The sequence below is a fragment of the Anopheles stephensi genome, unplaced genomic scaffold, assembly GCF_013141755.1.
Source record: "Anopheles stephensi strain Indian unplaced genomic scaffold, UCI_ANSTEP_V1.0 ucontig284, whole genome shotgun sequence".
Lineage (NCBI taxonomy): Eukaryota > Metazoa > Arthropoda > Insecta > Diptera > Culicidae > Anopheles > Anopheles stephensi.
This window is the reverse complement of record NW_023405218.1, coordinates 1-63,420: the sequence shown is the minus strand read 5'-3', so window position 1 is coordinate 63,420 and position 63,420 is coordinate 1. Positions and strand designations below refer to the sequence as shown.

At 45.1% G+C, this 63,420-nt stretch overlaps 1 long non-coding RNA gene across 2 annotated transcripts; it reads right to left on the bottom strand.

Moving 5' to 3' along the window:
- Positions 1 to 19,117: 19,117 nt before the first annotated feature.
- On the bottom strand, positions 19,118 to 50,080 carry LOC118516391. Of its 2 annotated transcripts, none has more exons than XR_004907861.1 (3): positions 49,924 to 50,080; positions 43,840 to 45,183; positions 19,118 to 19,241 (listed from the first exon to the last, which is right to left on the bottom strand). It is a non-coding gene; the product is annotated as an uncharacterized LOC118516391 (long non-coding RNA). The 2 variants fall into 2 exon arrangements; XR_004907862.1 differs by having other exon boundaries at positions 19,134 to 19,237.
- Positions 50,081 to 63,420: the final 13,340 nt, after the last annotated feature.

The following is a 63,420-nucleotide window of genomic DNA, read 5'->3' as shown; positions in this document are numbered from 1 at the left end:
CGGAGTTGCATTTTCCTGACACTGAACATTCCTAACCGAGCGTAGTGGAGCGCTGGATGGGGAGGAGGTAATAGTAATAATAATATAACGTTGCAGGCAAGTGCATGCCCCTGGCGACCGACCGAGCGCTTGTCAAACGCTGAGTTTGCGCTCGGGCGGACAAAAATAAGCCGCTAAGAAACGAAACATTTCTACAGATGTTAGGCCAAGAGAAGACTTGAACTTTCCTCCTGCTCTTCTGTTCTTCCCTGTACGCATGTTTTGCGGTGCAACCAACACGACCGGCCGGCGTTGTACTTGGCGTGGAAACGTGGAATTCTCAAGACGACCGCGCTTGTAATATGGCTTCATTTGGTTGGATGCATCACCAGCCCAGTCAGCTGATGCATTCTCCAGCACGATCACGATCCACGGACGGAGGAGTGGAGTGTCCGGTGGCGTGTTGACTGGTTACCCACCCAACTGGCCGCGTTCGCGTACGTACGGAAGGGGATGCCACGGTGTTATACAATTTAATTACGCTCTAATTAACCTCTTGCTGCCGTTCGTGAGGTTCTCCCTGCTGCTCGGTCGGTGGTCTTGATGAAGGTGGTTTCTGTAGAAATACTGCCGGATCGGGACGGTGCACAACAATCGGTATAACTTACGACGAGCGAACGAGCAACACGTCAATGTAGAGACGCCGGGCGTGTATGGCGTGAGAATTACACTTCGATGGCATAACCGGGCAGCATCGATTGAGTGCCATTTCATTAGTCTCGTTTGTACGGATGAGTGTCCGAAAGGAAACTAAATGTATTTAAAACTGTTCGTTCCGCTTGTTTGGGTGGTGTGAAACAGGTGGTTGGCGAACGGGAAGGCTGGGAAAGTATGATGAGAAGGATGCTTAATTACACATTTTATTCCCTATCGCACAAAACAGTGTTGGCAAAGAGATCAGGTTGGTTTTGGCAGGAATGGATTCTTATTGGGTCCTTTCTTAGTATCGGTAGATCTGCATGATTACGTCTATGTAGTGGATGTGTATTGGATTGTCTACATAATGCAACAAGAGGTGCAAGATGGGTGCCAATACCACTTTTTTTTGCTTAATTCTGTCCGTTTGTGGGTAATTGCTAGCTTCAAACAATTGAGTTGCAATCTCTTCATCTATATATACATTCGAAGCAGCTCATAATAAATAATATTTTGCTAGTCCCACCAACTGCATAGTAAAACCTTCGTTAGTTCTAGTTTGATCGCCTTAAAACTTAAATCAACTATTTTATTAAATAAACTCCAAAAAACCACATTAAACGAGTCACACAATCATGTGATGACACTATCTCGTTCAATGTCTCGTTGCACTCCATTTGCCACCCCCAAAAGGACTATCAACGTGATAGCACACTGATCAACGTGATGTGTGATACGATCGATTAACAGCAAGTGCCTAATAGGACGCAAAACAGCCGTAACGTAACCGTGCATCAACAACCACAACCACACCCCCCCCCCCTCCCCATACAGGCAAGTACACGGATAGGGTTGCTACTGAGAATAGCTGTTGCTGCTGCTCCTGCTTGTTTGCACTCCGAGCTTGACGACTTGTAATTTGGCTGTTTCGTTTCAATTTCAGCGCAAGCAGTTTGTTATTCTTTTTTTTGCTATCGCTTCCTTGCAAGATAGGGAGGTTTGCTATTTTTTTCACCACATAGTTCTCAATGATGTTTGAGTCAAAAATAGATTGCCCTGGAGGTTAGAAACTCGAGTACGAGAGCCGTGTGTGAGGTGAAGTCGTTTAGAGGAATGATTTATAGCCACCCATCGGCCCTCTGTATATTAGCGTCAACCGGTCGTCAACCACCAACCGGGGTACGGTTTGATGGAATCCTCCCTTGATGGGGAAGGCCTTAGGCTTTGCTTGGCAGCGGCCAGGTTGCGCAGCGTAAATGTAGCTCAATGTAAGCGGACTTGAGGGGAACGGCTCATTTTTTTGTTGTTGAGTGCACTGGATGCATTTGTGGACGCAGAAGATGTGCAGCCGGAATGTAATTTTGTTTGAAATCTCCTTTCACCAACCACTTGAAGCCATTAGTGTCAGTGACATTAGCACTGGCATGTGACATCTGATCTGTTTTAAGGTGGTGGGGCTGCATAATATGTGACAGCGTACACTTTTCATTAGCGAGAATGGCTGGAATGTGGTTTATATGGGACAATTAAATGAGTTTCCACGCCATTTCCGTTTAGTGCACGTAAGCGAAATTCTCGGACTCATAATACACTTATTTATTTAAAGCAGGTGGTTAGTTTAACTGTTTTTAGATTGGAAGATCGCTCGAGCTTAAGGGTTCGTGCCATTCAAGAGTCAATTTCTTGTAAGCTCTTGTATCTTTCAATAGACCTCCTAGACCGAAGAAACTTGCCAACAATCTTCAAAGGGACCTAGAGTACCGACTGGACCTCCTCGTCAAATGGACTTCAACTACTAATTGACCAAGAGTCCTCTTAGTCGAAGGGATCCTATCTCCAAAGAGGTCTCTTTGTCCAAGCCTTTTCCAACAAATACTTCGCCGAGCTAGATTGTCCTACTCGTCCAAAAAAACTCCCAAGAAAACTCGCAATCTGAGGGCCGTAGCCGTTGGGACCCAGGAGGGTTCCCAGAATCAGTCTCACCATAGGCCTCCACCATGTCGTGCAAAACAATTCATCATTTCTGTGTGTTCACAGCTTAACCCTCACCACAGTTCTGTAATCTGTTCTTTGTCCATCCCACAGACCTCTAATTCTTGCTCACGCTGCCAACACATTTAATTTCTACCACCGAATGCACCGAGCAGAAAGGTAAATACGATTTTTCGCCCAGCCGGTGTGACTGTGATGATAAAAGTGCATTTACGTCCCAGTGGCCAGAACTAACGAGCGCCAAATACCTGGTTCACACGGCTCTTAGTTTCACACCGGAAAGGTGCAAAAGGTGCCAAATGCACCATTAATCTCTTCTTTGTCCATTTGTCGGTTTAATTGTGCTGAGAAGCTAGCAACAAGGCGGAACAATATGGCGCGGCCCATTCCGAGGCGCAAGTGTCGGCAGGTACTTTGTTAGGTTATCAGCAAACACAGCTTGTTGTACATTGCGCTGTGCTGTGTATTAAATTGTAGGCCACGAAGCAAACAGTTGGGGAGTTCGAAGAAAAGGGACGCCTTTTAATAACTTTTAAAACCCACTCTCCTGAAGAGAGCTGCAGCATTGCAGTTGTGCATTTTTGTAGGCTTCCTGTGTCTTTTTGTCAAGATTCGCTGGAAAGATTTACCTTCCGTTTGGACAGCACCTAGCAGCTAAACGAATCGAAACCGGGCAACCGAATAAAACAAACCGAAATCTCTCCAAAAATCAACTAAAAAGTCATGTTGTCCGTGTGCCCCGTGGAGAGTGCAACAAAGTACAAAGCCGTGTTCTTTCTCCGGGAAGGAAATTAAATGCCTCTTCGAAGCAAAACGGTGTAATTAGTTTTACTCCTGCAGTTTTGCTGCATATTTCCCGCACCCTTACAAAACCTCCTCCAGCACCCAAAAACAAACCAACAAGAACTGGCCGGTAAAGCGGAGCCAAACGGAATCCAGCCAACCATTGCAAACCAAACCATCTTTTGGCCAGATTCTCTTGGCTTTGGCCTCTGGCTGCTATCTGCGGTTCGCACAAAATGGCAACAAAATTGACCCGCATTCGTCTTTCCTCGCTGTTCCTATATCTTTTGCTTTCTTTTTTTTTTTTTGGGCGTGCATTCTGTGTGCATTTCGGGTTGTTTTACTTAAAGCACCGTCCGGTCCGTACGGTGGTAGACGGTGTGCGATCTCGCGATCATTAAAATGCAATTAATTTGATTCGCTTTCACCCACTGCTTTTTTTTTGTTGCCCCCTTCTGGTGTGTCCCGTGTGCCCGGGCCAGGGCGTTTTTCTGCCATTCCTGATTTAATTTCCGTTTCGGTGCGGTCGATTTAACATCAAAACATGCAAACTGCAACGGATACCGGGTTGCGGTTCACCCGCGGGCTTGGAGGCTTCGGAGGGTTTTTGGCAACCAGGTTTGCCGTGTCTTGTGCAAAGAACCCTGGCGATTATCTTGGTTTGTTACCCACCTTCTGGATGTGTGTGTTGGCGAGCTGGGCGGGAAAGGATCCGGCTGCTTATGGTCCTTAATAGACAGCGAGATGTGAAAGTTTGATCGGGGGAGTGGAATAAACATTTATTGAGCAATAAAAATAAATTCCTCATTCCGATGGGATTTTTTTTACTGTAGCTGTGTGCGATTGTTAATGTGGAGTGGGCGAAAAAATTGATTTTGAAAGCTTTTAATTTTTGCATAATGATTTAAAATTCATTTTAAGATTATTTGAGCCGAACATTGAGGGCCTTATGAACTGATGTGATCTTACAAACCTGTCCCCCGTTAATGGTCAAGTAGTAGAAACAATTCCTTTATATTCTATAAAAGTCCCTCCCTTACCAAGACTGGAACCACGACCTTCGAGCGCTTTAGAGTGAACATCGAAGCAGGAAGCCATGGCGACCGCTCAGGATCGCAAGTGCTTAATTCAGATCAAAAGTTACTCAAAGCCATTCCGCACTTCATAATACTTTAATCACTGCACTAAATTTTCTTGTAAATCGTTTTATAACAATTTCAAGTACATGTGTCAGTATAACTCATTGAAAGCACATTAAATTTGCAGATGTACAGTTAAATGACTAATCTTTCAAAACACATGTACTTAACTCGCTGGAAAAAAAGGTAAACACCAACACCACACTACGAAACCGTCATTACTAACTCATATCATACCATCCGTTACTGTGGCGCACACACACACACATGCATCAAACACGCGTTACCATGCAACCGGATGACATGAAGGTGCTTCACCAGACCAGAGCATGCTTGCAGCAAGTGTTGAAAACAGTCGAAAAACTTCCTCCATTGCCGCCGTCAGTCCGTCCGTACCGTCCAGCTGGCACCGAAAGGAAATCTAATCGTCCCGCACTAGGATCGTGTTCCAAATGGGCAAGTTACTTGCCGATAACTTCCATCAACAGCAAATGGATGCTTCTTCGAATTTTTGCCCCACCAAACATTCTCCCTCCCCCAGCACCGGTGATTCCCCGACTGAGCGCAACTCAACGCCAGAAACTCATGCGCTAACGAGTGTGCCATTATCACAGCTGCCTGGCCAAGCGGACCGGTGGGCTGGAACCCATCGATGAGAGTGGGCGAAAAAGTAGGTTGCGCTTGCGAAAGGATCGTCGTCCACTTGCATGTGTAGCATTTGGCCGGTGATACTAACCCTTGCCTTCTCGTTGTGTTTTTATATTCTCGCCCAGGTTGTCTAGCAGTGTCCAGAGCATCATCTCGCCATCCCGGTACGTAAAAATCAATTTCTATCCTGATGGGAGCTTTTCATCACCCATCAACGGTTGTCCGTCTGATATACAAGCGAGAGGTAAACCTGAACACGGAAACGTTTGAATGCTGCTTCACCGGTTGGCGCGACAGCGATTCGACAGCATTCTCGGTGGGAGTTTGATTACCGATCAGGAAGTTTTGTCGAATAGATATCGGTCCGGAATCGTAGTCGGAATCGTGTCGATCTAAAGCGCGCGCTTGGGCGCCCTGCCCCTTTTCCGACAGCGCTAGTTTCGTTCTGTGGTCAATTTATCGGTTCAGTTTTTGGCGGAAGGAATGTGATTGCTACACAGGTACGCCCGTGATCCGTTGGAACGCTTTTGGGTGGATTCCGATTTGGTTGCTGCCATCTTTGCTGGCGCTGGGGACGTCAATCAATCATTGCCAGTTGGTCAGTCCCGCCGCTCAGCTCGAAACGCTGCGTGCCGGTTCTTAATGAGCTTGTTGCCAACTGTTTCTGTACAGCTGTGTGACAGGTCACGGTGGAACGGGGGACCTCATCGGGGACGGGACGGGATACGGCCGAGGTGTAATTTATTAAGATAATAATTGGCATAATTTGGTTCGTTCGCAGATGAAAAATGATCGTCGCGTACGGATTGCCATACCACGATGCAGACATTTAGGTTTGGTCCAGTTTCGGACTCGAGCAAAACAATTCCATCGTGCTCTGAGTTTTGTGGGAAAAAAGAATCGATCTTTAATCCCTTCTTTGAATCAAACCGTAAGCAAAAAAAAAATGTACCAGAGTCTCTGGACTCAGCGGCCTAGAGCCTAATTTTGGCCAACCAACTCGACTCGGCAAACAGTTTTAAAAAGGGAAATGAAGGGAACTCTGAACGAAGGGAACTGCGCCGTCTCTCTTTTGATTGACAGGTCCCTTTCTGCTGGGACAGGCCTGGAGACGGCCGTCTCACGGGGTCACGATCACCGGTCCGAAGACGGCTCATTTCACTTCACGCTGCTGCTGCTCGAACCTGTCAGATTAGCGCTGACTCGCAATGTAAACATACGGCCAACTAGCCAACCGTGGTCGATTCTCGCACGGCTCACTATTCCCACGCCGGTCCGCTCTTCTTCCCGGTTTTCGACCAGCGAAGCCAGCTGTCAGAATTATTTACTCGGTTAATTAGGCACTTTGCTTCGAGCGCGGTTTTGGGGTTCTCCGTGGGCGCTCACTTGGGGCGCGCTATTTTTTGTTTTGTTTTGGATGGCAAAAACTTTTGGAAGCGTCTGTACCCACCTGCGTGTCCCTGCGCCGTCTGGAGGTCCAATTTTCGATTCCGAGATATCGATAAAGGAGCACCGTTTTGTGTCTGGTGGCGATTTCGGGTGGAGCGATTAGCGATAGTGGAGTCCACATTACATTGAAGCTAACTTACCTGTTCCGTAAGTAGCTAAGTAGAGTTCTGAGTGTGGTGCTTTGTCTTCTGTATGGGAATAGTTTTCCTTGGCTAGAGCAAACACAAACAACACCACGCAAGCCGGGTGAAGTTTGGCCGGGCAACCACTTATCTGTAGTTACCGCTGAAGGTTGATCCAGATAGTTGCAGGGCGTGTTGTCGGTTTTGTCGTTATCGTGTACGCCCCCCCGCTGGCTGGCGCAACCTCACGAGGATGCAAAATGAAACTATGCAAACATGGCTCATTGCCGCCGTGGCCTTACTCAGTCGAAGATGGGATAGGATTTTACAGGCAAACATCCGAGTGCCCAACGAGTGTAAACAGTGGAACTCTCCGGCAGGCGCGTGAATCGCGAAGGGCCTAGAGAAGAAAAGCCCTACACCGGTGTGTGTGTGTTGCACCAGTTCCGGCCTTTTGCCGATGCGACATGGATAATAAGCACGCAGCCACTAGCTCGGTTGGTGTGCTTAAGGTTAAACTATCTTGTACTCTTGGCAGTCCCCCGCCCGATCTATCTCAGCGGACCCGAAGGGTTTGAGTTTTCGAGCCAGTTACTCAGCTAATGAGGCACGGTAATTTGTTTGGTAAGTGGTGTAGCCGCGTGTGTGTGTGTGTGTGTAGGCCAGCTCTTCTTCTCACAACCCGGAATAAACATACTCGCACAGGTGTTTCGCAAGTGTTTGCGCTTCGAGAAGGCACTTCTGCGCTTCGAGAGTACCACACAGCCAAGCCAAACAAGACCAGGAGGAGTTCTAATAGGTTGACGGCAAGTTGTGGCCGATTTGTTGTCGCCCATTACCGATAAGTCGCGTACGGTGTGTGACGTTTGCTTTAAATTTCAACTTTTCACCCAACAGCCTGCGACGGAGAAGGTGTTGTTTGGTTGTTCAATGGTGCTATCTCTCGGCGGATAACACCGGTTCGATAATGCGACGGTCTGTTTACTTTACAAGCGAGCAGCGATCATCTAGACAAGTTACCGTTTACTTTTAAATTAGTTCTCCGGTGTTGTAGTCTTAAAGATGTCTCCCCGAAAGGAACCCCCATTTATCTTCTGCTTTGTAAATCAATTTAAAACTTAACGGCTCCGACTGGTAACGTTACAATGCACGGTACACCAATAATCGTTTCATGCCCTGCAGCCGCCAGATAAACCCATTACGGACCGCAGTGTTCGTCTAGCCGTTTATGGTGCCTAAGGGCGATTAGTTTGTTTGCGCTGTTTTTATGCCCACTTACCACCCCCCGGAAACGCTGGAAGCTTTAAATGTCACAACTTCAATTAAGGGCGCCTACCAATCGCGGAAGATGATCGAGAAGAAAAAGCGCATAATCATAACCGTAAACATAAAACTGAGCCAGCCAGCGTTAAGGGTCCGCCGGACAGCGCCGAAACCGAACCATCATCAACCGCGAAGTTCCATCGGCCATCCCTAGGCCAGGTCTATGGGCACCGAAAAGGTTTTTGCGGCCACGCAACTAAGTTGCGCGTAGGCGGCGGGCACTCGGTTTCATGGTCGCCATGACAGGCCGGAGTCGTCGTCATAAGATTGGGAAGTAAATAAAACTACCAATAGAAAAAGAAAACCTCCGGAGCATCATTACCCTTTTGCCCTTTTTGTCGCCCCATCGGGACAGTGTAGTGCGCTGGGGTCATAATTTTTTATTACCGATAATTAGTCACCATCCAAAAGCATGGGTGGCGCGCAGCGTTGGGTTTGCAACCGGGGCAAATGTTCAATCGTGTGGAATTGAGTGTGTCGCTTCCATACTTCAGCTATGGCTGTGGATGGTCGCGAGTACACGCGGTACATTGGAATCCGGCGAATCTGTTCGAGCGCTTAACATTCTTGTGGAGTGAAACGCGTAAGCGAAGGGCTTCCCGGTATGGTGGGAAGCTAACGAAGCGAGTTGGGGAGCGTGGTGCGTGCTACTGGATGGTCAGAGCTGTTGTTGCTTCTGCCGTAGTGATGATGATGATGGTTCGAACAACACCATCAACAAGCCCAGCAAGCCCTTTTGAAGTGTGCCGAAGGGTGCCATACGCTCTATTAGTATGCGGAAGCGAACGGCGATGTGACACACGCAGCAAACAAAAAAAAAAAAGAAACTGATGGCCCCATCAAACGCTGGCGAGCTTTGAATCCTATGCTAATTGCGGAGGAGGTTAGGAATATTAATAAATAAAAAGGGCCCCATTCGACGGGGATGTAGGTTAGTCGCGCTTACGTGTTGCGCATCTTGAGTTGCCTCAGTAATCTCCGATCGACTTTAGTACGCGGCGTACCGTTTTTGGCTAATGGCAGATTAGCTTCCGGGACAGCGTTGAACTGGTGACGTTTTTTTTTTCAAGTGGGTTGTTCACAGTCAGTTGACGATTGAGACTGTTCCTATAAGGGAGGTTTTATGATGTCATTTTAAAATGTGTAAAATATTTGAATTCGTATAAATGACGCTTAAATGTAAATTAGTTCTTCCTATGGAAATATTTAAAAAATCCTTAAGGTGATCCACAACATATTTATCTGATTACAACAGGGTGCATTGTTGATGGAAGCTCTGTTATTACCTTGCTATAATAAAACAACAATGTTAATGAATTTATTAAAAACATCTTAAGCGGTCAAGCACTAACGTACCATCGATTTGTTATAAATGGCCCCTTACAAACGATCTTTGTCTGAAGCAAAGACAGTCTCAGCCAACCCAATCCTCTTGCTGCTGGCAGTTGATTTACTTTCCCTTCCGTGCGCGAACATTAGTCCGTGGCGAAGGAACGTAAAAAACACTTTCCACTTCACATGCATTGCACATCTGTCAAATAAATGCGTCTACCGTGGTGGGTCCCCAAGCAAGCGGGCCCACAATCAAAAACGGGACCTCGTCTGTAATTTATACATTGCGGCTACAGCCACGAACGATAAACCTGAAAGCAATAATAAATCCTCCCGGTGAAACAAAACGGATAAAAGCCAGGAAGCGAAAGACACACACACACACCGGGCGGCGTCCTTCGACGGCGATTTGCCCGCGAAAAGGAAAGCGACGACCTTGTTTGAGCCGTTGTCGTTGTCGTCGTCGAGTGCGCCGGGAAAAATTATTCACCTCACGTAATATCACCGGCACGAAAACATTGACAACGGGGTGAAACAAGTACGCCCCATGCAAGCGGGCAAACATTTGAAGGAAGATTCGGCCAAAAGATACACTCGTTGGGAAGATTTGGGCAATAAAACAATGCGATGAACCCAGCCCAGGCGCGTCGTCGAAGTTGAAAAAGAAAGAACGATCGGAAACGAAATTGAAATTGGAAGTTGGCGCACATTTGGTGGACATTCCCGGTGGGAGTGTGTGTGTGTGCAGCGTACATTCGAGGCTTTAGTAGATTTCATTACCGAGCGGGGAACACTGGAGATTCTCTTTTATTTGCCAGCTTGTTAGCTAGACAAGCGAAACATGTTCTGCGTGTGAGACGAAAATAATTGAATCACGCACCTTTCTGGACTTTTTTTTTTGTGATCCTCCTGAGAGGATGATGTTTTCCAAGATTTTTCTCGAAGGCGATGCTGGAAAGGATAATTTATACTAGAAAATACGGGAACTCTTCTGCCTGGAGTTCGTTGTTTGATGTTTTAATTTTGAGCCCCAAATAGAACTTCAGGAAACAAAAATTGAAAAAGTTTATATTACAGAATCCTTTTCCACGTCCCAATTTTCTCCTAATTGAAATTGAAAACCCCGTCCGTTCTGAATCGTTAAGCGACATCATTAAGCGAAGGACATACAGGGCGAATTGATCTGCCAACGAATCTACCATTTTTTTGGGCGTTGGCTTTGGGAAGCTCTACTACATGGCCATCGTTCCGGGGATGACTACCGAAACGAGTGACCGAAAAATATAAATGATAACACAATTAAAACGTTACCAAAGCTAACCCTTCCGGACCCTGGACAGCCCCCCCCCCGCTATCCATGATCCCAACCGGCAATCCCGTAATATACGTGACGCACGTGTGACACACCGCGTACCGGCCAGGATTAATTGAAGATTGCTCGAGGATTGTGCGGTGTGATTCGGTTAGGACATTGGCAAACATACACTCGGTGGGTTTCGCGTGCCAACACGGACCAGACACGTACCCAAACCCACCGAGAACAAGAATGAAAATGTCAGATTAAAGGACGAAGGGAGGGAAAAAACCCTCGGCCACACACGCAAACATCACAAACAAGAATAATGAAGGATCGTCGTCGTGCCCTGGGACAACACATTCACGCACCGGATGAGCAAAAAGTAGTGAAAATATTTCAACGGTTCTCGGCGTTGGACCCACGTTTGGTCGTACTGCTGGCAAACGGTCGAAATGACATCGCGGAACACCATTCGTTGTCGGGCTTCAATCTGTCATGCTTGAAGCCACGACGTCCACGACGGTGTGTCGGTACGCTTCAACGCATTTGGACACTTGCCTTGTCTCCAGCGAACTTGCACTCACCAACGAAAAGGCACTAGGCATCGGAAAAACACGAAGGGGCCCGGGCAAAGCCATGATCATTATGCAAATTTATGTAACCTGCAGCGCATCGTGTCGATACTGAAACGGTGGTCGAGGTCGAAATCGAAAATGAAACTGCATCGCATCGTATCCTATGCCCCCCAAGAGTGTGCAACCAGCCTAGCCGAGTCCGATTCGGGGCTACAAATTTAGGGATTTTCCTATGGCTTATCGGCGCAAACCCCATCGGTCGGTACTGCAGAATCGATGATGATGATGGTGATGGTGTGATTTCTCCCGCTGGGAAAACACATCCTTTTCCCGGGGGCGAGGAACCGGATCGGTTTCTAAATATTCAAAAGCCAAAATCAAGCAAGCTAACTCGAGCCGTCGTGCGGTGGTGGTGGTCGTTGCTGTCGAAAGAAAATTGCACATGCTTCCGGTCGCGGCTTGTTGCATCCGGGGCTCCCGATCGATCTCCGACCCGTTTGCAGTGAAATAACGAAAATTGCAATGAAAATTGGCAACATTGGGCCGGGCACGAATGACGATTTGTCAACCGACTGTCTGCCCGGCGGCCGCCACTTCGCAAGCGGGAATTCGGCAAGTCTTTGCGGCGAGGGAAGTGAGCGTTCGAGAGTCGCAATTTCTGAGAATGTTCACCAATATGAGTGATGGTGGGGATATGAAATGGGTGGGAAGGTGTGGGTGGGGTGGGGTATTGAAGTGGGGACGTGGGATGTTTGTGCTTTTATTTGGCTGCTGTGTTGTACATGCATGCGGGATTGCATACTTGAGTACGGTTGATACTCTCCATTGGTAGATCGATGTCGTGCTTCATTCTACAGTGGTGGTCATACGAATAGAACCATCTACTTATGCACTTAAAGATTTGTTTTCGTTGTTCTTAACATGTTGAATCGGTTATTATGCTGGAAAAATTGTGTTTTGTGATCTATCAATTTTGATAAGTTACTAACGTTAGTGTATTACGGATTTTTTGGAATATTTTGGTAATTGGTTTTCCATGGTCTATTCTTAAATGATTTTTATTTTAAATAATATTGATTTAATATCCATCTCTAATTGTAAGAATTAGACATTCGATGACGATTGAAACAAATCGTTGAAATAACCTTTTGAATAAAAAAGACTAAAAATCTCTTCCGATTGAATATCGAGAGAAAGTATAATATTCCCATACCTTGCATAAATCGCAGAAAACTTAAAAAAATATCAACAGTTTTCTATACATAAATATAAATTTTTGCGTATTGGATTAGAAGAATATTTTTAATTTTATTTTTATAAAAAAGCTTTAAAATCCATGATAACGTTCTGAATTATGCTTTAGTCTTAAAGCTTTGTCCAGAGAGTCTTATATTATCGGCTAGCACTGTAGCTTCGTATGAAAATGTGGCAGTGGAACATGACATGATGTGTGTTGAAGTCGTTACTGAAATTTTTACACAACATTTTGACAGTTATCAGAATTTCTACGAAATCTCGTTTAAAATTTGTGGAAAAGCTATACTATACAGAGATGTGATATTTCTCCACACACATAACACACCCAGCAATGTTTTAAATGATAATTAAATCCAAACTCACACCCAAGCATTGTCCTTAATGAATGTGTGCCCTACTTCACATTAAAACAAAAACCAGCTCCCTCCTCTACACTAAGTCACGATCTATCCGGAAATGTTGAGCTATACTCTGTCTCTCCGTTTCTCCCCACGATCTTCGCTTTGCAACGCTAACTTCAAAGCTATGTCACCACCAGAGCGCTTTACCTACGGGTCAGATCTAACCTCTGACCCGTGCAATATCAAGAGGAAAGTAGAAAATTCATGGCCAGCATCAGCATCGCAACAACCAAGGAAGAAAAAAAATACCAGAGGCCCAGTTCCAACCGAAGGGTGGCCTCTTTTACGTGCTTACCAACCTTCCCACTTCGTGTCGCTTCTCTCGACTTCCTTATCAACTAACGGTCTGGCCTTTTCTGACCACTTCATTTGTCGTTCGCCTCCTCAGTTGGAGTTCACGAGGGTTTTTTTTCTTCCTTTGCACCAATGCCGCATTGTAGCCGCATTGCACATCGCCGTGCACTGTTTGTGTACCTTTCTTTCGTTTTCCGGTACTTTGGGGTGGGGAGATGTGGGAAAATAATTTGCATTCATCCAAAAAGGGTATGGAAGGGCCGACCGGACTGGCGGCGAGTAGAAAGCGGCGGCTCAAGCAATCCGGTAAATCCGGACGACTTTCATGATGAACAACAACAGCTACATATCTAGCTTCAACTTGAGCGTGCTGCCTGCTTCAAGTGAGATTGTGGTGTGATCGCTTGCCTGGAGAAGCGTGATCGTGGTGGAGAGCTTTCGTGTCATTTTCATGTCGTTTTCATTTCCCCGTCAGCTTGGCGCGGAACCATTTGAAGTGCGTGTGGGAATGGAGTGGACGGATTGGGGACGGAGCATTTCCAGGAAACCTTCTCCATCCACGGTCGGCTTAGGTTCGCTTATTCGCACTTACTCTCGGCGATGATGGTGGGTGCCGGGTGGTCACCGTTCGACCCTTGAAACATGAAAGCAGAATTTCTCAGGTAAGCAACAAATTAATTTTTGCGCACCTAACGCAAACAGCGTACAAAGAAACGTTCCGGCGCGGTGCGAGTTTCGGGTTGCATGAAGTGGCGACTCTCGCTCGGAGGTGTTGCTGTCCGAATGGGGTATCATTCTGCATACTGCAGTTCGTGCATCGAAAAAAAAACGTTGTTCAGCTTCAAGGGAGTATATGGCAGCAACCATTTAATGTGATACACATACAAAATAGTGGCCTGATTGCTGGGAATGTCTGGGCAACCTTTGAGCAGCCTCCGTTGGGAATTGTGAGCCAGGGTTCACGACGGTGCCCGGTTGAACCTTTGACGTCGGGGAATAATGTGTTGGTAGAGAAAGAGTGAGAATTACACTGCTCTATTACTGAGCGTTGGACCATGTAATGGAACTAGTAGGAAAAGTCCCCGGCCGCCTTTGTGTCCTCTGCATCCCACCCCGATTACAACTACGGCACATGAGCTTTTGCTACAACTGTAGATTATGAGATTGATGATGTAAAAAAAACACAAGGATGCGGATCCCGGTTTTTTGTGTGCCCTTCACCAGAATGCGAACAAGAGAACTTTAACGATTATGGGATGGAGTCAGTTTCTTAGGATAGGGTAGCTACGCTTAAACCCTTCCCCCTGTGCGGACATCTGGCTGGACGTGATGTATGCTGTGCGCACCGGAGTCATCCGGAGCGAGTACCCTTGTACCCTTTTAACCTCATTTTTCTTTCATTTTTTTTGCTCAGTGGACGACGTGCCCTTTAACTCTTTGAAACCTTCCATCTCAAGAAGAAGGAGGACCACCGACCAGGACCATCGATGCTCCCTGACGAGGTGAGTAACGAGCTGTGCAACCTGCCGTATCATTATAATCCAGACGGGGACTGTTCCTCCAAGGATGTGGAGCGTAGTTTGACCGACGGTGCGCAAAATTGGGGAGCTCCATTATCTTGAAGATGAGTCTCCTGTGCGGGAGTCCTCTTCTGTCTTCCAAAACAAAACATAGGGCCAACGGTTGGCTGCTCCAAGAACACCATCCAGTTGTGATTATAAAGTCTTCACGTTCGAGCTTCCTCTATCGCTCACCCTGTGTGACAGTTCTCAGCCCCGACTACGGTGTGTTTTCATCACGAAACACGCCACGGTTTAATGTATGTCAACGCGCCATCCAGTAGCTAATCCGTGGAGAGTAAAAGTGTCGTCGGTACGAATTTTTGGCATTTTCGTCTCACGTGCGTTCCAGCGTCTGTCAGCTGTCCGTCCGGCCGTTGTTTTCTGTCCGTCCGCCTGGTCCGCTTTCCCGGGAATGGATACTTCTCCGCCCATACTAGCCCATTCTAGCTTATGGTGGCTGCCGACAATACCAACACCTGACAGGCAAGTGTCAAATATGTCCATGCGCATCATCGTTGCCGTTTGTGTCGTGGCGCATTATAATGCAAACGGCACGACATGCCGACAAAATTTAGCCGAAATACTAGCGTGGAACTCCGGGATGGAACGCCATCAAGTATTCTTTCCACCACTACCTCGAGGCAGAAGGGTACCTGGTGCGTGTCTTGTTGGGTAACAAAAGAATAAAAGCTCTCCACCCAATTCCAACCTCCCCCCCTCCCCCCACCCCTTCGGGTCAGCAAAAATTCCAGCATTGTCATCTTTCGGAACAGCTACTCGGTACGCGGATCCGTTTCCATCATCAAGTATGCAAACACGCGACAGACACACGTTGACGCACAGAAAGGCAAACTCGGTCGGTGCGTGTAGCGACCGACCGTTCCGCTGACCGTTGCGCAAAGTGATTGCAAGAAATTCCTATGTTAATCGGTCCGTGTTGTGGCTTGCTGGTTGGGTTTTTTCACCAGCGCCAGTTGCGTTTGTGGAGCACTTGTGCACTTCCGTCAGTGAGTCACTGTGCCAACCAGTGCCAGAGTAACCCAGCGCCAATAGTGTGCAATGTTAATGTAATTGCTACGCAAATATTGGCTTGCGTTGTTTCGCTGCGACGGGATTTACATTTTTTTCAATTAAAATTTTATTCTAATGGCTATCTGTTGCCTCCACGCGCTTGGCATTGAGATCTTTGCATTGCAACGGCTTTTTGCTGCTTAAAGCAGTGGGAGCAATGGAGGGTAAGGAACTGCTTATTTAAAATTCTGAGAATTAGGATGGACAGTGTTTTTCAAGAAATGTGTTCGAGCTTAAAATGATATGAAAAATCTTTTCCAGCCAATCGGCATGGCGTTCTCAATAGAGTTTTTTCGATGCCTTGTATACTGGTAGTTCGTATTTAAATTCCCATTTCACATTACAATAAAACCGGAAAAATCTGAAGTTAACAAAATAGCTCCTTAAACTTTCCTTTCAACAACAAAAACTGCACCAAAACCACCCATCAGTAGAGCGCTAGCCTTCAACGCGCACACGTTTTGTTTATTTTTCCGATCAAAATTATTCCTCGTGAGCGAAGAAAACTCCATTTTCCACACCATAACCGATAAGCGCCAACAGACGATAAAGATGAGCTCGAGAAAAATTCCATCCCAAATTCTTGCCCGATTGGACAAACCCGCCAACAAAATGGAAAACGAAGTCGAAGTCCACCTTCAAGCGTGTGGGTGAGTTTTTGGGGCCGTACTTAATTTCCACGCCGTTTGCGTTCGCTCACGCTCGCGTGAAACAATATTTTCTTTCCATCTCCATGTGTGTGTGTGTGGTGGCAGTAAGAAAAGCATGAAAAAGCCAAAACGTCGTCGCAGCCCCGGTATGGGTGGAGCGCATTTTTCACGGGAAACGCATACGGAATTTCCCAAAGCGATTGGTGAGAAGAAAGAGCTGGAGTTACATGGTTCGGGGCGAGGCTCCGGTTCGCTTCCGAAACCCACAAAAGATGTTGTGTGATGATTTTTCAAACAGCACAAAAAAAAAATCCCCAACAAAAATTTGGTCGGAAAATTGTATCCTTCGTGTGTGTGGAGGATAACGATAAAATGAAGCCGGGGAAAAAAAGGAAGGCTCGTGCAGGTAAGGGGCCTGAGCCGAATGGGAAGCACCCGAAAAACGCAAGGACCCGTATCGAAACGTATCGAAGGTTATTGTCTTGTCATGAAGGACAGGGAAGGAAAGCGTTTCGACAAGCTCTAAACGAGGCTCGCCCTACACGTGTACGGTGGTGGCGTCTTTGTAGCACATTGAACACAGGCAGCACAAGAAGAAAAGTGTGCTTTTCATATTGTTCGAAAGCGATTGCCGGTATACACCATGTTTACGCATAATTCGTAAGTGCTTTTCAAAGCCATACTCGCACTCCAGACTGCACCGTCGCCGTCGTGCTCATGTTTGGAACGATATGTTATTATTTGCCCAGTTCTTTCCTTCCACGGAGATGTCTTTGCTGTCAAGAGGTCGATACACTTGAACCGAGAAGTTCGGTTCGGGCTTTCGCAGTGAACCTGCCCATTTTTTTTCGCATCGCTCTCTAGATTACTTTGGTTAAGTTTTTGGGTTTGTTATTGCTGCTGACGGTAATGTTTTTCTTTGCTGTCTCTCTTATGTTTCGGGCAAACAATTTTCCTTTCACATTGCTGCAAAGTGCTTATAACGATGGCCCAAGCAGGACGACAGCCGTGTGTCTCGAGAGGTTCGGAACCGCAAAACTTTCCACTAGTCACGGTTTGAGCCAATTTATTAGTCAGCTTTATTTAGCCACAGACTACACAATACGAAATCAATCTGCTTCGAAGACCACCTTACTTAAGGAAGAAAAAATGTAATGCGCCGTAATACAGCATCATCATCCGGTGGAACCATTCTAAACGGTCCGGCTGGTTCGGCTGAAATCCATCAACCGTTGGCGTGGAAGCGCCATACTTTCTTCTGGCCAAATATTTTCGCTCATCTTCCACATGCTGGCGGGCTTCCTCACCCGGGGTTGAGGATCGCTTTTCGATTATGACCCTCTTTACAAAGTTCAAACATGACTCGTGCGTTTTGCATGCCCTGCTAGCCCCCACCCACACCCACACGGATACACGCTAGAAATTTCCAGCCTTCCACGGGCGGTTTTCCGGCGCAAAACTTTCACTTTCATAAGACACACACTTTATGTCATGCGATGGAGAAGGTGGGCGGGAGAGAAAATTTAAGAACAAATATTTTAGCACACTTTACGATGATGAGCTTAGGGGTTAAGATTATTAGGAAAAGGGAGAGAAGGGGGGATGTGGAGACGTGGGGGGGGGGGGGGCTCGTTTCGAGTGCAGATGAAGGTTTTTAGGGCTGATGAAATGTAAACTATTGAAAGGGGCCGTAAAGTGACATGCGTTAAGGGCGGGATGCTTCATCATGATGGGCTTTTTCTGACGGTAGCATCTAGAGCAGTCCTTAACATGTTATGGTCTGTGCGAGAGCTTTCGGGATGGATTTTTTCACAATTACTGAGCTAATAAGCCGGAGGAAGAAGCTAATAGTCGATGACGGTTCTGAACGACGCTGTAAATTGCTTTCTAATTTGATTTTTATTAGATCGTTAAGGATTAGATTGGATGTAAGAATCTTATTCAGGTTCAACATACTTCAAGTAAAGTCCTTGCCTAATGGAATCGAATCGTACATCGAATTCCAAACCTTGGATACACCAAGTTTAAATTCTTTGATCTAGGTTGACCCATATGCTTACAGAATCATAGTATAAGCTAACTAGGCAGATGCTTGAGGTCTCGAAGTTTCAAGGGACCCTGCTCATAGCGACAGAGGCACAGAGTTGAATAAGCAGGTTATGCAATTCTGATACCCTCGTTTATTGGGATGGCACGAATTCTGAACTCCATATGGGGTCTCGTATATTATCGCGGCTCTGCCTTAGACTCCGGCCCTGTCAGCAGTAGGTCCAACTAAATTGTTTAGACAAGGTAAGGTACAACTTTAACAACAACTAGACGCAACGAGTTCTATAAGTCGGTTAGAAGTTTCCAACACTTCCTGTAGCTCAATTCAACGAGCTCATATCCTATGAGACAATTTAGAAGTCTGGAATAGGTCCTTAGCAACTCTAATCCGTGTGCAGAATAAACCGTCGATGTTTGTGCCTGGATAACTCTCTTATATTAGTTCAAACAATCAATGTTATCCAGTTCCAACCCATAATGATCCTACTTATGTGATAAAAAAAAACCTTGAAAGAATCAAATCCATCCAACTCACGTGACTAGTCGTTTAGCAAACTTTTCATGTCGATTCAGTCACCTTCACAGCGAAGCAAAAGATATTTCATCACGATAGCACACCTACCTGTAACGAAAGCAGAACAGAGAGAAAAAGTATGAAAAATCGTTAGCCGGGAAAAACACCACATTCTCTTTGATACTGAGGAAGATTAAAACTTTCTTTTCGTCTGGCGCTGCACACAAAAGCCAGCCATGTTCTGTTCGTTGCTTTGCCACGCACACGCACTGGTTTCTTCTGGTGTGCGTGGTAAAGAAAAGCGCGTCTCGAAGCATCTCGGTGTGGGGAAAATTTCTAGCACAAATAATGAGATTTTCCGGTCGTTTCGAGGTGATATTCGTAGGTCGGCGAAAAGCGTGTTTCAAAACGGCTGTATAGATTCACACAACCTTTCCCTCCGTGTGTGTGTTTGTGTGTTGGGTGTGTCTATAGTCTGTTGTCCTGTGTGTTGTTGCCGAGCGTCGCGAAAATCTTACCGCATAAATCACCGCAGCAACGAGCAAATGGCTTTTCGCTCGGGAATACCATCTTCCCCGAACTGCATACAGTGTGTGTGTATGTCTGGAGGGCTGTAGATGAACAAAACACAGAACAAAACCTGGAGGACGAAGGTGCGCTCGGGTCGCAAATCATAAACATGTTTAATTATCCTCTTCTTTATGGCCAAAGTACGGAGCACCAAAAGCTCATTCGCTCGGAGTGAGACTTTGAAGTAGCAACAGCAGCAGCAGTAAGCATCCTATGTCCATGTCTCAAGCGTGCATTATGTCACCCCCGAAAGCCCTCTTCGCTGTTCTGGAGAAGGAAGTCAACTCGAATGCTTCTGCGAACCAGCATTGCGGCACAAAGGATTAGGTGATGCTACAGGGGGTACGTTGTTTCGCATCTTCTTCATAATGTGCTCCACAAACAAGGAGAGCAATTAATTGGCTTCCCGTACCGATCTGGGGGGCGCCTTCACCTGCCCAAAGCCCTATATTTTTGGTAGCCTCTCGAAACAAAATATGACGAAAAGCCTCGTTAGACGACGCAGACTAGGGGCCTGTTTTGGAAAGATAAAAATATCTCGAGCACAGTCGACAGTCGTTTGAATGTTTTGCGGCTCGACGGAAGCCTATTGCCTGGTAAACCGCACACGTCAATCCGAACCGGTGGATGATACTTACGAAAGGACATCCTCCAAAGTGTGCGACCGTACTTACGAAAGGACGCATCCTATTCCCGCCGGAAAAGGGGCGACGACTCTCTCTCTCTCTCGCTCGGTATAATCCAAACGAGTCTTGAGTTTCCGCCTGGCGGTCTGATGGAAAATGTTTGGCAGACTTTTAAGAACGACACCCGAAATGGATCAAGAGTTTGATCCGCCTTTTTTCCTTCTTGTTTGTAGCTTTGGAAGGTTGGAAGCAAGAACTCTGCTGGGGGAAGAAAAGCCGGCAACCATTTGCGGTACAAAATTGCAAAAAGGTTACCCCAGTTTCTCGTTGCTTGGTCACGATGTCGTCATGTGGTTCCTCCTCACCGGCGGGTGTTGTAGAAGCGACAAATGTAATAAAAATCTACCTCCTTCCCAGATGTGCGCTGTATTTGAGCTGTACTACGGGGAGGACATTGCAGTACTATGCTGGGTGTGTGGATGGCTGAGTGTGGGCACCGAAAGCCACATGGTTAAACATTCAATTTGAAATTATAGCCCAACCAAAGCAAATAAGCTTCACCGTCGGTCGGAAGCTGGAAGGACACGGCTAAATAAGGATATATGCTTCCGGGAGTTGCAGAGCCCGCTCTCTAGTGAAACTAGTAGCATCGAAAGGTATTTGAGATGTGTTTTAGTAAAGAATAAAACCGGTGCAACTCTGATTTATGAAGCTAAGCTTAAAATGAAAACTCGCTTCTTGCCCCAGACGCGTGCTGTAACGTTCCAGCTTGACACCCTAACCCCAAACGATGCTCTGTCACGCGGTAGCGCAAAACAAGCGCGTAAACACGTCCTGTTATCATGTTTCGATCGCGCTGAAGCGTCTGCGCGTACGTGTGTCGCGAAAACTTTCCTCATTATTTATTTTTTAAACAAAACGTTGTTCCTCATCCGTGACGCCATCACGGGAGAAACGACACACCAAACAAATATCTTGATCATGGTTGCAATTTTGAGCGATGATCATGACTTTCACCCTGCCACAAATCAGCTGCTTGCTTGACGTAATATCAGCAAGATTGCATTGTTTATCCCGTGTCAGTCAACATCAATAATCCACTCAGCCTCAGCTCGAGACTTGAAACGGTAGCACACAAACGAACTCAATTTGTAGTTCATTAATTTGTTTTCTTCCGTTAGTCACTCCCGCCCCCGGGAGGGCGATAGAGAGAGAGAGATTGGAAAGTTCGATCTATTTTTGGGATAATAAATACACACGCTATCGGAAGTTTATAGCCGCATGGATAGGGTAATGACGTGGGATGACTAGGTGATGAACGTCATGCTGTTTTCTTGATGTCTGAAATGGTGGATTAAGCGAAGTATCAAAACAAATGTTAACTACGTCAGCGATATTGATCTCGATCGGGGGATGGGAAAATAACTGGGAAAATCTGCTGCCAATAGAATGAGATGCAGAAAGTTTTGCATTTGATTTTCCATTCTGCCATCATCAATTTTATTTTGAAGCTATCATCCCTCAGGCACACAGGCCCGTCTCGTTACGCTATAATGAAGAACGGTTCGACAGATATTTTATTCATGAAGCTCGTGAGGATCATTTGGCGTGTTTAATGTAGCAGTTTTGTCTAATGGTGAAACCCGAACGGAGGATGAAAAGAGTCATCAAGAGAATCAGGCGGACGTTTCACTTATGACATCTACTACATCGGTGTTCGGCCACAGCTAAGGCTCGTAAAACACTACAAAAATAGACGCCACGACACGGTTGCTAATTGACGTTTGATGTACTTGGTTAATGATAATCAAAAATTTGTAATTAACTCGTCCCCGAAGGTGTCGTTTAAAACGGTTTACTGTTGAGCCATTACTTCGTTTTATCGCATCGTAAATGGTGCATGTGTGGATGATGAAATGGTAGTAACAGTAAAGGTATGCTGCTTCAACACGATCAGAGTAAGTTCAAATCTAGGTTGGGACATACTTTTCCATACTTGGGATCAATTATATGCGTGAAGGGTCAAGATCGACTCGGATTTCACCTTTATACAGTTTTTGAAGCATACCGGTTGTGTTTTTTGATCGCTCATCGGCATGATGGAGCCATTTTGAACCATGCACGTACACTTGAATCTATTAAAAATCGATTTGTACTCATCGTTCTATCGTTATCAATCTTTACTTTAGCTGCTCATTTACCGTACTTTTGTGGTGCATATGGACCTCTCTTAATATAATTTTAATCGACCTTTAAACAAGCTGCTCGAGCTAACATTTCTATTTTTTTTTTCAATGACTTTTGAAGTGCACACAAATTGATGCACAAAAAAAAGTGAACCATTTCCCAGCTACACTTCCGGAAAAAAGGAAAACTCATTGACCATAAAAAAGCATGTTTTATTCCACCTTGCGTGGAATGCTTCGTCACACAGTGGATGCCGCATAAAACTATTAGTAGAACCGCGCACTGTGATACGCGGGAGTGCTCACTCCCCGGGAGCGATAAAGCGATAGAGCACGGAATCGAACATCAAATATTATGGTTATCGAAATCGAACCATAACATTATCGTTCCGGGCGTCGTACGGCCTACTCAATCGATCGGCATCATAATATAACGACGTCCTCACGGCCTGTCATCATCATCATCAGCATCGGCATCGGCGTTGTGGCAAGGCGAGAACAATAAAAAAACACACACGCACACACACAACACACAAAATGACATGAAAATAAATTTATATGTCACACACACACGCACACAAATCGAAACGACACATCGGACATCGGTTTCCTTGAGTGTCACTATCGTGGTAGAATAAGTTTCTCACCACTGCTGCCGCGACTCCGGACGGAAACCCCCATAACGAATAATAACGAGAGCGATAATGATGATGGTGGTGGTCCGGGGAGGGGGATGGCGCACATGAAAAAAGTCCATTAATGATGAGTATCGTGTTTCGATCGTACATCAAATCGGATTGGGCGAAGTTTTTAAAGTTATAGGATGATAGCAGGATAAAAGCTGGCATTGTTAAATTCAGTAGATTTCTCACCAAGTAAAGCTCGGTTTTATTAGAACAGCATTTTAAATTTAAATTATCCCCAATACTTCCCAACATAATGTCACGCTAGGCACAAACCAAAACCCCACCAAATGGACCACAACTATCGGCGGTAGTGGGCTCCCTCGGCATAAAACTGACATGATACTGACGAATGGGCCATATGCCTGTGGCGAACGTGTCTATTTGCTACCAGCGATCGTGTCGGATAGCCAAAATTGGGCTCGACTCAAACATAACCGAGACAAAAAAAAAAGAGCTGGCTGCCTGATAAAACGAACCAGCAAAAACACGAAACACAAAAAAAAGACAAAGGCCCAAAGAAACGACACCAAAAACAAACGAGCAACAGCGCGCTCCGGCATCTAGATAACTGTCTGCCCAGGTCTCGGCCACATCATGGCTGGCCCCCTGGCTGGCCATGAAAATGAAGAAAAATGAAGTTATCGATTTGATTTGATTCTCCCAGCCGGCCGCAAGGAGCAGAAGGAAGGGTGCTGGGAAATGGGGAGGCTATTTTGCCCCCACATCGCTACGAGTCTTGCGTGTGTACGGACGGGACTGGTACAGCCCGAGCTCAGCCTCACAGTGTGTGTGATTGGCCATTTTCGGATGCTGCGGGTCGAAGGCAAAATTTATAAGGTTATAGTCAAACACAAGATTCGTACAGATATTTGAAGATAGGAAAGCATAGAGACGGAGAGAGAGAGAGAGATAAGCCCACAGAGAGCGAGATCCGAAAATCTCGGCTGGCGTTAAGCCTAACGAGCTATCTTATCTGATCTGCGGGCGATCTACGGGCGGGCGAAGCAGAAGAACACATCCGCAGACAATCCCGGGCGTCAATGTCTAACGAAGCGAATCTAATCAGGGTGGCTCTTCTGGGTGGGCATGCCACGGCTCGCTGTATGGAGAGCATTATGAGAGACGCTGCACGTGTACAGCAAAAACGGGGGGGTCCATTGCTCCCGCGGCTTTCGTCAACAGCGTGTGTTCCGAAGTTCCGATTTATTTTTCCAAGCATCAACTCCGCAAACCGAAGAAATGAAGTCAATCAATCAATCACAATGAAGGTGTTCGCTCTCTCTCTCCATCGGTGTGTTTGCTGCGTTTTTTGCTTCAATGCCAATTGCCGCTACCGGCGTACGGCTAGGATTCGGCTCAGGACCCACAAGGACCTTCCGAAACACTTCACACCGACCGATGGGGTTCTGTTTACACGTACAGTCGCTACACAAACACTGCCAGTGATGCGTTGTAATTTTGGGAAGCGTCCCGAACAAAGCGTCCCCACATAATACGCGTGTCCCGGTGGCGGAGCGCGTGAAAGTAATGGCGTAAACCCGGTAAATCGCTATCCCGAGCATCATACCGGAACGCGCCACCGGAAGGGATTATCGACCTAACGTGCGCTGCCCTTTACGGGAGGGCCACCATTCTATTAAACCTTGGCTCGGGTTTTTATTTTATACTCGCCAAAGCTTGCTTACTTCTGTGCGAAATGGGGCGCACGTGCAAGGATGCAACCCGGAGACCCGAAGGTTGGTAGGCATCAGGATTGGCAGGGCTAACGCGTCGAGGAAAAACTCATATCCGGTGGCACTAGCAAACGAAAAACAAAAGAGAAAGAGCCGAAAGAAAGGGCGATACAAATGCTGCGAAGTAACGCCCTCGAGGTAACGCTTCGGGGGCCCCCCCTTTTGTTTTGTGCCGAGCCCGGGAGCCGCGTTAGCTGACGGTGCCCAAATCCAATGATGCGAATGGCTAATGGTTGCCTTTGAAGGTAAAATCCAATACAAATGTGGACTTTTTTTGTGCGTGTGTGTGAGCGTTTCGTACGGAGCCTGGAAGGTAAACGCCAGAGGCGAATGTTTATTTGAGTGAAAATGAGAAAATTATCATCAAATAAATTGCTTTCCTAGGGGTATTTTTATGAACATGGGCCCCCTAAACCTCCGTATTAGGGTGATGCATGAAGAAGTTCCGCCTATGACTTGATGATAGCACAAGATGATAGCACAGAAACGTTTGATGATATTACGGTGACCAGATGATATTGCAACAGTAGCATATTAAATCGTAGGCCAGGCAATGCGTCTTCAGGAGTGAGTTTGAGTTTCTGATTTGAGATGGAAAATAAATAGAAAATATAGCAAATACTAAGGGATAGCGGCACTGATTTGTACACAGAAGGAAAAAATAAAATCCCATTCAGACCGCCTTCCCAGTCGCAGGATTGATAATCCAGTTACGAGTAAAATTAAGTCACAGGAGACCAGCAATGACAGGCCGATACTTTCCGGCCTTGCCGTAGTTCCTTCGCACTATTAACGCCCGCCTCCGATAATCCAACACTGAATTTTGAAATAAAATGCTTTAATTGTGATGTAATCTGATCATATGGCGAAATTGAGTTTATGAGTTTTTACTGAAATTGAGTCATGACTTTAAAAATTGTTTTTAGTGAGTTTTACAGTATTTCCATACGTTTTGCCATGTTCAGCAATCATAACAATCGGATATTTATTGTACGCAAAAAAATTATGAAATATCAAAGAGAGACAGGAAATTGTATATTTTTTTGTATTGATACTATCTCAAATTTTAAGATGGGAATTTTAATAATATGTGCAACGATTGCGATATCATCTGATACATGTTTGCGATTTCAGTAAATCTTATTCATATTTTCCAGATCTACTGTACTTGTGATACCAAAGCATAAATTTATGCTGATCATGTATGATCATTTGAAAACCCCTGCAAAAGCGATATCGAACGCCCGCATTACGATCTTCTACCCCAAAACGCAAATAAATCATCAAAGACAGGAAAAAGTTCTTAACTCGCGGCCGGAAATCAAAAGTATTGTTTGAATTAAATCGCCAAAAGCAAAACCAGCAAAAACCGGCGAAACTTTGAATTCGAATTCAAATTAAACAAAAACACATAACTCACCCTTTAAATGAGCTCAGCGCAAGCATTTGAATGCTTGCCCCGGCTACAATCTTCAAAAACCCACCCCGAAGGCCAAGATACCGTCAAAGAGAAGGCGTTTAATTTACTTTTCCCACTTCCCTGGTTTTTGTTCGGTAATCTTCAACCTCCGGGTGCATAAAATATAATCCACTCAATACGGATCACACCGCGGGTAGCTCGTCAGCAAATACAGTATGCGTGCGGTGATTGTTGGTTCCGTTGCTCAGCACGGTACGGGGCGTTCGTTCTTTCGACGACCTTAAGCTGACCCAATTTTGTGGAATTCGCTCGCAGCAAAAGATTTCGCTCGCTTTTATTATCCGTTTTAATTTACCACACATGAGATTGTTTTATTTTGTATTCTGGGGCGAGAGGTTTTGTTGACTTTGGTGGACTGTTATTTGCTTCGGTCTGCGGGAAAAGAAACGAAATAACGCAAAACAATCATCGGCTGTCGGTTGATAATTCCTTCAGTTTATCCGTCGCCGCAAAGACAGCTTGCATTTTTGTTTTGTTGTTTCGTTCGTTTTACAATCCAATCCACCACGAAAGGGCCGTTAAGCAATAATCGATTTAATGAGATGCCCTCGTTAATGCCACTCGCCGATCGTCCGAAAGATTAAACGCTCCCCAGTGAAGCCAAAAGTGAAAGGCGTGGCGTCCGCCGTCGTAAGTGGTCGCTTTAGCGTGCTATTTTACGGTTGCAGTTTCCTGCAGGTCGGTCTTCTCCCTGGTCTTGTCAGTGCGCGACGCCATCAACCTTGACCTTAACCATCCTTGACAACACCACACAGACACCGGGCAATCACTGACTTTTTTTTCGCTTCTCGATCTCTCTCTCTCTCTCCGTGTGTCATTTTCATCCAAACTTGTCGGCGATCGCGATGCGCATGACATGTGGTTTGCACCCAACTGTTGGCGTCTGCGGATCGGTTTGTCGGATTTTTGACGATTTCGTATTTTTTAAACCACAGTTGTGTCATTCGGTGTGTGAATTTCGTCGCTAGTCTCTGACTCACCGACCGTCAGCTGATGTTGCTGCATTGAACCCCGCTTAGAGCTGTCGGTGTGCACTTGCGTAAGGCCATGGCCACGATGACGCATGTCAAATGGGAACCTTTACTGCATGCTCCACTAGACACGAACAAACACCCTGCTGTTCGGGCTGTACCTCCCATGGACGGTGCCGCAAAGGAGAAAAAAGGCATGTGATTTTGCTAGGAAGTCCCCGAGAAGGTCGCATCGGTGCATTAGCGGATTTTGCGCCCGTTCAACTCCATAATGCACAGCTACACCATGTGAAGCTACTAATTTGCTGATAATTTTTAACATCTCACTTTTTTTTTTTTTTTTTTGGACGGCTATTCTCCCTCATCAAAGTCTGAACAGCCTCCTGACAGGCAGCTGCTCACACGGGCGATGACATCAATGATCGTAATGGTGTCAGTAGAGTTACACAGATCCACAAACAACGGCACTGAGAAAATGGGGAAGGGGGAAGCGAAAAATAAACTGCCGGCATGCATGCCTGACACAGTGATGTTCTTTTCGTTCGTTCCTTCCCAAATACGACCAAACAGTTTCGCACAAAACGACCGACAACAGAAAACATCGGTCAGTCAACACATGCGGGCCGGGCAGATCAATGCTCTTTCGCGGTGCAGCAGCGCTGCATCGCAACCTACGACGCCATTTGTACGCCCCGTCCGCACAGTGAGACATTTATATAATCCACTTTAACTGAACCCGCGAAAACTGTTCGCAGCGTCGGTTACAGTGAGGGACAACATTTTAGCAACGCATGCTATGGTTTTCATTGTTGAGGCATTGCAATTCAGTCGACTTTGATCGCTGGTTGTTGAAGGTGTGGATTAACTTTACTAAATTTTAATAATTATTTTTTTGTGGCATTTTGAAACCTGTTTATTTAACTTTTTATAGTAATTTTAGATTTTAAATATTTTTAAAATATATTTTTTAATTGAGTTGTTTTGATTTTAAAAATGATATAAGAGAGCAAATTTATTTAAAATTTTGTAACTATTTAATTTAGGCTATTTTAATTTGTTCTATAAGTAGTACTTTCAATGAGATTTTTGAGGATTTATTTTTTTTTTTGATTCCTTTGAAGCGCCAGAATCCTATCCACACCACTGTACGATTGTTGTCTGTTGCCGCGGTCGCTAAACGATATCGCATTATTGTGCGCCTGGCGCTTTGTTTGTTTTTTTTATTTCTCCATCTGAATTCCATCCATCCATTCCGCAAACAAACACAATCCGGAAGGTTAACGACCTTACCTGATTGAGGATGTGCATTTGTTTGGATTATCTAGCCGAAACAGTGACGGAAAAACCCCCCCATTTTCCAAAGTCGCTCTGCAGATGCACTCGTTGGCCAGCGCTACATTTCATGAGTCCCGGATCAAATCAACCAGCGCTCAGAGTGACCTTTACTTTGCTGCGAACACTGAGGGGGATGCATGCCGATGGTATCTCCGGTACAACCAAAGTGAATTAATTGCATCGTAAACGCAAACGTTTGATTCGTTGTTGATTTTATTGGTTTTTGCAAACTAGGTATCAACACGCGGAGGCTATTTAAAAGACGTGGGAAAAGGTCATGTCGTTGATCAGTTTTTTGGGAGGAATTGAATGTCAGTCATTACATTAACACATTCCAACACCCTCCAAAATTTAGTCGAGGTTGATGAGGCGTCCACGGCAACCGCCACCACACATCTGGCGCACCAAACACACTTGTGCATGTGCCAGTAGCAAAAACGCAAACAGAAAATGAAGTACCAGTAGGGAACTCGGCGCATATCCGTTAGCCATCTCATTTACTGAGAAATCTTGATGATTCACTTTTGACAGGTCTTTCTGTTCCCTGTTCATTTCGTCAGCTTTTTTTCGCATGCTTCAAGATCTCTTCCTGTAGAAGTATTTACACCGACAAGCACCAACAACCAACAACCGACGAGAAGCTATCTGCCCATACATCCCAATGTTCCATCTCCAGAAACAGCTCCCCGAAAAAAGCCGGATGTTGTTTGCTTTCGATTGCTGCGCAATTTATTTGTCTTGCTGCAGTCGACACCCCCGACCCTTACCACCTCCCTCTATCTTGCTCCCCTCACCTGAGTTCTATCGTTGCAAAATTTTATCTTAAATTGCAACACCAAAAAAAAATCACAAAATCTCCCCCCCCCCACACTCCCACCAAAGTCACCAATTTTGAAGGACAAAGAAAATGCTCCGACACAGACTTCGTCGCTCCGGCATAAAGTAAACATGTTTCGGAAATGGAAAAGTACCGGCGCGTGTACCGCGCACCTTCCGCAACCGTTCTTCTGCCATCTCCTCCCAGAAACACCCAAATGAGCTGTCGAAAAGTGCAACGAAACCAACTCGGCTCGGTGCACGGCTCCGGTCGGCTAGCCGATCAGATTCGATAACGTCAACGGTTTCTCGCGCAACTGATGCGAGGAATTTGTTTTTCTTTGCAACGGGGTGCTGTAGTTTTGTTTCGCTTTTTGCGTTTCGTTTGCGAGCTTCTTACTTCCTTCCTTCCCACCAATCTTCTTGCACTCGCGCACCCAGGTTCACCTTGAACCTGGAGGACAAAAGTGCACTCGAGTGGCGCATGGGAGGCGCAAAGTGAGGTACTGCTCAAAATTTGCTGCCATGTGGGAGGAATCAACGCACCGCCGGGCGACTACACGAGTCCACGAGTTGATTCGTTTTGTTTACAGTAAAGGTTTTTGCCACCGACCACGACGACGACGGCCAGAACGTTTCGACGAGTGAAGGAATGTACCGAAGATGCGTAGTCTCTCGCCTCTGGGTTTTGTTGAGGCATGAATGAAAAGCTGCTGAGCGATGGAATAATTTAGTAATGAAATTTTTATGATCAGCTGACTTTAAGCCAGCGCGGTGGATGGTGAATTCAAATAAACAGTACGGAAAGGGGAGCTCGAGCACCACGGGGGGATTGCATATTTGCAGCAATGTCAGAGATTTTGCGTCGAGAAAATGGGGAGGAAAAATAAACAATTGAGTGGAAAAATTCACTTGCACGTTTATTAAGCGGAGGCAAATTTTAAACAGCTCATTTTGCGTTCCTCTGTAAACATGGGGTGATAAAATAGCAATGCAGCAATTTGCACAGTGGTGGTCAAAGGAGTAAGGGTAGTGTGTATAGATAATATAGATTTATGAGCTATTTGATTTTACTTTTTTATATAAATAATTTTAGGGGTTAATTATTGATTTATCAAGAGGAAATAGATTTTAAAAATCTTCTTCTTCTACCTTGGCCGAGAAGTCTCGGCCTGCCATTTCTAGCTTTCTATGACTTAGTTTTACCCTTAGCAAAGAAGTCAGCCCTGCGTACGGGGAGTTTTCATCTAGTTGAGAAACTAAGTGGTCTCACAAGCATATTGGTGCCTCTACAGAGAAGCTTACTCCAAATTTAAATGCTTTAATCATAACACGATACCAACCAAGGAAAGATAAGTTGGCTGTTGTGACCACAGCTCATTTGACAACTCAACTCATTCGTCTCTATCAATTGTAAGTAAAAATGCGACAGAATAAAGAAGGATGAAGGATAAAATAATAAAACATAAAAAATGTCTCTTAAACGATTTAAAAGCTAAGCCTAAGCTAAACGAATTGAATTTTAAAAAATATTTCGGATAATGAAAACAATTAATCGAACTGTGAGAAGTATTAATCGTGTTAAAATAAAGTTACAAATGACCTTACTCTAATGGCCCCCACTATATAATGCCCGTTGGCGATCTGTCAGCTGTAAACATTCCATCTCTATGATATTGAAATTAATAACTGCATAATAAACGATCCGCGATAGCAAAAAAAAACATTCTGGTCAGTACAAGGCAATCAAGTAAATGAAGGGTTTTCCATTGATTCATGATTAAATATTTGTATAAATTTAAATCCAAACATTTGAACTAGTAGCTCGAAACGAACACTGACGCACGTTGCTCAAACGCTAGTCACATTTTCATATAATTAAAACAAGAGCAACCCAAACAAAAAACGCAACCAGCAAAAAAAAACTGATCCCCATCACCGTTGTCACCTCCGCGGGTGCTCAGCAACCTGCGCCTTCGGTAGGATGCATTTTTCATTAGAGCAAATTCCAGCTGGTGCGAAGATTTGCATTTTACCTTCGGCTACCGTTTTGGCAGGCTTTTAAGCTGACTGTGTTCTTGCTGTTTCTCTGCTCACTTCATTTCACTTTCGTAATGCACAGCATCTCACAAAAAAAAGAAACAGACAAACGCGAAAAGGCGCGAGACCAAACAAAAGGGAGGCCGGACAACGGTTAGTGCCTTTTCACACATCTGCGAATGCGTCTCGCTATGCCCATTTACACTGTTCGAGGGTTGCAGATCTCGCCGTGCCTGCACCGGAATTTGTTTATTCTTATTCCACCGCTTTAAACCTCGCCTGGCCGTTCGTTCGGCCGGGTTCGACCGGCAAGAAAAGTGCACCAGTAATTAGCATCTATTTGCGACGTGTTGTGCGCTTTTCGGCATGCGGAATTTATCAACTATTTTGCTCCGTACAGCAAGCCGAGCCCTTCCCCTCACCCGTTGATGCTGTTTATTAGCTGCGTAATTTCTTGAAACAATGTAGAGTGGAGTGCTGGCGAGATTAAATTAATCTTCTCCAGTAGCATAATTTTTAATGGATTTATTGGGCTACTGAACTGTTCGACGGTGCGATCCATTAATTAATCAGTGGTTACGCAAGACGCCCGGGATTGGAAGCTCATCCCGGCTTATCATCCACCCAATTACTTACACTTGTTTGGCCTTTTATTGTGAACTTTTCATGTGTGTGTGTGCTCGGATCACTTCACCTTCCTATCAAGTATTTGCTTTGCTGAAGCTTCTTCTCCACTCCCGTGCACAACATGCACTTTAAATCAATCACGGTGAGCCCCTGTTGGAGGAAATTATGCCAGTGCGCCGTATTCCCAAGCATCATTATCGCACACCACCTCGTTTCGGGCAGCTCCTCAGAACGGGGTGGCTGACCTTTGGACAGTGTTATGATTTTCTTAGAGCGAATGATTAATCAAACTCTTTACCACCGGTAGTCGGTGAGGTTTTTTTTGCTCTGAAAATAAGCTTGATAACATGGGCCCGATCTTTGCCCTTCCCATGTTTGCAAACTGATTGTCTCGTGAGTTGCTAATTATTCAATCGTAATTACGCTTAATGTTTCAGAGTGTGTAAAACGGGAGCCTCGATTAAGAGGAGATAAAGAAAAAGTAAATACAGAAACTTTTCTTCCTTTAATTTTGCTAATCCCTTCCGAATGATAACGAGTTGTTGATCCCTTGTTGATCCAAGTGAAAAATTGGCTCTGAGTTGCAGAAAAAGAGGAAGTTGATCGATGCGTAAAAAATGTGTTGCGTTTACGCATAAGCGATTTTGATAACGCACGGTACAGGGATCGAACCAAAGCAAACAGAGCACCATACTGATAAGCGACACCATTTTTTTTGTTTTCACCCGCGAATAAGAATAAGGAATTGAGCAACCAACGACGTGCGACGTGCGTGCGTGCCTGCTAAATCCTCCAGCAAAAAAAAAAAAACGGTGACAGGCGGATGTACCACCACCGGAGCTAAATGTTTGTTTTTGTGCGAAAACCTATGCGTCGATTTATCATTTCATTCAATCAAGTAGTACACACTCACAAAAAAAGGGCTGACAAAAGGGGGAGCAAAACCAACGAAGAAAAGAAAAAAAACGCACAGACAGAGCGGAAATGTTTGTCAAACAGTGCTCCAAAATAAATCGCGACAGAGTAACGGGCCCGGAGAAAAGTACAAAAAACAACAACAAACGTTGGTGCTCCGTTGGCGTAGGGGAGACATTCGATTCGAGGCGCTTCCACGAAGCCTTCTCCACGCCTGGTGGGGGGGCCGGATGCTCGAGGGAAGTCACGGGAAGGGCGTGAGTGTGAATATTATGCGACACAGTGCGAGTGGTCTAGTTAGATAAGATAAGTCGAGCTGGGAGCAGCGGCACCGAGAGCGTTCAATAGGGAAAGGTTTGGTGGAACTGATACCGCAGCCGATATTGTGAATGCGGAAATTCAACTTCAAGAATTTATGTTCCTAACAGAATTTATTTCAAGTATTGAGAAACATTTTCACAGAGATGAATTTTGAAGTTCTTATTACACATCCTCTCCTAGTCCTCATGAAAAAATGCCTCCTCAATTAATATGATTTTAACTGCTTGTTTGTTGTGCTAATAACACCCGCCACCAGCTCACTGGACTCGATGATGGCTATCCACATAATTAGATACCCATCAACGACCAGCCCCCAACAAAAAACCCTCAATTCCCAAAAAGGCTCCCAGACAGCAACGTGTGCCCACGGTTGAAATCAATCATTGCGGTTTGACTCATACCCATGTGTCGTGCTCTACCGCAAACAGAACCCTCGGGGGTCCCTCCATCGAAACGCTCCAATCTAAACTGCATCAACTCCCCAAAAAACGAGTGGAGTGGGGAGAGAACATTTTTGGCACAACTTGAAACCCATCCGCAAGCTGCATAATTGATTCCTTGCGGTTCTGCGGTGGTCCATTTAATGGCAGGCAAGAGTAGTGCAGATGCCTTCATCAACCGATTCCGAGAACACCAGGTAATTAATCTTAAGACACCCTGCCGTCTGTCCGCGGCAGGGAAGCGACATTGGGAAGCGGTCGAGGACCTGCAACGGTAACGCTATCAATACCGAATCTTCGTATGGGGATGGATTGCTGCCACGGTAGCACTGGCAGTTGGTGGCTAATTAATACGATACACCACCATGTTCGGGGCGGGTGGATCCGTTGTTCCGGTGGTTGCTCTCTTATATGAGATCTGACACCGACAGTGTTGTCCCGTGTCAAACAAGGGTGTGAGAGGGGGAAAGGGAGAAGGAATACGCGTGGTACGGTACCGGGAGCATCAACCCGTCAGGTTTAATCTTTTCAGAAGCGACGATCGGTTAGTGTGCGGTGAGGTGTGAAATATCTACTTTGCATTCTTTTCCGACCCAGGGCGTTCGATTTGGATACTTAAACGGTGAAAATTTAAGGAAAAAAAGAGTGGCCTTTAAGGCTGTAGAAATTTTACCAAAAGTTAACCCAAAAACCAAACTGTGCACATTGTAAAACTGGACTCTAGTGATGATTCTTCAACCAACTTTCTTTAGAGCTATGTACCATGGACAATTAATCAAGGAATTATGTGGAAAGATTTCTTCGTATTTCAAACTCTAGAACTCCAGGGAATTTCGACACCCGTCGACGGTTTTATAACATTTTCTCCAGCTGGAGAAAGGCAAGAACGTCGGATAGAGCTCAGACTCGGAATACGCAACGGTGACAAGCGTTGAAGGTTAAATTCTGAGAACGAATCCCAGAAAACACAGCAACCAGAACCCAAGGATCCTGACCTTAAATGATTAGGAAATAACTTAACATGAAGGTCGTCGATGTTGCACATAAAGTGCAGTTAAAAGTACTGGTCCACGCTTCCCGTTGGCTGTCAACGGCTGCCAGGTGTCCTGGAGGAAAATATAGTTCTCTCAAAAGTCCAGCTTGCTGAAGAGAATCTTTGTATGTCCTGAGTCTAAGTACAGTCTATCGAAAGACCTCAAAGTCGGTCGACCTTGGCGGACCTTCGCATACAGCTCATATAGCAGACCCTCTCAAGCAGCTGATGACTAAGATCCTCATCAGAACTGCAAACAACGGCGATCAAGAAAAATCTTGCACAATTTTTTGATTCAAACTTTTACACCACACGCCACATGTCGTCCCTGCATGCCACAGTGTGCTACGTATTGTAACATGAATATCATAATTAGTCATCTCGCTGAATCGGAATGTGCGCTGCTACCCTGCCGGCCCAGTCAGCAACAGCGTCAGCAGGAAACCGGTAGCAAAAACAAACAATCAAACGCATTAGATGAAAGCAGCGCCATCAACAAGCCTTGCGCCTCGCCGTCCTCGAATCAATAGCCGCGCTGCACAAAACGCGGGCGCGAACGATTCAAAAAATGAGGTCACAATATCGACAATCTACCCGTGTAGGAGGTGAGGTTCATAATAAAATAAGAAGCTAAGAGAAGAGAGAAAAAAAAACGGTGTACAGCGTGTGCCCTGAAACAGTAGCGCGCGCGCGTTCGCCCGACTGCACTGGACATTCGCGCGTTATGATATTTTTGTGATTAATTGCTATATTTATCCGCAGTGACTGATCCGATTAGCCAGCAATCGGTTGTGCCGGTTGGTCGACATTGACCGACCGCACACGTGATGCGGTCGATGATGACATCAAGCGGTGTCCTTCACCGAATGTGGACTCGTTAGAAAATTGGAGGGTTGCACCGTTGCATCACGGTGCATTATACGTTTCGATTTGCAGGCCGGAAGCGCAACAGACCACCGAGTGGCTAAGGAGTTTACCCAATCGATAAAAACAAAAACCATTCGAGACCCCTCCATCGGATAGTTTGTGCGGATCTCGGGCGTGCGTCAACAGCGCGTCAACAAAAGCCACTTCACATTTCCCGGACATTAAACAGACATCAAGACGGCTCTGACGTGTTGCACTGTGTGTCTTGTGTGCACTCTGTGCCCCGTCTACCCCGTTCCCACCGGCGCAAGAATTTCATTTATCATTTATTGTCGTTCAATGCAAAACCAATCCAATGTACAATGTAACGTCACCGGCGAAAGAACTTCCCTCGGCTGGAAATGGGTTTGAGAAGATGAGGTATACAGCACTGGAATGTGCACTTGGTCAGAGACACCAACGCGCACACCCGCCGTATCTCTTATCTTGGCGTCGTGTTCGAGGGCGGCCGGGACAAACGAGCGCATTCTTTCGCCGAGAGCTGAAGGGCAATCGAGGTGATTGAATTGTACGTTTGGTACTGGCAGCTGGCAGCAAGTGCAATTGCATTCCACTGCAAAACTGGTGGGGTTGGATTCTGCTCGTGTGAAGTGTGTGTGTGTGTGTGTGATGCTGAGCTACGTGCGTGTGTTGTTTTTGTTATGAGAATTGATTACCAATTGCCCTGTGCCGCGCGCGTGTATCCGGAAGGGAGTGATCTAGTTTTATTGAACGGCAGCTGCACCGGACCGATGCTCCGATATGGCACCAGCAAAGAGTGACAAGAGTGCTCTCGCACATTCAATTGACGAGCGGAAAACTAGTGCAGTAGAGCATAGGGGGGGGGGGGGGGGGCCCCGCAAAGAACAAAAACGCTCTTAGTGGAAATTTTGCCACTTTACACACTTTTTCACCGTTTTTTGTGACACTGTCCCATGTCCGAGTGATCTCCGCAGTAATGAACACAGAGCGAGTGGCAATAGATGTTCATATCCGGACAAAGGAAATCGAGAGCTTGCAGAGGACGTGCAAAAAATGGAGAACGAACGTCTAATGTCCACCGTTGCACAATGGGCCACAGGTGTACATAGGGTATTTTTTCATAGGGTATTAATAATAACTTAACCCAAAAAAATGAATTAAGCCATTTGTAATAAGCTTTTAAATATGTGTTTGTATTGAAGAAGCAATACCTACAGGCAGTATGAGAAATTTCTCTTTTTTATCACTGTCAAAGTCTGCCAGAAATCCTCTAGACAAACATGACCTTTTATTATGTCAGCGTATTTAATAAGAAACAGGCCATGTCCGGCTCATTCTACTAAGCTGGACCACTGTGCGTGCTACGGACGAGAGTAAATATTTTACTCGCCAAACTGCAACGTTGCAATTTTCCCAGCTCCCCGGATGCACCATGTGCCCGTAACGTTACGGGCAACAAAAAAAGGTGTTCGAATAGGCTCGTTTTTAAAATTCAGCTTCAATACGGCTGGGTTTCCCCAACGCATCGACCTTTTTTCCTCCGTTCAGGTTCATCATGGTTAAAGCTCGTTATTTGAAAACTCGCAACATAAATCTTCGTTGCATCGGAAAAATGGCTGCTACAAAGAAAAAAAATGGCAGATCCATTTTATCTAGCAGTGCATAGTTAACCACTAAAGCAACCGAAAAACGCGGAAACGGCGCGTGTTGGTCGGAAAAAAAAACCCGTACGGAAAATTTATGTAAGAGCCGAAAAAAAAACGGCGGCGGCGGCGAACCATTATTACGCTTGGAAAGGCGTCTCGTCAAGACAAGTTTATTCACGCCCGGCAGCATCATCACAGGGAGGGGAAAAAAACCCGGTGCGGATAGTAGTTTAAACGCAAGAGTCTGGTGTTTGCTGTTGGGTTGTTGTTTTCCCTTCTGCTTCTGTTTTGTTTTTTGATCCTCCCCTGCTCAACCAATGTTGACCAAAAACACGGACACAACGGATGCAGTTCGGATCGGATGCTGCGTGGTGGAAAGCCAAAAAAATGGCCACACCGCTTCGAATAAGAGGAAAAAATAGGAGATGACGGGTCGCGCGATAAACACAGCGAAGCGAATGAACCCCAACTGACATGTGGGCGCCATTGACGTTGGTGCATACCCGGGGAAAACCCTCAGCGCAAGCAGGATAACGGAAAAGCTGCATCAGTAAACTTGCAAACTATGTTTGTGCTTCGTGCCTAGCCGAACCTTTCGGGAGGTGGCTTTTTTGTCTTTTTAGCAGGCACGCTTTTATTTTGCTGCTCTTTTGTCGCTTGGTTTTTCGGGGGTGGGAAAACCTTCGCGGGGCAGGTAAGTTAAAAATGCAAAATTTCACCACGAAAAATACCTCACCGGAGAGAGAGAGAGAGAGAGAGAGAGAGAGAGAGAGAGAGAGAGAGAGCAGAAGCGGAACGTGAAATGCATGTTTTATGAATATTATTGTTCAATTTTCGGTGCTAACCGGTCCGGTCGGGTGGCAACTATCGTATGGAGCGATATTTTCCAACCACGATCCTGGATGGCCGGATATAGCCGGGAAAGAGAACGAGAGACGAGTTTTCGTATAAGTTAAGTGAGGAAGCTTTTATGCATGGCAGACTTTTGTTTTCACACGTCCGTTGACACCTGCGAAACCGGCGTTGTTGGTGCAGCACACAGCTGCATATGGGCACGCGGGCGAGTGAATGAATAATTCATTTATCGCTGCACGTACCGAACAAAACAATATTGGTTTTGGATGGTGTATTTTAGCGTTTGATGGATTTTCTTATTAAAAAAGGTTCCAAAAAGCAGGTCAAAAAGAGCGACCAATGTTTAGAAGGGGTTCTAGTGTCTTATTTTCATAACTATATCTCAAATTTCTGACTAGAATATCGGTGACTTCGGTGTTGACGACTGAAAATTATACTACGGGTCAGATCTACTGGTCTTCGAATCTATGATGTAGCTACGGAAATTTTATTCGCTGTATAATATTGAGCCTTACATTTTGTGTAAAGCCTGTGTAAAGTCTGCTAGACATCTTCCTCTAGGACACGCTTATGAGCTTGTCGTCAACTTTGAAGAGTTGTCAAGTCTCAGGAACGATTGTGAGTTTTAAGCGTATAAATCTTCTTTACATTCCTCAGTCATTTTATTGAGGCAGCTTCATAAGCCCAGATGCAGAGCATTTAACTCCTATATCACTGCTGTGTTCAAAGAAAAAATAAATTTAAAGATGACTTATGATAAGATAGGTTTTTAATTATTATCTTGCTCCTTTGACATGCGATGCGTTGTGAAGTTGAAAGCTAATGAAGTGTGTGTCAGATGTCTATATTAGAATAAGCATTTATTTGTAGTTCCAATTGAAAGCCTCGGTTGGCTCACTCTAACCATGAATTGAAGAAGAGTCACATGAATCTGTCCTGTTCGGGCGGAATCTGGCCTATGTCATCTGTATATACCAAGATCTAGATTGTCTTCTTGAAGATGGGCCCCAAAGTTCTATCATCAAATTTAGGATAGTCCGATAAAGCAAGCGATTGGAGACAAACCAGTTTGATCTTTGGAGAAACATCTTGGACCTGGAGAGCTCTTCTGATCATTAATTGTTTTTTCCACCTCAGAAGTTCTTCTGATACTATCCAACTTTTTTTTTGTGCTATCACTTGACAATTTTACATCTTCCACAGCACAAAAAATCTTCTCATCAAAATCGCACACCTCCGGCGACTGTTATTCGAATTCAATTTCAACACGATCGTATCGAAATTTGATAACGCTCCATCAAACACCCGAAAGGCACGATTTGCAGCGCGGTGTATTGTTTACCTTTCCCTTCTCTGTCTTTTGGTTATTTGCCCGAGCAAAAAAAAGGCCCTCGGGCGTGTCAGAATAGGAGTGTAATTAAAAATAATTGTTTAATTAATTAAGCATCCCATCAGAACGGGCTTCCGATGGGCTGCCGATAGACAACACCGAATTTTGAACAAATAAACCAAAAAAGCAACAACAATACTCCCTCCCGAGCGAAAAATAAAAAAAAGGACAAGAAGTCCTAGAGCGTTCACTTGCCTTACGGGCGGAATCGGAGAGCGGGCCAAACTCTGCCGAGGAACCTCTTAACGCTTGATTGGATGGTAATAAAATGTTGTTCACTCAAGTGTGTAGCCTCTTGAACAAATACTTCACAACAGCAAAGCAAGCAGCAGCAGCAGCAGCGAAATAGTCACCACTTTGCTTACGCGGACCTACGGGAAAAGGGAGCGACAGAGTAGAGAAAAAAAATCGTGGAAGGGACACCCCGAAAGGATCGATTTCGAGAGAAAAAAAAACTCCATTTCAATTGATGTTTGAGCACAATGGGGGAAGCGAAAACCCCGTACTAGAAATAGCTTTCAACGAGCAACGCGACTCGCAAAAATCGAAAATCAACGCTTCGAGTCATTTTGGACCTTCTTTTTTTGGGTTTGCTTGTTTTCACTTACTTACTGCGAGGAGCCGGGTTCGAACAGCCAAACCGGAGGAAACATTTAACGAGACGTAAATGAATTAATTGATTTTCATTTTGCTTTTGACACGTCAAGCAACCCATTACTTGGAAAGAAGGAAAATTCTGTCCCCCAACGCACACGAGCAATGGCCGACTTGAGGGGAAATCCCGCAGAAAATTAATGAGCTTAGGCTTCTTGTCCTTCATCCTTTACAGCAAGGAAGAGAGATATCAAGAGTTTACATATAAAGCGTGATATCATCCAAATAATGCTTTATGTTAAAGAAAGTCTTAGATAAGCTTGCAACCGTCACATTTTCTATAAATAAATTATCACCTATTGACACAGTTGTGAAAATTTCCCATCATAAAACGTATGACCACCATCGCCGCTCACCTTTACGACTCTTCGATGCAGAAACGATATCGACAAGCCGGTAGCTTAGATTAAAAATTATGCCAACAGATTTTATTGCGCCAAAACCCTGCAAAAACGACAAGGGGTTGCACCCCCAAAGAAGGTGTCCATGCGTCCATGTATATATTTTCCCCCAACTCAAAGCTCTTCTACAATCAAAGTATGGGGCGTTCGGAGGGATTGGTTGGCGCTAAGGTGCAGTTTTTTTTTCGATTGTTGCCTCAAACCATTTTTATTGAATCGAGAGCTCACTTCGAAACCATCGGAGTGGCGCCACAAATGGCGAAGAAATTGCGTACTATTATTATTTGCCCCACCACAGTGCGCTTATCGCTAAATTTCGACCCGAAATCGATTTCTTATCAATGGAGGTAAACGGGACTGGTAATTCGACTGACAAACAACAACAAAATCGTAACCAACCCTGCACCCCCCCGTTTTCCCAATCCACCCTAATCCCATTTAAATGCTTCTGCGCCAAAGGTGTGATGCACGTCAACCGACCGGGTTAATGGGAGGACCACATACATTCCATGTACCCCAAAGCTATCACGCGCTCGTGCTACCATCCTGCCAGCTCCAACAAAATAAAACCCATATTCCTCCCTCGCGACGAAGTGGATCATCGCCGCTGTACCGGGGTTCAGTGAAATCGCACACTTCCAATCGGTCAAAGCCTCGCGATCGTTATCTTGCCGGACACTCGCCCAGTGTTGCTGGGGCATTTGGAAACTTTGGCATTGGTCCCGCCGAGTCCGGCAGTCCGGTTTCTGACATTTACCACCACCATCACCACCACCACTACTCTCCATCGCCGAGGTCAGTTGGATTATGTTTCAATGTTTCTGTTTGGCCCCGTTTTCTTTTTTTGGTTCGCTTTCGTTTCGCTACAGGCTGGTGGCGTTAATCCGATTTGCACCCGGGAGTGGAAAAGATTCTGGGAAATTGATAAGTGCAGGCTAAGTAATCCCTTAATGGGAGTGGAAAATGTTTTCAACTTAGAATGGCCAGTTTTCTAATGAACATTTTATCTTTTTTTAGACTGGTTTAGGTCCTTAAATGGTGGAGTCCTCTGCAAATTATCTTGTACTTGCATTTTCGTTTAATATGCTCATACTCGATCGGGAGTCCTCCAATCTGCATGCTGTTATTACCCCCAGAAATCCTCTCCTTTCTCCATTTTCTGATTCCTTCCCCCAGCGATACGAATCGCCATTCCCTTTCGCTTCCATCTTGGCGCAGCTCGGTGTATGATACACTTTAAGGGTTTGCCCGTTTGCCGTTGCATAACCATAAGATCATAAAGCCAATCGCACGATCGTGTACGAGGGCAAAGCGCGCACGCGCTCACGCCCGCCTGAAAAAACTGCCAACATATTACTTCCTACCGCCACCGCCATCGCGGTCTTCCCTCCGTCCAGTGCACCTAGAAGGGATAATTTTCCCATTCACCAATCAAGCGATCGCACGAGCGCGAAACGAGCTTACAGCAGCAGCAGCACCAGCAGCCGTTCGCTTTGTACTCGACCGACACACGTTCACGCCGGAATGGAAGGCGGCAGGCTTTATCGATCGAGCGAAGAGCTTTCACAGTTCTGGTACGCGGGTGGAGAGGTTCATCGCGGGGTTACCATTGGTGTCGGGGGAGTCTGATCAATCGATCAAGATGCAAGAAACAACACGGGAACTATGCGAAATGTGAGCTACTCGGCAATAAAGGCGACCGAGCGTGCCGTGGAGCACGGACCGGCCGACATGGAGAGCGAACCAATTCGACACATAAATATGCTTATTAAAAAGAGCTGTGTGGATTATGCTTGGGTTTTTTTTTTGACTTGTATTTTGTGTCTGAAGAAGTTGAGATAGAGTGCCTTTCGTTTTTATGAGTAAAACTTGAGTTTTTGAGATAAATCTTAATCGAAGATTTCCTGGCAATATCTCGACATGCGACATGATCATGCTCCACATGACCTTCATCCTTTGACCATGATCTTACATCATCGCTGCAGATCGTTTATTGACTTCCTGCAGGAGAGCTGACAATCGCCGGGTCTTCCAAGAACCAAGAACTCCCGCGATCTGGACCCTCTCTAGGACATCGTTCATCGGATCGGAACCACGAACACGAGTGTAATGAAGCAGTAGGTGAAGCAAATTAAAAGCACCCTCTTTCTACCTCCAAGGTCCTTCTTGTGGCCCTCTGGGGTTAAAACCATTCATTTGCTTCCCTAGCCTTCCCTGGAGTCACTTCATCTCGCCGCCGTGACACCCGCGTTCTCGTTCGTGCGGTGCTCTGTACCGGGCTAATCTAATCAAACCATTTATTGTGCCGACAAACGAAGGGAACTGTTTGCTGCAATTGCCCTAGGCCTTGAACGAAACTTAACCAAAACGGAGACAACAAAAAACAGGAAGCAACACCTTCGGGTACACTTGGCCTAACAATTTTGGGACGATCAGACCCACTAAAGGGCACCCTTTTAGTACATAGCGGAGTTCAGAAATCGTGCCGCACGTCACCTTCAAAGCTGGGCAATCATAAGTTATGTCGGCTAGTAAACCGTTCGCCTCGAGTACCCGATTGCGCCACACGCGGACGGATGAATTATTGGCCCGAACTCAATCAAGGTGATTAAAGTGAGTCCGGTTGCGCTGAACATTTCGATCTAGTGGCTTCTAGTGGTTCACAGTTTCGATGTCATAAACTAGGCAACTAGTTGTGCCGAGAGAGAGAGAGCTGTTAAAAGGTCATCATCATCATGGCGCAACCCTACTAGCTCTATTATCAATCAATAAGGGAAAAATCGTCAGTGATTGAAGCTCGCTCGGTCGAAAGGTAAAAGATAATCAAAACAAGAAACCAATCGTTGCGAAAGTAAAACTTCTGCCCTCCAGCAAACTTGATCAACACTAGCGTTGGAAGGAAAAGAAAGTAACGAAATTGAATAACAAAAAATCACCGGCGAACTTGAAGCGCAAGTGATTAAAAATTGAATCACTTTGCGAGAACGACTTTTGCCTCGACTCTCACCCCGTCATTGACTATCGAAGACGGTCCTTGGGCGAAAAGACTGAGGAGATTGGGAATAATTTTACATCAACTTCAACGGCTCTTACCTGTAACGGCTTCATCGGCTGTGCAACTGGTCGCCAGGAGCGATGCAATCACCAACAGCAACGCCATCGCCCGCACCGGTCGCGGTGGTTGTGCTCGAATCGATGCCATTTCCGCTCCGGTCGCAGGATAACGTGCTACGGAAGGAGCAGGTCCAGCACGGAAATTCTTCCTGGTGCTGACTCGCACACAGCACCACACACACACAAACACAGAACGCCGGAACACAGGCGAAAAAAAACCAACCTTCACAAGGAAACACGAACCGAGCGCAATTTTCACCTGCCCGGTTTTGCTCACACTTTGCTTTCTTGATAGATTTTTTCTTGCTTGCTCTTTGCTCCCTTCTTACGATTTTTTTCTTACTTTTTACTTTTACACAATCGCTACACGAGTGGCGCCCCCGAAACAGGAAAAAATCAAACTCACGCACACACTTCCTTTGCATCGAATTCAATTTATGCTGGAACTTTTATCTTTCCCTTCTGCTTACACTCTTCTTTCACTTTCGGGTTACACTTTATTTTTTGTTGCACTCTTTACTTCTTCTTCTCTTTTTTTTTTTGCTTTTATTTGCAACACTCAAGGCACGCTTTAGTGAAGGAAATTTCTTCTACTATTATTTCTTCTCTTTTCAACTTCTTCCCTTCTTTTGTTTTGTTGTTTTGTTTTGTTTTACACACGTTTTTCTTATTTCTGTGCTTTGTTTTGCTTTCGGTGTGCGTTTTTTACATTTCAACAGTGCAACTTAATGTTTTCTTACTTTTTTTCTCTCTCTTTCTCACGTTCGAAACTTTGTTTAAAGCTAGTTACAACACTTGGCCAGCGCTTAGCTATTGTTTATCCGCAAGTTGCACGGTTGTGTATCGTTTGACTTCAATCAAACATCGAACCTTTTCTATAAACCACCACACATACACACACCTCTTTGCCCCTATCACGTTTCGGGTCACGTTTCTTGGGGCCGGCTTTCTGCAAAGTCAGGGGAAGCGATTTTCGTTTTTCACCGAAACGTTGGACACTCACTGTACAGGGGGATTTGGTTTGCTTGTTTGCTGCCTATTGCTACGTCTAAACAAACACTCCCGCTCTTATAACTGCTACACTTACAGACACATGCACACACACAGATACATATACAAACACAAACACGTACGCACATCTAGTGGGATTATATGCACAAAAATATGTGCGTGTATGTGCGTCACGTGGTACACGCACGCAACGCAAGCTGGTACACGCACCGGGCCGATGCGAGCCTAATTTAATTAAACGTTTATGCTGCAGTTATGCTGTCACCTACGATAGTACGATAATGGGGTCCCGCTTTAGAACAAATCAAAGTCCTGTAAGTAGAAGGAAAAGAGGGTGTAATTATTAAATTAGCTAAGGTGATTAAATTATTGGGGCGAATATTGTGAAGATTTGATGAAGAACAATTCAAAAAAATGTAAGTAGAAAAGTTTGAAAATCTGCAATCCAATTAGAGAGAGTGAATAGAACAAAGAGCTCAAAGTCCAAAAATCATTTCCTGCGCCAAAAGGGTGACTCGCGAGTGCGACATCTAAATCTGGCCATTTTAAGGGAAATAATTACTGCCAGCCCTGATGGAGGATAAATTACATCCTCCATTTTCCTAGCATGTGACGAGTGACCCTCGCAGAGAATTAAAACAAAAAACACGGCAGGCACACCTTCCCTCTAAATGAGCGAGAAAAGGAGTGTAGCAGTAATTAATCATTCGGACGTTAAGTAACCCGACGTGCAGCAAAAAGGCTAAACACGATCCATCAACGCTGGGAAGTGGAAAAAGTGCCAGAGAATAGAGGCGCAGAATGCAGTGCAAAGAAAGTGCAACCTTTTTTTCTCTTCTCTATCACCAGAACACCCTCCGATAATCCTTCTCCTATATGGGACACTCCACTGGTTCACATATAACACCCTTGTCCGATGGGATTTTTTTTCATCGTCTCCCAAACCCCGGAAACGATTAAGGAAGTGTGTCCGATAAGAAATGTGACGTTTTAATTTCCCTAAGTGACTGCAGGATTGCGACTCCGGGATGAATCAGCTTTTTTCTGTTCTTCGCTTCACTCTCCACCCCCAATGATGTCCAGTGTGAGGCGAGTGGAGCAAGGCTGCTCATTACGCACCGAAAAACGGTTTCAGAAGTAATGTGGACGCAGCGGGAGAGTAGGTGCCGTCGAGGTACCAATTTAATTCCAATCATGATAAACGTGCTGGAGGTTGCTTCTAAATCGCAAAGTAATGGTACGACATTAAAATGCTGAATCGGGACTCTTTTTTTGCCCTTACTTTACTTTCTAGCGCAAACAATACGCTAGAAGAGATTATCTTGGAGTGATAGAGGTTGGTAAAGAAAATAGCAATAGTTTACTTCAATCGATTGATTGCCGCAAATGTAATTGCTTTCCTTTTAGAGGGAGAGCAACGGAATTGAATATAAAGATCAATTAGAAAAATTGGAGGGGATCTGTGGAGTTAAATATCTTATTTTACTGTTGGCACAACAAGCTCATAGAAGTCTTGGGCTCTCTCAATTTACTGAATTCTTTGAATATGGACCTCCAATGGTATCAACTGGATTTGATAGCTGGTCCTGCTGTGCAAAAGCCCGATATCGCTCTCATCCCTGTCACCAGATCACCTCAAGATCACCTCCAATCCAACTCCAGAGTTCCTCAATCCAATTAAATCGAATCTTAAGCGAAGTATGACCGAGCTACAGCCCATTTTAAGCCAAAACGAATTTCTAATGCCGTTAATTAGCGGCCTCTCTTTTCTCATCCAATCGGCAAGAACTAGGCCACCCAAAAGCGCCACACTCGCGTGCAGTTTTGCATGCTTAGCACATCCACCCATCAACCGCACCTAATCACACACACATTATAACGACGATGGTGATCATCATCATCATCATCAGCAAACGGGCACGTATGGTGCAGAAAAACGAAACAGCAGGCCACAACGGTGCCGCTTCGAAAAAAAAAACCTGGGAATACGAATCACCGCTAATTTCCCTAACGCACATCCGGCGTCGTCGTGGGTTTGCGTTGGTCGGGTATGGCAGGCAGGCAGGCAGGCATGGCAGACACGCAACCTAGACGCAGACAAACGAGCAAAACGAGCAAGGTGGCAACCGAGAACGGAAAAGCATCATTTACTTGTGAAGTCTGTTCCGTTCCTCGGGTGGTTTTCTTTTTTTTTTGTTATTCTCGCGCTTTTTTTTTCTTTCTTGTCGAAGCTGTTGTTCACCGAGCACGTTTTTTTGTTGTTCTGCGCGCGCGACTCTCACCACCACGCACAGTTGCGTAAACGGGGTTGCCGTGCGAGACGCGCTGTCTGGCGCTGTTGTCCGTGCAACGCGGGTCTATCGCGAGCATATGGCGAAAAAGATGGGTGATCTCGTCTCGTCGGCATAGAATTTGTCTTGTTGTGAACCCCTTTGTGGAGGTGGAGTGGAGCCCCCCCCCCCCTCTCCCCACGGGGGAAACTATTTATCTTAGCATTGGTCTGCGGTGCGCTGATAAAGCGACATTCGGGACGAATCGCTCGGGAAGGTTGCAGAAAAAGTGGAAAATTGCAAATAAATCGCCGCACAAACCTTTCACTTTAATCAAGACGCGCAGCAGACTTGCTAGACTCGTACCAAAAAAAAAAAAACCGACAAATCCCAGTACACGTCCACGCAACTGTCGCCCTCTGGGCTGGAAACAACTGGACCGACAAACACTCACCGGCCTGGCACCGCCATGCTTGGGGGAGATCATGGGGTAGTGGTGGCCGGCAATATTAAAATTAAATTTATGGCTTTTAAATTAGCGAATGTTATAACATTAAGCTTTAGAATTCGCGACGCATCCCGGTGATGGGTCCGGCACCCACGAGCGATCCCGGGTAGGCCGGGCCGGTTCCCCGCTGGAGATGTTTACGCTCGGGCCCAATCCGAGTGGCGAGGCAGATTTGTGCCGACTGCGGTCGGAGCTGCAAACAAAAAAGGTTGGTGGCGAGAATATGGCCGGAAAAGTGGTGTCTGGTCGTTGCGGAGAACGAGGACTACTCCCGGATGCTGTGATTAAGCCGTTACGATGGCTGTGCGTTCAATTATGGACACGGTGCCTGTGGACAGGGGTCTTCGCTAAATGGCTTTCCCAACTGCTTTCCACCACCAGGCCACCATGGGGGATAATGCGATGCAAAAGCAATCACCAGCGAGGCACAAATCAAAATCGCCCTGCCGACATCGACACCGGCGAAAACCGAGAAACCCCATTTTAATGACAGCCTAATTAGTGAACGATGTAGTTTATTAGTGAATAATTTATGGCGGCGATCTTCCGGCTGTTGCTGATCTCGGCGCCCCTCTTTAGCGCTGCTAATGAACCGGAAAAGCAAAACAACCGACAGCGAACTAGAGAGACCCGAGGAGGGATGGCGAAAAAATAGTTCTTCGATTAATCCACCATAAAATCAATTTGTTCGAACAGCCAGCACCACATTCTGGCCAGCGGGTGAGGGAACGCAGGATAAATATAGAACACAGAGAGAATAAATCTTATCAAGCTGCCCCCAGGCGACATTAAGCGCACGCAGCTAATTATTAATTTGATCGTTCGTTCTGTCAAACATCGGATTACAACCACCGACCAGCAGCACGATCACCGTTTGGGGGATCTTCAGTGTGAATATTTTTACACCTTTTTTTACATCAATTTGCCTGAAGGCCAAGGGCACGATAGGGCAGCTGACATGAATCACGTCCCCCACCCAAAATTCTCACCATTTGTTTGGCTTATTTTAATCCCAACCGAACTTTCTACTGCTCGTGAGAGGTGTGACACATCGAGCGTATCGTCGTAAATCAATTGTAACACTACCCAGCTCACCGATCTTCTGCTCGAACTCGGACTAGGGAGACACTCTGCCAGTACTACAACCCACCGATGACTGACTGACGGGTTTGGATCTGCCCGGTTGCAATGCTACTAAAGCATTAAGATTCTTCTTCTCAAATTCACGCCAAACCACCGATGGCAGGTCATGACCGATGAAAGACGCGATGCGGATTTTAAGACGATGCCTCAATGACAAATTCGTCGTAAAAACATCGCGTGCGGGCGTACAAAAAAGCAAACGGTGAGAAGCGTAACACCTTTCGCGGGGGTTTTCTCATTGTGGCGTGCACGAAAGAGATTTGAATTTTTGGCGTGCTATCGATCAAACGGAGAACTTACTTTTGCTCATAAAAACCCGTGTAAAGGCGTTGTAATCTTTCTGTAGCTTGAAAACTATATTACCAAAGCGCAGCACAACATTTTTGGACTGAATTCTGGCCCTTGCGTACGGCGGTTCGGTGGGCGCCCTACGTCCTATCTAATCTGACTTTGTTTAGCCTTCGTTTCCCACTTCCTTATCGTAAGCCAAAAACGCACGCATGTTTTTTTGGTTGCCGGTGATGAAATGTGGTACCAGAAAGCCAGATAAATAGATCTTTAATTGGAATTAGTTCGGCTTCCAACAGCACTCGAGGCATACCCGCCGGTACCAAGCTCATTTTCTGATACACTTTTGGGGGACCAGTATCAAACCAAACCGATTCGATCACAACTACACGCAGAGAGACAGAGAGCGAGTGCGTGAAAGCGAGACAGAGCGCGGGTGTTTGTATCTGAATCGTGCCGCGTTGACGTTTTGCCAAATGGGAAAGCAGAAAAAAAATGTTTATTGTTTCGGCGGCTTATCGGCCGCACCACACTATCGCACACACTTTCGTACGCGGTGCGTGTACGCAACACGGGACACCCGTACAGACGCAACGCGGGTCAACACAAAAAAAAAACGCTTCACAGCATCATTATTGATGATCAACAACAAGCACACCTTGCGCCGGGGCGCACCACATACACCTTTACGTTCTTCGCACATCGACGATCGATTGATCAGCAGCAGCAGCAGGCACGCCACACACCGTTTTCGCACAGTAAAACAAACGCCAAGACGATGCCCTAACGAAAAAGCCCAAACCCAAACTCACTCGAACAATATCAGAACGCGAAGGTACACACCAGCGGAAGCACTCGTCGAATCACTCGGACGGGCACGTCCGTTACACGCGAAAGATTTGAAAGTTTTGAAACTAGTTTTTTGTTCTTGTCTCTGCTGCGGTGCGAATTCTCCAGCTCAGCCGTTCCGTTGCACAGCGTGCCTTCTTCTGCACTGTACGCGTCGTACCGGGACTGACGGACCGAAAATCGTACCGGGATTGCCTGCATCGGCACCCGAATACGCTGTGCGAGCGAGAAGCGTGTCGTGTTTTGTTGTGCTTTCCCTTTTTTTCGCTGTTGCGATGCTACACGCTCTCGTTTAACTGCTGTCTGAACCAACAACAGAAAGGTGTTTGCCTGGGTGTGAAAGAGAAGGAACAATTTGTTGCGCGCTATTGGCACTCTCTTTTCTACCAACGTTGTGAAGCGGACGCACGCAACGCGACATGATCGTCTCGGTAGGGGAGGGCTAAGTATGACACGCATACCACTGTGCGTGCTAGCGTGCGCATAGATGGGGAGCCCTTAATGGGAATGGTTTAATGCTAGTGCTGTATGTATTGAATTTTTGACGGGGAAAAACTTTGGTATGTTTATAAAAAGCATTACCAGGACCCAAGGCCGTTCTTTATGAATAAAAAAAAAAAATTAAAAATGGCACTTTGTCCGTAGTAATAATTTTCGTTTTGAAATAGAGATTTTCAGTATTTATATAAAATAGAATTTGGATACTCTTACAAAAAAAAAAAATTGTTCTCACAAAAGTTTGTTGCGCAAAATGTATGAAAAGTTATATAAAAACTAAGAATAGTTTATTTACTTTACCTAGAATTGGGTCACTATTAAATAAATGGGAACTATATGGGAATGGGACCACTAATAAATAAAATTAGCTAAATTTAATAATTTGTTCATCACTTCGTTGAAATATTGATGCACCTGTTCGCTGTTAAGAAATGCGAAGCGTGCACCGCAAAACAATTAAAATTGCAAACTGCGGTAAGCAAAGCTCTAAGTGGTTAAGCAACGACGTCACTTATTTAATTGGATGATCAGATTTTGTTTGGCTTACTCTCGTTAACTGAAGCGTAGCAGCACTCTTACTCACCTGAAGTAGATAAGGGTATATCTACTGAGCGTGTTATACTTAACTCCTGTGAGTAGATAATCCCAACTATGAGCACTTTTACAGCGTTTTGCAAACAAGTGGTATTAATCACCATTTTAATGGATGGATTTAAAACTTGAGACACCAAATCAAATAATGTTATCATAAAAAATTGAAGTCACTTCAACAGCCAAGTATCAATCCCATTAACTCTTCAAGCAGCTCCAATTAGCATCGGCTTGCGCACTCCGCAAAACCGGACTGTGTTTGTGTTGCACCAGAACATGTTGCACAGGGTGTTTTCCACAACGGCATGCACTGAACCGAAATTAAAACTTAATAAAATGATCCTCTCTCTCCCCCCGGATTGTCTACGCCAGTGTAACATTTAAAATCCGTTCCAACTCGATTAGGAAGATCATTCACCGAAAAATGCATTTGCGTTGTAACAAATTTGTCTAGACGATGTAATGCATAAATTGCAGATACGTGCACGGGTTGTTTTTTTTTTTTGGCGAGAAAGAATTTAATTAACTTGCCTTCAGACCCATCGCTATCGCTGTAACGCTCGTTCGTTACCAAACTCGGTTGGCCTCATTTCTTGAGCCATCTTTCCCATCTCCATATCCGCCGCCTTAAGTCATGTTTTAAATGCATTTTGTTCCAACCCTTTCAGGCATTCGCACCGCATCGCACCTTGCCACTGGGTTGGTTGAAGTTATGCAGTCTCGCGGCACTAGAGCTTTTCCATCCGCGAAGGTGGAAAATCTAATTCCCGATGCAAATTACGGGCATTCGGTGCTCGGAGTGGTTGTGGCGCTTTCGAACGTTCGTGGGAGAAATGCAACTTTTTTGGAATATGAAAATATAATATCGCTTCTTGCTTGGATTTTCACAGCACAAGGGAATGAGGAATGAGCTAGAAGCGTAATCTGGACAAAAATGGCTCCTAAAATGGGTTAACTATTTCAGCGTCTTAATCAGGATTCACTGTTGAGTCTAATTTGAGGCTTAAAATTTATCCTCAAATCATTAAATTTAACGTCAAATACATCATTAACGATTATACTAATTTTATTTATTTCAGCACATTATTTTTCCTTCTATCCCTTGATATTTCGTCTTCCATTCTATGCAAACAGTAACAGGACAAAGTTGAATAGCAATTAATTTTATTAATTTCATCAAGCACACCCAACCTTACACCGAGGGGTCCGGGAAAAATTAAATTTAATGTCACTTCTATCTTGAATTACTATTTTATTCCATTCTCTCGCATCCATCCGTTGTTCGTACCGATCGGAAAACATCTTGCACGGTGTCCGAGCATTTCCCGAGCGCGCCACGAGAATCAAAGACCCGGGTAGCTAAAGTCACGCGGCTGTCACCGTCACGAAAGTGAGCAAGTGGAAAACTTTTTTTGACGGCTTCAAAATGGTTATTTTTTTCTCCGACTCGTGCCTCAATGGTTGAAAGAGGGTGATGAAAGGCAAAAACAAAAAAGTCCTGCAAAGAACTTCACAAGAAGGGAAGCAGCGATAAGAAGGCTCCCAGAGAGGCTACAACCTCTCGCTATACCGCAAAACGACGGTTGGCAAACTTTCACAAGCGTTAGCTTTTTTCCTTGTTGTTTTCCTCATTTTTATTTCTCCTTTAGCTGTTATGTTTGAATTCTTGGCTCCAAAGAAAAAATAACGCTAATGAATGAGAATTCAACAAATGTTTGTTGTAAGACTTGGTAGTGACTGCGATATGTATCCCCTTGGACATCAGTAAATATCAATGGCTAAAAATCACTTCCGCTTTTCGATATTTACATTAAACCATTAAAAGTAATGATTTTTATCGCTTACCTTACATACTACATACTTATCAGGCGCTACAATCAGGCGGCTATCAGGCGTTTCCCGGTCATGGCCTGCTTTAACAACCCTTGATACCACTCACGGTCCAGCGGCTTCGTCTGCCAATCAATCATCCCGACGGTTTTGGCGGACGCATCACGCCATCACTCCATCTCAGTTGGGCCAACCACGCCTCCTCTGTCCTTGTGGACGGCCTGAAAAGGACTTTACGGGCTGGGTCGTCTGGTGTCATTCTTATGACGTGACCAGCCCATCGGAGCCTGGCGAGTCTAATTCGTTGCACGATGATGACATCATCGTACAGCTCGTAGAGTGTCCTTCCACACATACGGGGCCAAAAATGCTTCTGAGCATCTCCTCTCGAACGCGGCTAAGAGGGCTTTGTCAGTTTTGGACAGAGTCCATGTCTCAGAGGCATATGTAAGTACTGGGACTGGAAATGTTCTGTACAGTCCCAGCTTCGTCCGTCACGACAGGTACTTAGAGTGGAGAAGTTTGCTCAGGCTGTAGTATGACCGGTTGGAAGCCAGCACCCTTGCGCGTACTCTACATCAATGTTATTGTCGGTGCTGACTTTTGACCCCAGATAGGTGAAGTTTTGGACGACTTCGAAGGTGCGATCACCTATCTGTACATCACCCCTGCGTAAATCAGTGTTTGTTAGCAGGGCCGCTGGTGGTGCCACCATCATTTTGGTTTTCGCCTCGTTAATCTCCAACCCGAGGTTCTGTGCCGCACGCTCGATCCTTTGATAAGCTTCTGCTACATAGCAGAGCCACAAACCAATGATGTCTATGGCATCAGCGTATCCCAGGATATGGATTGACTTATAGAAGATGGTCCCCGAAGTTTCCACCTCCGAGTCACGGACGGCTTGGCTAGCGCTGATAGCAAAGGGCCCTGAAGTCTTCCAACCTTCATTTGCCTTTATTAAAATTATTTAAAATGTAACAGAAAACACTTTTTTCAACTAGCAATAAAAAAAAATACAAAGTTTCATATTTTTTTCAATTCTCTTGCTTCCTGCGCACCTGCGACAGTCCGCTTAATTTATGCACCGTGCTTCAATCCTGCGCTAAAAAAAAGTTGGAAACAAATTGCTGGCAACCATGAAAATACTTCGTGCAGCAAAATTGCACTGATGATGGATGCTGATACAGAAAAGGGATGAACATGAACATTTCAATGGTATCGTCGGTAGGATGCGCTCAACAATATGCTGATTAAGTGGTAATCAGTCATACAACTGGGTGCTGCAGACCATCAAGCAGAAAGGAACAAAAGTCCGGTATTGGTGCGTGCGACAATGAAGAGCCGTAATTGTCAACACAGTTTTTTCGCTTGTAAAAATCGTTAACGAGGCAGAAAAATGCATTCACCGTTTGATGAGGCATTTTAATCAACGTGAGCGAGTTTGCTGGTGACGGAGCACAATAGTAAAATGTGATGAGAGAGCTTTCCCATGCATATTTCAATTTAATAATTTAAAATTGGCTACAGTAACAATAAAACTACAGCAACATGTTAAATAGCTTACCACAGTATCCGAACACATTCCGCCCAAAACAACAACTCCTAATACAATTTTTAGGCTGCCGTAATGGACCTCCCTTTCGAAGCGACATATTGGACATCTCTTAACCCGATTTCGTTGGCATTCATTTTCTCAACACATCCATTATTTGCTACCGATCACATCCTTCACATCTTGTCTCGCACCGACCTTAACGATCGTTCTTAGGTGCTTTTCACTGTTGTCCAGCCCACCAGCCCCACAATGCCAAAGAGACCGGCCATCTTAATGATACATCCTTTAGAAAATGCCGGCCAACACGATGCCTCACATTTAGTTCGCTTTCGGTCGATGTTTTTTCCGTTCCTCGATCTCGACCGGACACCGAACGACATTAAGCTGTGAAAAGAGTTCTGCTTTTCGTTCTGCAATCAAAGGATGAAGTAAAACGAGCAAGAAAACCAGCGAAATAAATCCACCCACCCACCCACGGCTCACCGTATCAAACGCCATAAAATGATCCCAAAAGCGATATGGCCAAACAGTTTCACTCCATTAGGGGGGAATTTTTCTTACCTCGGCAGAAGACACTCCCCGCACCCAAAAACAGCCTCACGGCAAAGGCTCATCGCTCATCGCACCATTCATCACAGAGCGAGAAAACACACCCCGGCTAAGTGGAAACGCGCAAACGAAGCGTTAAATTTCGTCCCTTTCTTCGGTGATGCACTTCGCTCCGTGTGTCCGAGCATGTCTTTGAGCGTCTCCACTTCAACCGGACCGGTTTTCACTTTCACCGAAAAAGCTCACAGATGCTTTACAGCCAGCTGGCCCTTGTTTGGGGTTGATAAATGGTTCGAAAATGATTTTCCAGATCCGGTCACCAGTCGGTTGAGTGGCACAAAAGGGCACCGTGTCTCGCTAAGTCTTCACACTGTTCGAAGAACTCATCACGCACAGAACGCCTCCCGAAGTTGTATGAAACAATTTTCATCCACCACACAAACACTTTCAATTCATTTTACTTGCTTTTGAAAAAACGTGCGTCAACAAAAGGGTCCTTGGAATTGGGCGACTTAGGAAGAAACGCTTCTTCCTTTAAAGGAGACTCACAAGAGCGTCTTCTAATGACCGTTGTGAGCTTTTAAGGCCTTATCCCGGTGGGGAAACTGTAAACAAAAATCGCTTTTTGCACTAACATTAGGTGAGAAGGAAAATCAAAAAAGAAAACCCAAATGGTTAGCTTTTTTCCAACGATAACAAAATTTAGCAAAGCCCACAAAACGGAACCAAATCTCCCACGGTGCAACGAGTCTCTCTCTCTCTCTCTCTCTCTCTCACGTTTTTGTTTAGTCTTCTGCCCCATCAATTATAGATGAACTAACGAGCGGCACCATTGGCAAATAAACCGTGCTCTGAATTATTGATTTCTTAAGGCAACGGTCGATTGTGGCTCGGGGCTTTTCTGTCCCTCCCCCCCCCCCCCCCCCCCCCTACCCTTATTGTTATCCCAGCATCAAATCAAAAACAGACCAATATAAAGAAATGATGAAAAAGGGAAAATTCATCGACAAAACAACAACAAAGCCCCCCCCCCCCCCCCCCCCTCCCATTTTAAGCTTAAGGTCAGCCGCGGCTTTCCAGTGCGTGAGGGTGAGCGCTTACCGCAGTTCCGAATTGCTCCCGGTGGTTCGGTGGGTCAACAGTAACCAACCATCCCTTTTTTGTTTTGCTTTGCTTTGCTTCGGACGGAACTCCGATTACGGACCCCGGCGAGGTTCATGATTGTCGTCTGGAGAATTTTAAAACCCCTGCTTTAAAAGCTTTAAACATCGCTGGGGTTGGCTAACGGGTCGGAAAAGCTTAAGCAAACGAATTGAGGACCAGCGTGGAGTCTTGGCGAGTCTCGGTTCGGTGTGCAATTCATCGAATAAATTGAATATTTTGGGACGCCGATCGTCGAAGCAGGGGTTGAAACGATTAAGCGATGAAAATTTAATTTCTTGTTACATTTCTTTATCAGTTTGTATTGTGTTTTTGGCACGTGAAATGCTGTTTACTAACAGTTCTCTACTTCTGTGTGAGTTGAACATTGATTGACAGCTCGTTTATATTTCGTAGTCGAATTCTCACAAACATTTTTCTAAGAATCTTGAGTTTTGTAGAATTAAAATCGTAGTGATAAACTCAAATCTCAAACTCAAATCTCATCCAGAAATATTTGCATATCTCCAAATCTGCCGAACTTGGGAGCTGATTGTATCCTATGAAAGGTTGAAATAGGGTTTTAAAAATGCTTTAAACACTAAACATAATTGCTAAAGTCTCGATAGCCACTTTAAGCAGTCACTTTCAATAAGGCCAAAATCTCTTCAAGCACTCCCAGCGTCAACTTTGCCTATTTACCCAGGCTAGTTACACTTCACCGCTAGCGAAGCAATCGAGTGCCATCGGTGCCGTCGGTGGTATTGATCACTTTTTAAGTGGTCGGATTTTACGGACCAATTTACTAACTGATTCATAGGCTACTGATGAACTCCAACTACGGGCCCACTCGACTGTGCCATGCCGAGAGTGTATTTATTGAACAACGCCGATACTCGACAGCCCACCACCATCGGCACACGCAGACAGGGGACCAAAATTAAAGCAAACAACAGCCCCAAACAGGGCAACGCGGGCAACAAGCCGGCACCGCATTAATCCCATCATGCACGTGTGCTCTTAATTATCACTTTAACTTCGGTTATGGAATCGGCGACACTGAGCCAGCTTTTTCGTGGGCGGACGGTGCCTGAAAGTACTTTAATTATTATTATTAGTAGCGGGAAGCACCGTCAAGGCCATTTCGGTTGGCTTTTATACGCTTCGACACATTACCATAACGATCCGATTGTCAGTGTCCTCGGGAAGGCTCCCTTTTTTTTCATTTCCCCCTACTATCCTGTTATGTCCACGATAAACATTACCGTATCAAACATTGATTATTATCGGGCGTACGAGAAACGCCATCAGCATCAATCAGGCGGCAGCGGAAAACGTGGCTGAAACATTAACGCACTGCATGGGGTTGCCAAGGAGGTCATGCGACGACACCGAGGGGGAGAGCTTTCCTCTTTAAAAGGTGGTGAACGCGTCACGACGCCAGGCAGCCTTTTATTTTCGCAAACACTTCCAAACCCACACAGGACTAGCGCTGTTCGTTTGGCGAACCGAAAGGCCTTGAAGTTCATTCACAGGGCGCGTTTTATCAACGCGACGATATCTATTCGCTGTACGGCTCACTGTACGACTGAGGGGGGAACATTTCTGATCGATTTCTAATGAAAACATCAAATAGGAATAAGAAGAGGCGAAAAAAAAAACGAGAAGGAAAATCTCTTTCCCCAAAAGTGAAGCACAAATATACACAACCGCCAAACAGCTCGCAGCATGGCGCCACGTTCCGCGTCGTTCGTGGAAGCGGAACTTTTGCTTATAATATCCGGCACCTTCATTAATAATTTGTGCCACGTCGTGAATGTTTGGCTCGTTTTTATTAAATAATCTAAAGTTGAGCAACGCGTCAATGAAAAAAAAAAACAGGAGACACATAAGAAATCCTAGAACGCTCCCTTGCTGGGGTGCATGACACATGACGAAATCATTTTCCATTAAATGATATTATGTGAAGCGTTGAGTATCAAGTGCAGTAATAGGAGTTGTTTTAAATGGACATTCATGTGTCTCGCCTATATGAGAGTACTTTCCATTAAAATGATTTTAAGAACCTCTTTGGTCCTTGAGCAGTAAAATTACAACGGACCAGGGAGGTCTTCTAGACGATAGCTAGATTGCGGAGAATCTTGGCAGTGAATATACCTTGTACGACCACTTCGACTAAGAGGTCTCTTGGTCGATGAAGTCGCTTGGACTACGATGAATGCTAGTAGATATGTCTGGACACAGTGTACTCGTTGACTTTGAATGTATAGGCCTTTTAGCGGATAAGACTGGACTAAGGGATCCCTGCGAAGGTCTCTTCACTATCTTATGGTAGAAAAGACTTAGACCATTGGAAGGCGAGCTCAGTATGCGAGGTTCTTGCAAGATGTAGAACCTGGAACATATTGAACAACTGGACCTGTCAGTAAAAAACTTACTTGCTATTTTGACTACAAGGTCTCTTACTCTGAAGCTCTCTCTGAGCTCGCTCTGAGGCTCACTGAAGCTTAGATGGAAGCTTGGCACCTAGTAAAAAAATGCTGTAGTCCAAACGAGCCTGACTAACAGGTCCCAGTTGCCCAATGGTTACAAGATCTATATCGGAAGTTGTTTTCTGGACTTTAAAAGGGGCATAAAAGTAGAGACTCTTGTGGTGAGAAGGAATCGATGAAGGCGAGATCCCTTGGACGACAAGGCCATCTTGGGCAACAAAGTCCCTGACGGGCGTCCACTTCTTCAAATTTAATCCTTGCAGAGGCGTAGAGTTGTGTCCTTGTTTACATGTAAGCTGTTGAACGCTCGGTTGTTGTTATTAATATCAATCTTTAAGCCCTTTTCAACACAACAAATTACCAAAGTTTACTAGAATGCTATCAGCTTTAAACTAACTTAAAATGCATTCTCATTTCCATTTATTCTACCATAACTTCAACGTTTACTGGTGATTTTGAAACATCATAAGGGACGAATTACATAAACCATAAGCTGAACGATCTCATATCATTTCCACACAATGATAACACTGGCCTTTAAAATAAACTCAGCTTCCCGAACACCATTGACATAACTTCCGCTAGTTTTGCTGTTGAAAAAAAGCCAATTTCCACCGGCAGTGGATGCAAACATCAAAGAAACAGCAGACAAAAAAAGGGACCGGAGGAAAAGAAAGAAGCCCCAACTTTGTAATCTATTTTCTCCCTCCCGCTGAGGGATGCACATCGCATCCCGGTTTTTGCAAGTGGCAACTCATTACAAAACTTAATCTACTTCCAAGACGTATCGTTGGCTTCCGTTGTGTGTGTGTGTGTGTGTTCGGTTTTTTTTTTCTCCCGATTTTCTTTCCACAAGTGTCTTTGCACGTTTGCCCGCTGGCACTTCAGTAACATTTGATGTTGATTAGCTTGTTTTTTGCTTTGTTTGTTGCTCTCATACAAGACCAAGAAGATGCTTGTTGGTGGAGCGGTTGATGATGCTACACTGCAAGTCAATTTCCTGACAGTCTTGCTGCGTTAATGACACAGAGTCCCTGCTAGAGTCCCTGCGAGATGGGATGACACGGTTGGTATCATAATCTCGGGAAACGTCATCCACAGCCAGTTGCACGGTACTGAATATAGTGCGCAGCAAAGTGACTTGAATTTATTATTTTTATGGGAGTTTGGAGTTTGGATAGGATGTGCTAAAATAAACTCACAGCTAGAGTGTGACAGGTTCCATTTTTATAATTGAACAGCTACTGTTTAACTTTTATATCCAGACTCTTTAAACTCAACTGCCTCTTCATGGCAAATTTATAATCCTATAATGCTTTAATATCATCGTACCGTCACACAATGTTTTTTTCCTAAATGATTAATCTGATACATAAAGCGATGATCCAGTGAAGAGGAGCTAATTTTAAATTCTCTTTCTACTATGAGAAATCGCCCGCAACATCAAAGCCAAACGTTTGCAAATGTGCTGTAAGTAAAGATAAACAGCTTTAGCCCAAGACATTGACGAGTTTCGCTCGGATACGATGGGATCCCACACGCGCACACGCTCACAAAACCAAAGTACACACACGCGCACACTTCCTTCGGTTAGGATTAAATCCCTCACCAACATCCTCCCGAGGCCATTCGGGAAACCGCCCATGTTGGAAAAGACTCCTTGCGAGAAACGACACACCGATAAATGTCCGGACTCCAAAAGTCTCCAAAACGGGCAGGAGCGTCGCATCGGGAAGATACTTCACGGGGAAGCCCCAACATTACACCCAAGATAAGGACGATTATGACCGCTGGCCCTCCCCGAAAAACCCCTGAGCGCATCCACAAAACCATAAATCTTCTCCCATAATCGATCAGATCTCACTTAATCGATGGTTTCGGAGCTTGTTTCCTGGTAGCGACCCTACACACTTCGGGGCGGAGGGGGAATCGACAATCCGAGAGGCGTTTGTTTAATCAGTTGCACGACAAGGAAAAGGCGGCATGATTTGTGGGAAAGTAGGAAAGTTTCTTGTTCGATTTTCTTCCAACCCGGCCTGGACGTTATCTGTCAACTTATTTCAATTTTCCCTTGGTGGCTCTGGATCGATAGACAAGCGGGGCGTTCTGGGCTGGTGTGACCTTCGACACTAAATCTACTAATATACAAGAAGTCGCAAACGATGAGTGTGTCGTTATCGTTTATCGATGTAAAGAAACTTTAAATTCATCCAGATTATCTAAGGAGAACGAATGCTTCAAAAACATATCTCTCATCCTTAAATCCCTCTTTGAGCATCGCGGCAAAAAAGTGGAGCAACATCCAATAAAGCATTGCGAAAGCATAACTTTACAACAGACGTTGCATAAAAGTCCCATGAAATAATCGTGAATTTGTCCTACCGAACAAGACCTTACTTGCCTAGCATGTCGGTGTCCTAGAAACTGCCAAATTTCTCAAGAAAGTGAATGGGTGCTCAAGATTCGTATCAAAGCTACTCCGGGTTTTCCAGAACAAAAAAAAAGGATTGTTCCTTCTAGCTTGCGAAGGAAACCGTTTACCGTTGTCGCAGCGCAAAAGTCAAGATGCCATTTCCAAGGGGTTGGTTCATAATGGAGAGCACCCTAATGCACGGAACTTCTTCGGGTCGAGTCACCGGACGAGTTAGTTTCCATCCCCAAAAATGGCACGAATATTAAACCGCTTCCGACCACTCGACGCAGCTTCTGCTTCAACTCCCCCAAAAAACACTTCTTCCGGAGGTCTGTTTTTCTCGCCTTCTGTTGCCGAACCGAAAGGCAACAGCCTGAACGCACGAATGTTGTACCACTGCTGTAGGCGCTAGAAATGAACTCTGGTTGGCCCACGGTAAAGCGCAAAAAAATAATCCCGGAAAATGCATAGTTATTGTACCACTAGACTGGAGAAATCGTACCATCTACCAAGAGCAAGAGTGCTCTGCATTCCGTCCCCCAAAAAGGGAAAAGTAATAGCTCGCCGTTTTTTGTTTGGGTTGCTCCAAAAAACGCTGGACGAAAAAGCTCGTGAGCACACCAGGAGAAAGATGAAATGCAAAATGCTGTTCGATGCTTACGGACTGCCGCGTATCAAATGGGAAACTATCCAGCAACAGCAGTAGCAGCAGCAGTAGCACACAAAACGGAACGTTCAGATTATTAATGTTTCAGACTAGGAATTCCTTTCCGGGGGTTTTGCTTCTTTTTTTCGTTGTTGTCCGTCCTCCGTGGTCCGTGTGCAACATTGCACAGTCGAACGCCGGACGAAGAAAATTTGCCTTGCCTTGGATGTGTACTTCATCGTAGATCATAATATTTTTGCACTAAGTTGAACAACAGTTGCTTTTACTAGCTTGCGCCATCCTAGCATCATCAGCAGCGTTCTTGGCTCGGCCTGAGAGAGAGCGAGCGACAGAGCTGCAGGAATATTAGGACCAATTTATCTTGCCTGCACTTGAAAGGATGTATTAATTTAGTCCGAAGTGATATTGCATCCCAAATAGCAGCATTCTACCTCACGACAGTCATGCTTTCGTAGCGCGCCAGTTCCTTTTTGGCGAGGTTGGCATACACTAGCTAGATGCTTCATGCTATTAATTAAGAGCACAGAAATGTCTTACGAGTTTTGCGAATTTCAATTTGACTATAAATATGACAAGTTTTATGGAAATTAAAATTCAATGTAAAGTAACCATACCTGAAAAAGCTTTTTTCTCCTCCTTCCTCGACTGGTGACGATCGAATCTGGAAAAGAGCGAGTGAGAGATATAGAGAGAAAGAGTGCCTATTATTAAATTGAGAACAATCACAATCAAATGATAATGAGCTGCGGGTAGCGTCCGTGGAAGGAAGGATATGGAAATGTTATCAACCACCCTAACGCTAATGTTGGCTAATGAAGTGAAAAACATTATCGCCACCAATCCTGCGCGGGATCTTGTTCCGTTCGAGTTCCTGCTAATTTCCCAACGGAAGGAGGATATACAGCCGTGCTTTACAGTGCGGAATATAACGTTATGACCACACTTTTTTGTTTATTTTTCATAAAGAAAGCCCCTAGAATATTTTTCATCGTATTATTCTATTTTCTGATAGTTCAGGTAATCCAGGGATTAAAATTCAGGTGATTCTATAACTATGACACTCACTGTAAAATTCAATTGCAAATAAAATTAACACATTAGCTTGTTTTGGAACTATATTTTAGAAACTTAATTTGTTAAGTCGAGCGTGTTCTTGATAAGATTAATACTATAATGCCTGTCCTGGCTTATAATGGTTTAATGTTGTCATGGCGTTGGTACTTCGCTCTAATCCATTTAAACTGTAACACGAGGTACTATAATGCTCAATCATTTAAACTTAAAATAAGGAAGCTCTCTTCATAAAACCAAAATCATCTACAATTTTATCTGTAAATCTCAAGCTCTGAAGTGCATTTCCAGCCTCGAAAAGCTCCAGCTTTATATTTTAAGCTGGGTTGTATCGTGTGTACTTGCCATTTATTGTGTCCAACTACTCACCAAAGCTTATTCTCGGCGGTGCCGTATCCTCGTCGAACTCTAGCTCTGTTTTCACTAGATTTCAATATTCAGCTGGCATTCCTGGCAAAAATTATGCGCCAAAGAGAGAAAGAGAGAAAGAGCAATGGTAAAGTTAGCAGCAATCCAAGCAGGCTCTGGCAAGCATCGAACCATCCACACCTACCTCCATGTTTTTGAAATCCCACTTGCTGATGGACTTGCTTTTGCACAGCCGTATCCGGTCCCAGCATTTGCACTTCCGATTGACAATCTCGCAGCCGGTTTCGATCAGCACGGTTTCCGGACAATCGTTCCC